This window comes from Lycium ferocissimum, chromosome 4 (assembly GCF_029784015.1).
Source record: "Lycium ferocissimum isolate CSIRO_LF1 chromosome 4, AGI_CSIRO_Lferr_CH_V1, whole genome shotgun sequence".
NCBI lineage: Eukaryota > Viridiplantae > Streptophyta > Magnoliopsida > Solanales > Solanaceae > Lycium > Lycium ferocissimum.
The window spans coordinates 52,382,900-52,454,988 of NC_081345.1; the positions used below are offsets into that span (position 1 = coordinate 52,382,900).

At 38.1% G+C, this 72,089-nt stretch overlaps 2 protein-coding genes across 3 annotated transcripts; one reads left to right on the plus strand and one right to left on the minus strand.

Moving 5' to 3' along the window:
* Positions 1-44,166: 44,166 nt before the first annotated feature.
* Positions 44,167-48,727, minus strand: LOC132053498 (protein TILLER ANGLE CONTROL 1-like). 2 transcript variants are annotated; one of them, XM_059445559.1, is made up of 5 exons: positions 48,262-48,727; positions 48,139-48,175; positions 47,305-47,903; positions 46,409-46,565; positions 44,167-44,396 (listed from the first exon to the last, which is right to left on the minus strand). In XM_059445559.1, the coding sequence occupies exons 1-5, from the start codon at positions 48,544-48,546 to the stop codon at positions 44,383-44,385; spliced, it is 1,092 nt and encodes a 363-aa protein (XP_059301542.1). In that variant the 5' UTR covers positions 48,547-48,727; the 3' UTR covers positions 44,167-44,382. The 2 variants fall into 2 exon arrangements, with proteins under 2 accessions (XP_059301542.1, XP_059301543.1); XM_059445560.1 differs by having other exon boundaries at positions 48,304-48,719.
* Positions 48,728-56,369: 7,642 nt separating this feature from the next.
* Positions 56,370-57,632, plus strand: LOC132054174 (uncharacterized). Its single transcript, XM_059446227.1, has one exon. The coding sequence runs from the start codon at positions 56,370-56,372 to the stop codon at positions 57,630-57,632; it is 1,263 nt and encodes a 420-aa protein (XP_059302210.1).
* The last annotated feature ends 14,457 nt before the right edge of the window (positions 57,633-72,089 follow it).

The window sequence follows — 72,089 nt, forward strand, 5'->3', positions numbered from 1 at the left end:
AAGCCCGATACAGCGCCGGCAACGCCGCCATGGTGGTACATCATCGCTATGGCGGCTCTTTGCCACTATGGCAGCTTCGCCGCAGCGGTCATCCTACCGCCGCAGCGAAGCTGCCTAAGGCAGAACCTTATAAACCATTATAGTCCAGGTTTTAACTTAATTACATATGTCTTATCACTATCTAATCTTTATGCCACATTAGTCTAACTCAATCTTCCCTTTACAGGCTAACTATCTCACCTTGTTATGGCAAGTCCACAATAACAACAACAACAACAAGAAGCACCGCTGCACCCGTTGCCCCTTCCTATGTTAAGTTTGCTTCGCATTCATGCAAGAGACGCTACATAGAGTAGCAAACCAAGGGTCTACTTTGTGAGAGTGCCTTTGTCATGGATCGGGTGGAAGAGCTGGCCTCGGAATTTTATCAACTCTTATATCAAATTGGTTGGGGTCTATTGGTCAAGAAGCCAGGAGATATTAACTGTAACTGGGTTAGGGAGTTCTATGCCATGCTCCCTACTGTTGATTGGACTGCTCCGGAACCTAAGATCACCATTGGAGGGGTCAATATAAAGGTTGGTACGGAGGCAATAAATGATGTTCATCGTTTGCCCAACCCTTCGCAGGCTGAGTTAAGGGCCAAGGACCACGAGGGGAATGGGTCTTGGTTGGTGAGGATGTTGGTACAGGAGTCCAAAAGGAGGAAGACCACTTGGGGCATCACCCGGTCTACCATCAAGAGCTGTCACTTTACTCCAGAGGCTCGGAGGTGGCTGAACCTTGTTGCCCGAAGGGTTCTCCCTTCTAGTGACATTACTGATGTCACTTACCTCTGGGCCCTTGTGGTTGCTTGCATTCTATATGGTGTGCCAGTGAATATGGGGATGCAGGTGATTGAGGAGTGGCGGAGTTTCATGGCCAAGGCTGGCCCGAGCTTGATGTTTCCCTCCCTGATTACCCACTTATGCAAAAAGGCGGGTGTGCCCGTAGAGCCTGGCAACCGATATGTTAAGTGTGATGTCCCTTTCGACCCTTTGAAAGTGAAGGGGTCACAGGGCAGGGGTAAGAGGAGGAGGACAGACTCGAATGGTGATAAGGCCAGCGAGGGCCAAGAGGGAGGTGGCGATGGGAGTGGTCCTTCACAGGCCCCGGGTACCTTGGAGTGCATGGAGGATGATATGGCAATGTTAAAGGATGCCATTATGGGGTTTGCATAGCCTTCTATGGAGGCCGGGTCGTCTAGTGTTGCTGCTGGTGTTGGTTATTTCACCCCGGATGAGATGAAGGGTTATCTGGACACTCAAACCAAGATGGGGGACGCTGTGGATGCCTTGTAAGGTGCTTTTGGATCTCTGGCCCAGGCCCACGTGGATCTTTGAGAGAACGTGGGCTGGGAGAAAAAGAAGAACCGGGCTAGGGATAAGCTATTCGTGAGGATGTGGAAGGGCGTCAAGAGCCTTCTGAAGACCCTAATCCCAAAAGAGAAGCACCCTAATGTAACCACTCGAGATGTCCCATAGTTTTCCTTCTTGAGTGCATCCGGGCTTGGCAGCGAAGACTCCAGTGACTCAAATGCCGGAGGTGACGAGGTGACCAACAAAGGAGTGGCTTAGAGATTCCACCCCCTTTTTATATCAGCTTGGTTCCCATTTGCCCTTGTAAGGCTTGTTTTTAAGACAATTCTTTGCTTTGGTTTGTTTTGGATATTTGAATAATTTCTTCTTGTTTTTGGTGCAGGTGTCTCGGTTTAAGGACACTCGTAGGACAATTGCCCTAGTTGGGCGGAATGTATCTATGCAGGTTTTTGCTTTGAAAATTGGCTTTTCCTTGAATTTTGTTGATTGATGAACAAGTTGGGAAAATATGGAACAAGGGGGAGGTCACTAGTCTGTGGCACCGCTGTGGCGGTCGCTTGACTGCTGTAGCGAGAGCGCTATGGCAGGGAGAGTCTCGCTATAGCAGGGCCGCAGAAAAAAATTTGGGTCCGATGTAGCGGACAGTGGTCCGCTATAGCGAACCTGCTGCAGCTGTTCCCACACTGTTGCAGCGAGGCTACAGTGTTAGCGGGCGAATTTTCATGCCCACGCACTCAGGGTACGTAAGTGCTCGTTCATTTGCTTAGCGCGTACAAACATGGATTTTGCCCAACGAGTACGAACGCATCCTCGACTTACAAACCTTCCTAATGTACATACACAATATATACCACTTAATACCAGCAACAGGATTTCCATTTATTCACACACTTAACAGAGAGAATACCCAAAGAAGACCGTAATTAGATACCACTTGGGATCGACAGATAACAATTTGCCCGTCAAGATATCAATTGGAATCACCCAGATACCAATTGGATTTAACTAGGAGATTGAGTGTTGGAGTAGCACGATAGAATGAACGAAGGAAAACTTATAAATGTCCTATAGCCCCTTGCGGATGGGTACGGACGTCATCGTACCATTCCACAAGACCTACTAGACATTTGCTCTTGTACTTGTGAGACCGGTAACCTGGCTCTAATACTAACTGTCACGACTCAAACTACGGGTCGTGCGGGCACCTGCCGTATTACTACCGAGTAGGCGAACACTTACCAACCAACCCAATATTCAAGACATTTTTATTATCAATAATATACTTAATGATCACAATTTAAAAGTAAATATTCATAATGACTCTGTCGTCAATACAAGAAAGACTAAAAAATTCCCGGGATCTAGTCTAGACAGGTACAAGAGCTCCTATTACACAAGAATAAAACCTAAAATAAACAACACAACCTCTGCCTGGAATGAGACGAGCAAGGCTGTAAGAAGATGTCTGGTATCCGACTAAGAGAAACTTTAAGTAATAACCTGCAACACATCTACACCCAAAGAGGATGTAGCAAGGTTAGTATCAATACACCACACGTACTGGTAAGCATCATAGTTTGACAAAGATTAGTTCACGCAACACAATATAAAATCAACAAGATAAACAGATAAGTCAATGTATTCCCTCCATACTCCCAATATAAACAACTACACCGGTACGAACTCACTTTTCTAACTCTTGATTATTCCGGTACCCTTATTACCACGGTAACACCAGCCACCTGAATAGTCCCGTTAGTCCTACTTCGTAGATTCTTTTAGGGTCAAATAATTAAGCCTTAGAGTTTTCTATCCAGTTTACTCGCTAGGGTATGATACATCCACGGAACGTACTCCTTGCACTTTAAATCAAACTTGTGACTCCTAAGTCCACAGATCTAACACAGAAATTTTGGAAATTAGAATTTCATTCTTATGCCAACACCTTCATGCATGATCAGAACTCCTCAGACCGTTCAACACAATTACAAGAGATGCATAATGCACTTATGGTAGAATAACAACATGTGAGCATGAGGATATGAATGTATGTAATGCAATGCAATGCAATGCGGTGCCATGACCAAATACACAACTGTACATACATGTTAATTGGTGTCTTTGCCTAATAGTCATGAACTGCAGGGGACCCATGGTGTCCATGTAGCACTCGTTCTGGAACGAACCTTGGACCACGAGCTCACAGCTAGGCCACATCCTCATCCCCGATCAAATGTGCCTTTTTCTTTATATATATTTATTTTTGCATCACTTCCAATGATCGAGTTTCAAGTAGAACCTCATAAACAACCAACTCGGCCATAAATCGGGTAGTACAACTGATATTTACTCAAACTTTCCGTTCCATGCAGTGTTCAATAATTAGATGCAACATATGCAACAATGCTAATGAATGAGATCAATGTCATGAAACATGCCCCTAACAGGCATAACACTATTATGCCTTCGCTTTAAGTCACCCAATGCAACCCCTTTTTTTTATTGACAAGAATGAATAGCCGTATGAACATTGCAAATAACTCAACAGTTTATTGCGGAACTAAATATACCTCGGAACAATTATGCTAACCTACGGGGTAACCTTTCTTAACCGCGACAAGTGATCCCTCCCAATTAGTAGCCCATAGACCTCAGCAATTATAGAACTTAGTACCCATTTATACATTCATTGTTACCTTAGTTACTATATATGTACAACTCCCCTTAAACTACATGTATATCTATCCGAACTCTATGTCCGAAGACCAAATTATGCTTTCTCCCATCAATTCTATACGTATATACGACTCACTAATCAAAGTCTAACTCAAGTAAACCGCAACCTACCTCGATGACGAGTATCTATTCTAAATTCCATGAAATATTCACCCTCCTAGCCTTTATCCGAAATCCATGAGAGATGATAGTTGAAGGAGAAGATGTGAAGAATGTTGGAGGAGCCTCTTATGTGAAACCGAATTGCAGCCTTGAAGGGTCTTTTATTAAAAAGAAGGGTGAAATATAAAATTAAGTATGAGAAAACGCGTCCACTGGTTCCCAGTGGACATCAGTTTCGCTATAGCGAGACCGCTGCGGCGGTGCCCTTTCCACTACGGTGGACCGAACCTTGCTTGGGCCCACGATTTTTAACTCTTTCCGAAATTGATTTTTCCCACTGTTATTCATTTAAACACCCCTTAGGGCTTACCATTTAAGATTGTAGGCCTAGATTGGGTACAGGTTTGCGAAGTATTAAATAATGACCAGGCGGGTCGTTACACGCAACCTGGTATTTACAAAATTATTGGCATAAATAATTCAATTACGGGAACAATTTCCTGATAATCAGATCTGGTCTATTCGCCTTGACAATGCTGCTGAGTTTTCATCCCAAGCATTTAATAATTATTGTTTGTCAATTGGGATAAAAGTTGAACATCTTGTATCTCATGTTCACACTCAAAATAGTCTTGCAGAATCATTAATTAAACGTCTACGATGTTTTTGATAGCAAATGGTGCATTATAAAAACAAGGTTGCCCACTTCCATCTGGGGTCGTGCAATTTTGTATGCAGCGACACTTGTTCATCTCAGTCTGACAAATTATCATAAATTCTCACCGTTGCAATTTGTTTTGGGTCAAAACCCTAATATATCCCGTCTAAGAATTTTTGGATGGGCTGTATATGTGCCTGTAGCACCACCACATCATACTAAGATGGGTCCCCAAAGAAGGTTAGGAATATATGTGGGGTTTGGATCAACCTCCATTATTCGCTTCCTTGAACCATTGAAGGGAGATATGTTCACTGCTCGATTTGCAGATTGTCGATTTGATGAGACACTTTTTCCAAAATTAGGGAGAGAAAATAGTGAAATCAAAAGGAAAATTTTATGGAATAACCAATTATTGTCTCATCTTAATCCACGTACTTCTATTTGTGAGCAAGATGTTCAAAAGATAATTCACCTTCAGAAAATATCAAATCAAATCAAATGCCAGATGCATGTACAGATTTGAAATGAATTATCAAATCGCATATACCTATAGAAAATGTCCCAATTTAGATTGATGTCCCTGTAGGACCATCTACTAGTGTCGTAGCTAATGATTCCAAAGCATGCCTGAAGCATGGTAGACCATTGGGTTTTAAGGATCGAAATCCTAAAAAACAAAAAACAAACGGACGAGACGACACTATGAAAGAATATCATAAAGGAATTCAAGATTTGAGCAATCTTTTATCCTTGAAGAGACTAATGAGCCTGGGACTCAAGAAAACGAGAAACTATTAATAAATCCAATTGATAATGGAAACATTTTGAATCAATTAGAAATATAGGTGGATTATGTCTTTGCATATAATGTTGCAAAAAAAATTATGAAAGATAGTGAAGATCTTGAACCTCAATCTGTTGAGAATGTCGACAAAAATGTGATTGGCCAAAGTGGCAAAAAGCAATTAAATCAGAATTGAACTCACTTGCCAAACGTGAGTTTTTTGAACCTGTAGTCCAAACACCTAAGGGTATTAAACCTGTTGGCTACAAATAGGTCTTTGAGGGAAAAATGTAATACGAAGATATAAGGCACGTCTTGTTGCACAGGGATTTTCACAAAAACCTGGAGTCGATTATGAAGAGACATACTCACCGGTTATGGATGCAATAATATTACATTATCTTATTAGTTTCGCTGTCCATAAGAGACTTGAGATGCATTTGATGGATGTGGTTACAACCTATCTTTATGTCTCACTTATATATATATATATATATATATATATATAGTATATTTCCGAGACTTTGAACTATATGTTTCAGGCATCTTAAATCCTTGAGTTTTCATATGGGTGTAACCGCCTTTGTGAGTATTTATCAAAGAAAGGTTATATAAAATGATGCCATTTTCCCATTTATTTTTATAAAGAAAACAACATCAGGGTTCGTTGTACTTGTTGTTTATGTTGATGACATAAACCTTAATGAAACTCCAGCAGAGATTCAAAAGGTAATTGATTATTTAAAGAAAGAATTAGAGATGAAAGATCTTGGAAAGACAAAATTATGTCTTGGTTTACAAATTGAACACTTGACAAAAGGTATATTTGTTCACCAATCCACCTATACAGAAAAATATTGAAATGATTTTACATGGATGAAGCACATTCATTAAGTACTCCGATGGTTGTCCAATCACTAGGTGGCAATAAGGATCCGTTCCGACCTCAAGAAAAGAATGAAGAGATTCTTGGTCCTGATGTACTATATCTGAGTGCGATTGGTACACTAATGTAACTCTTCTCTAACCAGGAGACACTAGAACGGAATCAAACACATATTACGGTATCTAAAAGGGACTACCGATATGCGCTTGTTTTATTCTAACAATTGCGATCCGATCTTGTTGGCAAGTTGCGATGCGGGTATTTATCTGACCCACACAAAGCTCGATCTCAAACAGGCTATGTGTTTTCATGTGGGGGTACTGCTGCTTCATCATTTCATGATAAGATAATAGCTATTCATGAAGTAAGCCGAAAATGTGTGTAGCTGAGGTCAATGATACATCTCATTCGAGAAAAATGTAATTTAAAATGTGACAAAGTACCCACGATCTTATATGAAGATAATGCAGCATGCATAGCCCAATTAAGGGGAGGATTCATAAAAGGAGATAGAACAAAGCATATTTCACTAAAGTTATTCTTCACATATGATCTCCAGAAGAATGGTGATATCAATGTACAACAGATTCGGTCAAGTGATAATTTAGCGGATTTATTCACTAAGGCATTGCCAACCTCAACATTTAAGAAGTTGATATACAAGATTGGAGTGCATCATCTCTGAGACATTACTTCATGTTGCCAACAGAGGGAGTAAAATACGTGTTGTACTCTTTTTTCCTTAACCAAGGTATTATCCCATTGGGTTTTTCTGGTAAGGTTTTTACGAGACAACTAGCAATGCGTATTACTATATATGTGTACTCTTTTTCCTTCACTAGAATTTTTCCCACAAGTTTTTTTAGTAAGATTTTAATGAGGCACATTATCTATAAATAAAACATCCAAGGGGGAGTGTCATAAACTATTTGACAAGTTGTTGTTTGGATGTATTATTAGAAGTGTAATGTAACGACCCATTTGGTCATTATGACTAATTTGACCCTGTTGACCCTTTCCCGAGCTAAATCAGTGTATATTTGACCCGTGGGGATGGGTGATATGCTTTCTGAAGTATTTAGATATGATTTGGGTGACTTTGTGAGAAATTTGGGCTTAAAGCGAAAAAGAGTTGACTCAAAATCCACTTTTTGGTAAACGGACCTTTTTCGAAAATTCGTCGATTCTGAGAGGTCTAAATGGTCTTTTAAAACGGTTGTATATTCGGTTTGGTTCCCAATGCACTCAGGTGCATTCTGAGACTTGGATTTGGAAGTTTGTTTTGAGGTATCGGGGGTTGACTCGGTCAACGAGACCTCCGTTGGGAATTTCGAGGCCACGAGTGCGTTCATAGCGTGTTTTTATGTATATCTGCATATATGGTTTGTAAGCAGATGGTCTGGGGTGATAGTTAGAATTTTGGGTTGAGTTGATGAAACTTGGGGAATTTTGGTGTCTAGTGTCCCGCATTTAGCGCACTGTGACCGGGCACGGCGTTACCGCTATGGGGCGTGACCTCGCCACTATAAATGCTTGGTACATTTGGCATAGACCATGGAAGCGGTAATGGGACAGCAGAAGCGGTCCCGCTAAAGCGCTAAAGTAAGCGCGGAAGCGGGCGACAGGTAGTTAGATTCGTTAAATGTGTGTTAAAAGCCCTAAGTCTTTCATTCAATACCATTCTGACTTTAGAGCTTTTTGGGAGCATTCAAGGTTTTTCCTCATAGAAAATCATTGTGGAAAGTTCTTTCACCTTCCTTTCCATTCCTTGTTTCATTAATCACCTTAGGAATCCATTAAGCATCATAGTTTCCTTAAGAAATGGTGGATTGAAAGAGGGTTTGTTAGGTTCTTCATTCTAGGCTATTAAATCTTGAATTATTATTTGGGTTAGCTTTATTAAGCATGGAATTTATTATTAGAAACTATTATTGCATGATTCCTTCCAAATTAGTGGCTAAATTATGAAATTGGAAGTTATGGTTTATACCCAAATTTGAGGGTTTTGCCTAGAATCCAAATTTAAGTGATTTGTTAGTTCTTCTAGCTTATAATTGATGGGAGTTGATCACCTAGAACATTAATTTCATGTTGAGACCTATAGATTCCTTAATTCATCTTTCTATTTCATAAATCTCATTTGATAGGTTGAGATTTTGTCATGACCTAATTTCACAAGTTGCGCGGGCACCTACCTATCCCACCTCGGTAGGAGAACCCTTAACCCAACATTCACAAACACAGTATAAATAGCAGAAGAAGATAAAGTAACGAAGTCTATCATATGAATATATAATATATGCAGAAGTAAATCAAAAATCACCCCAGTATCTGGTCCAGTCATACAAGAGCATCTAACTAAAATCTACAAGTCTGGAAGTAATAATAATATATCAATAGTCTCAATAATGTTTCAGAACAACAAAGTAAGACATAATGGAAGAAGAATCTTTGAGTGGCGAAGCATCCACATGTTTACCCCAACAGACTCGAATCAGCAGCCTCGAACTATCAGCCACGAGGGGTAGACATCGATCCTACCTAATACTCGGCATGCATAAGGGAATGCAGCAAGTGCGTCGTGTCAGTACAAACAACGCATACTGGTAGGTATCATAGGCTGACTAAGATTAGCTAACATAAACCAAGACAATAAAGTAAGATAAACAGGTAAATCGACAAGGTATAAGTCAATCACGAGCCAGTAACCAAGTACAAGTCATCACCTATGTTATAGCATCTAAACCGCACTTTGCCAAGTCTCAATATATCCAATCTGAATCCATCGATCACAATACATATCAAGCATATAATACCCAATTGGGCCAAGTCTTAGTATATCATTGCCGAATTTGTATATCACAATACCTACCACGGGTCTAAGCCTAAATGTGCTAGGTCTCAGTATATCACACCAAATCCATATATCACAATGGTATCATAATAATTTAAAGGAATATCACAGGAAGCCAAATGATACAATGCAATGCATTAATATATGAAGTGTGCATGCAATGCAAATGCACCGTACACATGTACTCCGATGATGGAGCATCACATCTCGGCAGCACAACCTATGGGGGACCCGCTAAGTCCATGTACCCTCACGATTCTGGCAAAGAACTCGGCAATCTCTACCAGCACTCATACCTCAATACCGAGATAAACATCGGACATCGGTCCTCACGTCACTCTCATCCAACTGAGCCCAGCTCCTAACAGTGTTTCCTTGTATATCATCAATGTACCAACAGTATATCATGAAGGATGAGAATGCGTGCAAGAAATGAGTGCAATATCAAATAATCAAATCAATCTCAAACAGTACCACACACGGGCACACCAACAATATCAGTAAAAGGCTACACAATAAGCCATAATAGAATCACAATCCTCGTCTAAACATCAACAAGTAAGGTGCTACAATATCATCATCAAGAATATCACTAGTCACCTATATCTAATATCTCACGTGGCAACAAGCCAACAATAAATAGAACAAGATAAGTCATAACACAACGAGGTGGTTAGCCCCCAAATCATACAACAAGGCCCAACCTAAAGCAATATCCAACCCAACTCCATACCCGAAGATTTACATGCATTCTCTAATGATATCGTCTAAATATATGCTTCGCTCATCCAAGTCTCATTATAGGGTAAACTGTAACCTACCTGGAAGGCCGAATAGCAAAGTCTCCAACAATTACACCTTAGGCTTTCCTTTCCTTTCCTTTGAGCCTCGTGATAATGGAAGTCTAATCATATTCGAAATATGCAATTAGAAACAAGAAGCATATCAATCAAACCCTACTTCTATTCAAGACCTAAATCCAAACCTATGGAATGGGGTTTATGAACTAGAAAGATGAAATTAGAAATCTATAGGTCCCAACATGAAATTAATATTCTAGGTGATCAATTCCCATCAATTATAAGCTAGGAGACCTAACAAATCACTTAAATTCGGGTTCTAGGCAAAGCCCCCAAATTTGTGTATGAACCCTAACTTCCCAATTCAAGAATTAACCTCTGATAATGGAAGGTAATAGCTAGCAACATTAGATATATCAAATTCTATAATAACCCAACCAATTTTCATCAACATAATCAACTTAGAGGTTGTAAACCATTTTTATGAACTTTCATTAAACCCAAGGTGATTCCTCTAGATTCTATGGATTCTAGCCATAGATTAATGATTAATGGAAGTAAATGGAGCATTCTAAGACAGAGGAAGTTACCTTTGTGAAGAAATAGCTAAAACCCTCTAAAAATTGCCTCCCAAGCCTCAAGATATGAATATGAAATAATGACAAGAGGTTGGGGTTTTTAATCACTTTTAAGACACAGATTCAGTCATCACCGCTTCTGCGGCATCGGGACCGCTACAGTGGATTCTCAGACCGCTATAGCGGTCAATCCGGTTTCCCACTTTGCTGCTTTTGCGAGTTGCGGTGCCCGTTTATAGCGGTTCTGGTGTCGCCATAGAGGACACCAGACACCAGAATCCCGAAACCAAGTTTCACAATTTATCCCGAAATCTCAACTATCACCCGAGATCATGTGCTCACAAACCAGCTATGTAAACATACATAAAAACACTCTACGAACGCACTCGTGGCCTCAAAATTCCTATCGGGGTCCCGTTGACTGAGTCAACCCGCGATACCTCAAAAGTAACTCCCCAACCCAAGTCCAAAAATGCACCCGAGTGCATTGGGAGCTGAACCGAATATGTTCACAAGTTATAAAAGATCATTCGGACCTCTCAGAATCAACGGATTCCCGAAAAAGGTCCGTTTACCCAAAAGTTAACTTTGGGTCAACTCTTTTTTGCTTTAAGTCAAAATTTTCCCAAAACTTACCCAAATCAACTCTGATGACCTCGAAAAGAGTGCCAACGATCCTTGTGGGTCAATATATGAGCTAATAAAGCTCGAAAATAGATCAAAAGGGTCGGAAACGCAATAACGACCAGAGAGGTCGTTACATCAAATACCAGTTAAATAATCGCTCATGCTCGAGCGACAAGGAAGAGAGGACGAAAAAGTACCTGGATCAGCAATAACTAAGGATATCGGCTACGCTTATCGAACTTTTCCTTATAGGGAAGATTCTCATCGAACAAAATTGAATCCCAGCGAATAATATTGGAACTATCAGAATGGTACTTCCTCAACATAGAAACATGGAAGACAGGATGAACATTTGACCAGTCGGGTGAAAACTAACTTATAAAACATAGGATAAATACAGCTGATAGTCTCAAACAGGCCAATACATCTCGGGCTCACTTGCCCTTCTTCCCCAAATCATATGGCAACCCACATGGGTGTTACCTTTAGAAGAACCTGCACACTCACTTAATCTGTCACAACTCTTGAAACTTAGCTCAAGATCCAACACTCGTATCTCCTTATTCAAATTTCGCTCGCAACTGATCCTCAAATAAATAAATGGTTTGCTTGAATTCTCTGATTTAATAAAATTGACACTCTAGACGCGATCAGTAGGCCCCACAAACACTTTCCCAAGCCCCTGTAATCATTTGAGATATGGCCACAACCCATAGCCCATTCTGAACTGATAAAATACTCTGATTCCGCTAACTCTTTCTCCCATATCTTCTAAACCATTACTGGCACCGTAATTCCTTAGAAACACATGAACACACCACAGGCCCGAAACCATGACTCACTCTTGCCAGAAATGAACCCTTGCTCCATTTGAGAATTCTACTCATTCCTATCAAAACTGATCTTACTCACAGCCGACATGGCTAGCTCAAGGTCCTTTTAACCCTCAAATCACAATACAAGAACATACCACTGAATACCTTATCGAGCATGGTCCATTAGAACCCAACTGGTCACTATAAAGACCTCCCGCACAATAGTTCCTCCTCAAATCCGCACTAAGCTCATTGTAAATCATTATTCTATCCAAGTAATTGTTCTTAGAAAATATCATTAAATCCACTAGAAACCCTGACAAAGCTCGATAAATCTGTCATACCTCAAGTCTGAGCTGAAACGCATCAAATCTTTAAATATCTTCCTGGAAATATAACCATAGACCATTAAGCTTAACTCGAACCATGCTGACCCTGAATGAATGCACAACTCTCGAATATCACCAATTGTCGTTTGAACTGACTCCGAATTTCCGAAACCAATCACAATCCTATCGCACCTCTGTGGCGGTCAATTCTAATATTTTCCTAACGCATAAAAAAATAATGTCTATCAATTCTAATCGGTTCACTGAAACATGCTTATCACTAGTTGTCGATCACAAACCCCACGGGATTGTCCTCATATCACCTAGTCCATTTCTGTAGACTTTCTTCCTTAAGCTCACACAACAATCACATCTCATCTGAATATGCAAGACAACGATGCCACAATCAAATTGACTCAAGTAATCCCAAGATGTACCCCATTCTTGCCGACTCTCGATCAACTGCACCTTTTATCGACTCGTCATCCCAATTTCTAATCAATTCACGATCATCGATACCGTAATCAATCCTTGAATCCACTCAATTGAATACTACATAATCATAAGTTCTACAAGCTAGCCGAATCAATCCAGGAGATACGATCATACCACACACTCTGCACATTAGAGTTTTCTTAACGCTTACAACTCTAAATGGAACACTCTTTAAATCCAGCGTATCACCCAAAATGGGGTCTCACTAATATCCTCATGTATCTCACTGAAGCGACCTCGCCCAAATTGCCATGCTCAATTTTTGAAATGTTATCCCAAACTCAACTCAGTTAACCCATCATTGATCTACCATTTCAAGTATCCATGTTCAATAATCCCTTATTCAAATCCTTAATGTTACTAGTCCTCGAAGAATACCTCATACCTAAATTATCGAATCTGGACACCTCTAACCACTCGCACATCAATCCCTCTTCTAACACCACATAGGTCGAGTATTAACACCACTAGTAGTGGGATCTAGACAATTTTACACAACGAATACAAGGTTCCCAACCTTTGTTCACCACTGACCTCTATTATTCTATGACATAACCAAACATGCCAACTCATCCATAAACTCTCAAGCCCATTCTACACTGTACAATCACAACCAAGCTCTCACATCACTAACTCTTGTTCCCACGATTTTCTTTCTGCCCTTAACCTTGAAGACAACAATCAACCTCATCGGTCACCCTTTTACTATACTCATGATATAATGCCCCCGCAATCCAAAAATGACTTAAGTACCCATATTACCTTACCTCAAGTCTTACGAACCTTAAACTCGTGAACTCGATAGCAAGATGCCTCATTATAATCCTTTAGTTCCCTTATTTCATTTCAAATCACTTTTATCACTATCAACCAACAAACGTTCAAATCCACTCGATCCTCTAAGCTAATCATCCATCTAAGACAAACGAACCACAAAATAATATCCATATTTCTCCTCAAATCGCAGTGAAACAACTAGTAACTCCTCAAGTCATTAACTCATCGCATTCGCCCATAATTGAAGTCATTTCTATCAATCGATTACTAGCTCCTCAGAAGCCTACAACCCAATCAAATTTACCGATTAAACGATGTGACCATAGCATTCGCTTATTAATAGAGAAGTCCTTTAACATCATCGAGCTTATATCAAGAATGACTTTTAGTACCATATCCCCGAGATATCACGCGAACCTGTAAGTACGACTGTTACCAAATCATGCCTAATTATTCCCGCAAGATTCAACACTCTATAATCACCATAACTCAAACGACTACCTCCATCAGTACCATTCTGTCATGTCGAACCCCCCCCCCCCCCCCCTCTTTACCTTTCACAACCGAACACGAAATTCGCCCTCGCATCAATTACAACCTTATCCTGACAACCATGTCAGATACCAATTTTTTCTTTCCCAATATCACGAAAAGTACCCATATCCAAGATATTCTAAAAAGTCTACTTCGCTACACGCTTTCCACAAAAGCTTTCTTCATGTCCTTATTGTCAACTACTTTTCTTTATTACCTGCGATCACAATACATTGTCCGAATTCGATGGTCATTACCGAACTTACACTCGTTTTCACATACCAATGCCTAATACTCTACCGCTGCTGAACGTCAACTCGTCATTGGTACGCCAGTGTCATGAACACCATCATAAGGCCATGACGAAGCTGAAGTTTTTCCCGAACCGATCATATCATCGAGCTACCACAATTGTTAAGCCATCAATGCACTTTGTCACTTCCGAGCAACCCAACGCTGAAATATGGAGATCATGTAACCCTCTGAACTATCTTTCCCATTCTCATGAACTCCTACAATAACGAGTCTAATCGCGACTCCTTAGGCCATAACTAGAGACGGAACTTGATCAAGTGTTCGAATAAGAATAACACATCTCGTACCATACCATAACACATCATATATCAAACATTCGCATCAGAATTTAAGGACGGATGTCCATCTTTCGAGGATGATTAAGATAAGAAAGTTCATATACCAATTGGAATCGACTAGATACCAATTTGAATAAAGTCACATGAGAGAATGAAAGAAATTGAAGTTTCCTCAATATCTTATAGCCTTTCGCAGATAAGTACGGAGCTCATCGTACCAATCCACAAGACTCTACTGGACACGCTCTTATGTTATAGACCGGTAACCTAAGGCTCTGATACCAACTTGTCACGACCCAATTTCACAAGTCACGCGGGCTCTTACCTATCCCACCTCGGTAGGCGAACCCTTAACCTAACATTCACAAATAATGTATAAATAGCGGAAGAAGATAAAGTAACGAAGTCTGACATATGAATATATAATATATGCGGAAGTAAATAAAAAACAACCCCAGTATCTGGTCTGGTCATACAAGAGCGTCTAAGTAAAATTTACAAGTCTGGAAGTAATAATAATACATCAATAGTCTCAATAATATCTCAAAACAACAAAGTAAGACATAATGGAAGAAGAATCTTCGGGTGGCGAAGCATCCACATGCTCAACCCAACAAACTAGAATCAGCAGCCTTGAACTCTCAGCCACGAGAGGTAGACGCCGATCCCACTTGATACTCAGCATTCATAAAGGAATGCAGCAAGTGCAGGTCAGTACAAACAACGCGTCTTTGGTAGGTATCACAGGCCGACTAAGATTAGCTAACATAAACCAAGACAATAAAGTAAGATAAACCTATAAATCAACAAGATATAAGTCAATCATGAGCCAGTAACCAAGTACAAGTCATCACCTATGTTATAGCATCTAAACCCAACTGTGCCAAGTCTCAGTATATCCAATCTGAATCCATTGATCGCAATACATATCACACATATAATGCCCAATTGGGCCAAGTCTCAGTATATTATTTCCGAATCTGTATATCACAATACCTACCACGGGTCTAAGCCGAGGTGTACCAGGTCTCAGTATATCACACTGAATCCATATATCACAATGGTATCACAATAATTCACAGGAAGCCAAATGATATAATGCAATACAATAATGTATGAAGTGTGAATGCATTGCATATGCACCGTACACATGTACTCTAATGATGGAACATCCATCTCGACAGCACAACCCATGGGGTTTCACGACCCAATTTAGCTAAGTCGTGCGTGTGTACCTACCTTTCTCACCTCGGTAAGCGAACCCTCAACCCAAGGAGAGTAAAACCGTAAATAAATAAATAAATAAGTGGAAGAGAATGAATTACGTAATTCTGACGATAATAATATAGAACAAGTGAGGAAATAAGAAAATACACCCCAGAATGTGGTCTAATCCATACAAGCGCATCTAACAAGTAACTACAAGTCTGGAATATAAATAATACATCAACACTGAATATGTCTCGGAATAGAAAATAAGACATAAATAAAATAGAATCTTCAAGGCGGCGGACATCTCATACAAAACCACAATACTGGTAGGTATCATCGGCCGACTAAGTTTAGCTAACATAATCAAGACAATAAAGCAAGATAAGCAGATAAATCAATAAGTATAAGTCAAAAAGAAGTCAGAACCAAGTCCACGTCATCACCTAGGTTGAAGCATCTAAACACAAGAGTGCCAAGTCTCAATATATCCAATCCGAAACCAAACAACACAAGAAAATCACCAGATCATCACAATATAAGCCGTAATGCAATGCAATGCATGATGTATGAATGCAAATGCAATGCAATGCTATGCTATGTACCCATGTACTCCAGACAGAAACCTCCACATCTCGGTAGCACAAACCGAGATGACTTGCGAAGTCTAAGTGCTACTCGTCTTGAATCTTTGCTCATCAGACAGACGAGACTCTAGATCTTTGCCCACGAAGGATTTTCATCAGCACCACCCAGGGGGACCCGCGGAGTCCATGCACTCACTCAATCCATGATTTTGGGACAAACATCAAATATCGAACTCTCACATCACTCTCATCCAAATCGAGCCCAGCTCATCACAGTGTTTCATCAAGTATCAACAATGTATCAACAGTATATCATGAAGGATGAGAATGCATGCAATGTATGTGTCAACATCAATAATCAAATCAATATCACAAGTACCAAACATGGGTACGCCAACAATATCATGAAAGACTACACAAGTCATATAGAACTCTATTCTCGTATCAACATCAACAAGGAACAATAATATCACAATCATGATGGAACAACAGTCCCCAATATCTACTATCAACACGTGGCATTAAGCCAACAACGATAGAATAATCAAGTCACAACACAACGAGGTGGCTAACCTCAATCACACAACAGGGCCCAACCTAAGTCAAAATCTAACCCAACTTCATACCCGAAGGTTTACATACTTTTTCCGACAATATCATCTAAATATATGCTTCGCTAAACGAAGTCTCATCATAGGGTAATCCATAACCTACCTGGATGGCTGAACAATAATACACCAACAATCACTCCTTAGCCTTGCCCTTCCGCTGAGCCTCAAGATCAAGAAAGACTAGGCATATTTGAAATCTAGCTTATAAATCATGAAGATCGATACCTATATTGCTATCATTCAAATTAGGTCAAAACCAACCCTAGAATTTGAGAAAACGGAGCCCACAAGGTCAAAACGGGAAATTCAGGAGTAAAATATCCAATTAAACACTAGGTGATCAAACCCCATCAACTAATTGCTAAATTAACTCAAGGATTCATCCAATTTTGAAATCCAAGCAAACCCTCAATTTTGGGTATAAACTCTAACTCTTAGATTCAAGGATTCAACACTAATAATGGAAGATATATGATTAACAATCTTAAATACATCATAATCTAGCATAAACCCAATCAATTTCATCATTTAAAAGCCTAGGTAGAATATCCATTAAATTCCTAGGTAGAATATCCATTAAATTTACTTTTTATCTTCCATTACTAAGGAACTAACAAGGAAAGAGGGATTCTAAGTTGATTAGGAATAATGAATTAGTAAGGATATTAGCAGGACTTACCACCAACAATCTTCTAGGACATTTCCTAAGAGCTCAATTTTCATAATGGTAATAAATGATAGACTAAGGGCTTTTAATACGCACTTAATGAAAATAATAGGTCCGATACCGTTACGGCGGCATCGGGACCGCCACAACATCACCGCCCCGACATCCACTCAGACCGTCGGGACGGTCAGCAAAATACAAGCTTGGCTGCCCCAGCGGCCATCGCACCACTATGGCTATGCCACTGAGACGGTACTAGCACCGCCCTGGCGGACAGCAGGTACCAAAATTCCCAAATATTTTTCCAAGTCTCAATCGAAATCCCGACTAACTCCCGAGGCCATTTGCTCACAAACCACCTACACAGACCCATACAAAAACGTGCTACGAATGCACCTATGGCCTCAAAATTCCCAACGGAGGTCTCGTTGATCGAGTCAACCCCGATACCTCAATTCCAACTTCCCAACCCAAGTCCCAAAATGAATTTGAGTACATTGGGAACCGAACCAGATATACGCATAAGTTTCCGGACTTCTTAGAATCGACGAATTTTTTAAAAAGGTCCGTTTATCCAAAAGTCAACTTTAAGTCAATCCTTTTTCGCTTTAAGCCCAAATTTCACAAAAAGTCACCCGAATCAAATCTAAACACCTCAGAAAGCGTGTCAACGATCCCCTCGGTTCAAAAGGGAGCTAACCAAGCTCGGGAAAGGGTCAAAAGGGTCAAAAATGTAATAACGACCAAACGAGTCTATCACGACCCGACCGGAGGGCCATGACGGGTACCCGCTGCTAACCCACCCGGACACCTCTTATCATACATTCACATTTACATCTAGGTGAGCCACATAGCTAAATCATACTTTCTATCCATCGTTCATACTATTTCCATTGGGCAACACTACATTTATATCACCATCAACAACTATGCCCATAACAATGTACATAAGCTGACGAGGCTAACAAAATGGTATCCAAAATATAAGCCGATAAGGCCAAATATATCTAACCATATACACATGTCTACGAGCCTCTAAGGAGAGTATGTCATATCATATAGGCGGGACAGGACCCCGCCATGCCCATAAGTATGTACACAAAAGAAGAGATACCAAAAGCTGTAGCTCCGAATGAAATGGAGCTCCGCTACGTAGTCCCTGAGTAATAAAGCCATGTATCAAGCTTGTCTACCTGTCCACCAGCGGGCATGTCGCAGCGTCCACAAACAAAAGAACGTCAGTACGAAGAATGTACTGAGTGTGTAAAGCATGATCAATATCATTTTAGAAGCATAATAAAAAACATAAGAAATAGCGTAAGATGGGAGGTAGTAGAACCATCGTCATAAGCACTTACTTGCTTTTCATAGGGACCTTCCATTTCTAATGCGTGATTGTGTACATACATCCATATCCGTATCCGTATTCGTATCCATACTCATTTACATTTCATATCCATATTCATATTCATATTCATAGCATACCCGAGTATGAAGGATCGGTGTTTCACATACCCGACTATGGCAAGGCTCGGTGATTATACATATCTGACCCTACCAAGGCTCAGGGTTATCCGTACCAAGCTCACGTGGGGCGCGCGCGCAATAAATATCATACCGGCCATATAAGCTCGGGGTTACATAATAGTCATACATAAACATATGTACATAAGAGCTCATAAGCATCTTTGACATCATTACTATCATCGTTTTATTACATCTGGTCCATTAGAGGATCACTCGTCGCTAAGGAATTTCATAGAACCGTAACACAACGAGAATCGTGAGCTTTAGTAGCTTTAGAGATAGAATCATTTGGAGGACATCATAGGCTCATGAAAGAATAGATATATGGCCAAAGAACCATGCCTTATTGAAAGAAGGGTTAGTCTTACATACTTTTCGTTCAACTATTCTATCGCTTGAACGTTCTCCTTCAAAGCTCCCGTTTCTACCTTCATTAGAGTTATACTAACATTAGAAAATCGATAGCTTAGCATACTTGACTAAGGCTAGAGAAAATTGGGCAGCATCTCCTTTATTTATACAACTTCCTCCATATCATATATCAACTCCAAACATCTATAATAATAATCACAACCTTATAAGCAATAGTCTCTATTCACCTACATTATCCATATTTCCCAATTCACTTCAAATCATCCACATCCATAGTCATAGCACACTATTACGTTCACTCATATACAATGTCTATCCCATGTTCTTAATGTCATTTATAACATAATCATAATCACAACATATCAAGAATCATGACTCAATCTAAGCTACTACTCAAAAATATCACTATTCTCACATTCATGACCCATTTTCTATCTCCTTCTACAATCCAAGTCTTTCAACCTCTCAATACCTCAAACAACATGGAAAGACCATAAAACTTACCTTAGATGGTGTAGGAATGGACCTTGGGTGGAAACACTTCACTTGAGCAAAACCCTAGTTCACTTCCACTTGGATTCACTTTGTCTTGGATGAGCTTTAATGAGTTTCTTACACTTGATTCTCTTGGTTTGATGAAGTTGATCATTAATATCTCTTGAATTCTTGTGGGAGAGGTGTGGAGAAATGTTCTAGAGAGTTCTTGAGAGAAGGGGAGTGAAGAGGAAATGAAATGAAATGAACTTGGTCCCCTTATTAATAATACACAATCTGTCCCGACCAAATTCTACGGACCAACATACGGTCCGTATAATTTATACTGACCGTATGTCTGGCCGTAGATTTGGTCCAGTGAGGTTGGCAATCTGGGCTGAATATACGGCCTAACATACGGCCAGTATATTTTATACGGCCAGTATGTTGGGCCGTATAATGCCCAGTTTCTCCGAACTCGATCTCGTCGACTCGTTTGATCTCCAATCCTTATGGAACCTTCTTAACACTTGTTTAGCACCTCATTAACAATCTAAGGGACGCTATAACTCTTCTCCAAAACATCATTAAGTCATCATTAACTTGTTACTTGCAAATCTCTCCCGATACATAACGTATACCTTGCCTTCCTTGGCAAACTTTCTTCTCTTACCTCGAATGTCTTTGAAATCCCAATTAGGGTCATCAAATGCTATTTCTTACTTATTAACACATCGCATACTTTGTGCCCTCCGTTAGTCTATTCACTGTGCATTAACAAAAAAATTTCTCGAGGTGTAATAGGGTCGTTACATCAGACACCAATTAAACAATAGCTCGTCCTCGAGCGAGAAGAAAGAGAGGTTAAAAAAATGCTCGAATCGGCAATAAGTGAAGATATCGGATACGCATGTCGGACTTCTCCTTACAGGAAAGATTCTCATCGAGCAAAATCGAATCCCAATGAATGATAGAGAAACCACCAGAACGGTACTTCTCCAACACAGAACCATGAAAAACCGGATGAACATTCGATAGATCTGGTGAAAAACTAACTCATAGAACGAGGGCCCAACAATGGGTAGTCTCAATGGCCAATACACCTCGGGCTCACTTGCCCTCCTTCCCAAGTCACAAGACACCCTTGTCGGGTGTAACATTAAATCCTGATCGTTCACTCTACCAGTCACAACTCTCTAACTTAGCTCAAGCTCCATTTCTCGTATCTCCGCATTCAAATTTCCTTCATAACTGATCCTCGAATAACAATTTGCTTTTACCCGAATTCTCTGATTGGATAACACCGCAATCCTGAATGGGATCAATAGGCCCCACAAACACTTTCCCAAACCAACGCAACCCTCTGAAACCTGGTCACAAACCATAGCCCAATTTGAACCGATAAAATACTCTAATTTCATTAACTTCTTCTCCCACATTTTCTAAAGCCGTTACTCGCACCGCGATTTCTTAGAAACATATGAACACACATACCAAATTGCTGAACTCATAAATTACTCTCGCCAGAAAAATCCTTGATTTATCTTCAATCTCTACGCAATTCTATCAAAAAGCGATCTTGGTAAACCAAGTTGGCGGTTCCAAATCTTTTTGAACCTTAAATTCACAATACAGGAACCATACCACTGAATATCTCGTCGGGCAAACAACGGATCACTATGGTAGACCTCTTGCACAACGAGCTCCTCCTCAAATCTGTACTAGGCTCATTGTATAACATTATTCTGTCCAAGTAATGCTTGTTCCGAGAAAATATCATCAAATCCACTAAGAAATCCTAAAAAAGCTCGGTAAGTCTGTCTTACCTGGAATCTGAGCCGAAATGCATCAAATCTTTAAATATCTTTCCAGAAATATAACCATAGACCATTAAGCTTAACTTGAACTGTGTTGGAATGAATGCACAACTCTCGAAAACCACCAATAATCATTAAAACTGACTCTAAATTTTGAAACCAATCACAGCCATACCACGCATAACAAATCCTGTCCATCACTTTCGACTCCACAAGTAAAGTCCTATCCCAGTTATCTACTTAGTACTAAAGAGCTATACCTTACGATGTTAAACTTCACGTTTCTCAACCTTTACCCAATACGCAAATCCGATACAACCCCGATTTTTCAATGCATACCTTAAGCTTCATATAGTAATTATATAACCATCGAACCTCTCAAAGTATCACCTCGATATGCTCATAAATTATCCAAAGGTATCCAATCCTACATTTGCTCAAAATCTCCATAATTCCCCCCAAGTCTTTAATAACCAAAAACTCTAAATTGTCTAGTCAATATTGCAATCCTGCTTTGTATTACCACGACGAGGTTCCTCTGAAAATATAATTTTGGTCCTACTTTTGGAGTAGGAATTCACAATCCTTTCCCTTAAAGCATGCCGACTCATTCCTTGTAGAAAGGTTACAAACTTTCCCAACGATTGTACCACCAAGTCATTTATTATAAGCCTCGACATGTTGGTTCTTTGAAATTTGCTTCTCAGCAGTTCATCACGAACCTCACGAACTACTGTCATATCACATAATCCATTCTATAGATTTCCTTTTTAAGCTCACGCAACAATCACATCTCCGAGCGGAATATGCAAAAACGTACTTTGCATCCCATCACCGACCTAAGAAGTACCTTTTTCTTTTTGATTCACAGTCAACTATACCTTTTCTCGACTCGTTAATTTTCCAATTTCTAATCAATTCACCATCATCAATATCGTAGTCAATCCTCGAATCCACTCAATCGAATACCGCATAACCATAAGTTCTGCAAGCTAGCCAAATCAACCCGAGAGATAAGATCATACCACACACTCTGGACATTAGAGTTTTCTTAATGCTTACAACTCAAAATTAAACACTCTCTAAATCCAGCATATCACATAACAGCCTCACTAATATCCTCATGTATCTCCCTGAAGCGTCCTTGCCCGAATTGCCTTACTCAATTTCTGAAATGTTATCCCGAACTCAATTAACCCATCATCGATCTACCATTTCAAGTATCCATGTTCACTAATCCCTTACTCAAATCCTTAACGTTACTAGTCCTCAAAGAATCACCTCTTACCTTAATTATTGAATCTGAACACCTCTAACCACTCGCACATAATCCCTCTTCTAACATCACTAGTAGCGGGATCTAGACAATTTTACACAACGAATACAAGGTTCCCAACCTTAGTCCACCACTGATCTCTATTAGTCTATGACATAACTGAATATACCAACTCATCCATAAACTCTCAAGCCCATTCTGCACTGTACAATCGCAACCAAGCTCTCATATCATAACTCTTGTTTCCATAATTTTCTTGCTGCCCTTAACCTCGCAGATCCCGATCAACCTCATCGGTCACTTTTTTACAGTACGTCATGATATAATGCCCCCGCAGTCCAACACTACTCACGTACTCGTGTTACCTCACCTCAAGTTTTACGAACCTCAATCCGTTGAACCCGATAGCAAGATGCCTCATTGTAACCCTTCAGTTCCCGTATTACATCTCAAATCACTCTATCACTATTAACCAACAACACTCAAATCCACTCGATCCTCTAAAACAATCATCCCCTTGAGCCGAACTAACCACAAACAATATCAATACTTCTCCTCAAATCGAAGTGTAGCAACCAGTAACTTCCCAAGTCAATAACTCATCGCATACGCCCATAATTGAAGTCATTTCTGTCAGTCGATTACTAGCTCCTCAGAAGCCTACAACCCAATCAAATTTACCGACCAACAATGAGATCATAACATTCACTTACTAACAGAGTGGTCCTTTAACATTAAATAGCTTATATCGAGAATGAATTTTAGTACCGTATCTCTGAGATATCACGTGCACCTATAAGTACGACCGTTACCAACCCATGCCTAATTATTCCCACAAGATTCAATACTCTATACTAACCAAAACTCAGACAACCACATCTATCGATACCGTTCAGTAATGCTGAAGCCCCTTTTACCTTTCACAACCGAACACGAAATTCACCCTCTCATTAATTGCAACCTTATCCAGACAACCATGTCAGATACCAATTTTTTCTTTCCCGATATCACGAAAAGTACTCATATCCAAGATATTCTAAGAAGTCGTACTTCGCTACACACTTGCATAAAAACTTCCTTCATGTCCTTATTGTCAAATTTTTTTCTTTATTACCTGCGATCACAGTACGTTTGCCACATTCGATGGACATCACCGAACTTACACTTGTTCTCATATACTGAAGTCTAATACTCTACCATTGTTGAATTGTCGATCGGCCATTGGTTCACCAGTGTCACCCACACCATCATAAAGCCCTGATGAAGCTGAAGTCAAATTGATCATATCATCGAGCAACCCACTATTGTTAAGCCATAATTGCACTTTGTCGCTTCTGAGCAACCCAACGCTGAAGCATGGAGACCCTGTAACCCTCTGAACTATCTTTCCATTTCTCACGAACTCTCATAATAAACGAGTCTAATGGCGACTCCACACAGTAACCGAGCCTAATCGCGACTCCACACAATCGAAACCTTAGGCCACAACTAGAGACTAAACTTGATCACTTTCCCGAATCAGAATAACACATCTCACACCAAACCACTACACGTCATAGATCAACCATTCGTACAAGAATTTAAGGACGAATTTCCACCCTCCGTGGGCGATTGAGATAAGAAAGTTCAGATGCCAATTGGAATCGACTAGATAACAATTTGAATAGAAGTAGCACGAGAGAATGAAAGAATTGAAAGTTTCCTAAATGTCTTATAGCCTCTCGCAGATAAGTACGGAGCTCATCGTACCAATCCATTAGAATTTACTAGACACGCTCTTGTATTATAGACCGGGTAACCTAGGGCTCTAATACTAACTTGTCACGATCCAATTTAGCTAAGTCGTGCAGGCACCTACCTTTCCTACCTCGATAAGTGAACCCTCAACCCAACAATAATAAAAATGTAAATAAATAACTAAATAAGCAGAAGAGAATAAATTACGTAAGTCTGACGATAATAATATAGAACAAGTGCGGAAATAAGAAAATACACCCCAGAGTCTGGTCTAATCCATACAAGAGCATCTAACTAGAAACTACAAGTCTGGAATATAAATAATACATCAACACTGAATATGTCTCGGAATAGAAAATAAGACATAAATAAAATAGAATCTTAAAGGCGGTGGACGTCTCGTGCTCACCCTGTAGACTCTAAGCAAATCTCGGAGCGACTATCAACCACGAGAAACAGAAGTAGATCCAACCTGAAATTTTGCATTCATAAAAGAATGCGAAGTGCAGTTCGGGGTCGCGCGGACACCGACCTTTCCCACCTCGATAGGTGAACCCTCTCATTGAATACATATCAATTAAATACAGACGATTCATTTAAAATAATAGATATTTAGAAATAACAGAGGAATATCATAATATTTATGTAATAAACTCAAGTGTTCATATGATTAGAACAAATACATGATTACAGACTCAATCCATCTTCCCATGACCGGTCTAGACTAGTACAAGAGCGACTAATGACTTCAGATTACCACTACATTCTAAAACTCAACCTCCGTCCCGGAATGAAATGGGAGGAGGCCTTCCAGATAGGCACCGCGTATTTCCACATATGCTTCGATCAATCACCTGAAACAATCTACACCCCAAAAGGGTGTAGCAAGTGCAATATCAGTACAAACCACGCGTACTGAGTAAGTATCATAGGCCGACAATGGTTAGTAACACATATCAGTAAAAGAATTCATAGATAAATAGGATAACAACCCAATCAAGTCATACGTCTATCTACCACACATTGTATATCAATACCTTTAAGCATTAAATTCACTCTAATAATTCACCAGTCAAGCTCACAACGATCTCGAAACTCACATATCATTAAATCGATCGTTTCAGTCTAGTAGTCAACTCATCATTAAGACACCCGTTATCCTACATCACATAGAGACCAAACATATAACTAATCTTACGGACGGTCTATGGGATACCTCAACAAGTTCAATCAATAAATCCAGATCCAAGTACATGTCATTGCCTAAGTAAAGCATCTAATCCCAAATGTGTCAAGTCTGAATAAATCAATCCGAATCCATTCATCACAAGTAAACACCAAATCATCTCAAACAAGCCATAATGCAATGCAATGCAAGATGTATCAATGCAATGCAATGCAAGATGTATGAATGCAATGCCATGCCATGCAAATGAGGTGTACACATGTACTCCGGACGGAAATATCGACGTCTCGGTAGCACAACCCAGTGTGACTCGCGAAGTCTAAGTGCCACCCGTCCCGGATCTTTGTCCAACAGACAGACGGGACCCTGGCTAATTGCTCACAGGGGGAGTCTCACCGGCACCACTCTGGGGGACCCGCGGAGTCCATGCACTAACAACGATTTTGGGATAACATCGAAATCGGCCATGCAACAACGATGCCCGAAATAGCTCATCGGACATCGGCCTCCTCACAGTCACTCAAATAAAGAGTTTATCAAACCACTAGTTTCGCTCAATCAACGATACCGGATCATCACCGGATATATGAATATGAGAGAATGTATGCAATGCATATGTCAACGATTCCGGAATTGAACCTCGAACATCGGCCTTCTCACAATCACTCAAGTAAAAGAGTTTGTCAAACACCAGTTTCATAAAATCAATGATTCTGGAATGGATCTTCGGACATCGGCCTTTTCACAATCACTCAAGTAAAAGAGTTTGGCAAATATCAGTTCTGCTCAATCAACGATACCGGATCATCACCGGGTATCGGCCATGCATCATGAATATGAGAGAATGCGTGCAATGCATATGTCAATCATCAACAATCAAGTTCACCATCACAAGTACCAACAATGGGGTACGCCAAAATGTACCATATTATAATGCCAACAATGTACCATATTATAGTACCAACAATGGTATGCCAACAATATATCAATAGCACAATACCAACAATGGTACGCAACAACGTATCATATCACAATACCAGCAGTGGGTATGCCAACAATATATCAATATCACAATACCAACGGTGGGTATGCCAACAATATATCAATATCACAATACCAACGGTGGGTATGCCAACAATGTATCTATATGACAATACCAACAGTGGGTATGTCAAATCTATCCCAATCTGGACGACAAAATAGAATTCGATATCTACCAACTACATACGGCATCAAGCCAACACAATAGAACAGTCAAACACAACACAACAGGGTGGCTAGTCCCACACACAATAGGTCAACCAATCGATATACATTTTTGCCACTTCCTTAAATTAGGAACACGAATCTCACCCTACACTCAAAATCCCTCGTCACAACTCATTTTGGACTCAATCACAATCATTGGTACATTTTATCCTCCCATTTATCCACTAGATTCACTTTTAATGGCATAACACAAGTAATCACATATTACGTACAATTTTCATCATGAGGCACAAAAATAAGTTTCGTCCACTACTCCCAAGTCACATAAATTCACCGATTTGAAGAAAGCCACATCACACGTCCTAAAGAATCTACAGGCCACAAGCCCGAACACACAATCACACATCAATACCATCCTAGGATTCCATCCCAAATCTCCAATTCCTACACATGCATTCTCCGTTCCTTCTAATACAAAAATATGGAAAACTAACCGGAGTCTACCGAAAGGGAAGCCATAACCTACCTGGCAGCCGAACAAGTGCCACGAACCCACACGTTGCCTTGTCTTTCGAAGCGTCTCCAAATAATAAAACTCTATCACATATGAATTCTATGTAAGAAACCATGAATAATGATATCCATATTGGCTACTTTCTATTCGGGTCAAATTCCAACCCTTAATTTAGGAAAAACGGGCCCCAAGGGCAAAACGGGGATTTTATGACCAAAATACCAAATTCAATACTAAAAGGTCAAAACCCATTACTTTAATCATAGGAATACTCAATTAATTCTCAAAATCATCATTTATATGAAAACCCCAAATTTGGGTCTAAGAACCCTAACTTTGATTCAAGAATTTCAACTCTAGAATGGAAGATTATTGGTTAACAAGCCTAGATATATCATTATCTAGCATAAATAGCAACATTAACATCATTTATTCACAATCTAGGAAGCCATTTCGTTTTGAGAACCTTTTCAAGAAAACCCCCATAAACCCTCTTTAGTCTTAATTCTAGGAATTTCTAGCATGGATTCTTACTTAGAAGGAAATGGAAGAGATTAGAATTAGGGAACTTACTTCCAAGAGAAATCTGACCATTAGCCCCTCAAGTCGCCTCCAAAGTGGTAAGAAAATATAATAGAAGTTATGGGAGGAAATAAGGGTTTTTGGAGGCTTTAAAACATAAAAACTGCTCGTCGATCGCTACGGCGGTCGCCCTTACCGCTCCAGCGGTTACCGCCCCAGCGGTCACCTTTACCGCTGCGGCGGTATCGCTATGGCGGTCATCACCTTTTCACGGCGGTCACACCGTACACCTAAAAAATCTGGTGTCTTCCAAACTTGAAAACGACACCCGGAACAATCCCGGAACCTCCCGAACACAAACCAAATATGCAAATATACATAAAAACGCTCTACGAACGCACTCGTGGTCTCGAAATTTCCAACGGAGGCTTCGTTGACCAAGTCAACCCCCGATGGCCTAAATATCAACTTTCCAACCCAAGTCTCAAAACGCAACCGAGTGCATTAGGAACCGAACCAAATCCACCAATCAATCACAAATGGTTATCCGGACCTCTCAGAATTGAAGAATTTTCGAAAAAATCCGTTTGCCCAAAAGTCAACTCCCGGTCAAACGGTTTTCGCTTAAAGCCAAATTTTTCTAGAAAACATTCTAAAGCCCAAAACGATGCCTAGGAAGTCATGCCAACTATCTCCTCGGGTCCAAATAGTTCTAACGAGACTCAGGAACTGGTCAACGAGGGCAAAAATGGAATAATCACGATAACGACAAAACGGGTCGTTACATCAGATACCAATTAAACAATCGCTCGTCCTCGAGCGAAGAACGAGAGTAGGACAAGCTTACGATAACCAAGGAAATCATATCCCAATCAACACGAAGCTCTTACAACAAGAAGCAAAACCAAACCGCAACTCGCTCGCACTCAGCCGAAAGACCCAATTACCATACCTCTAAAACAAACAAGGATCTCATATACATAAATCAAATGGCACGAACCTTTAGGCATAACTAAATCATAAAACACTCTGATTTGGTAAGATATTCCGAGCTAGCTAATCCTTTTGATTCACCCTTTTTCCAAGTCGTTCCTTGAATCATAATTTCTTAGAAGTACACAATACAAACCGAAACCATGACTTACTCTTCCCCAAAAGAGAATCCTAAACCTTCCGAAAAACTCTAAGCTATTTCATCGAAACTTATCTTTCTCGTAGCCAACTTGGTCAGTCTTAAGTCTTCTTAGCTCTTCAAATCACTTATCTAGGAACTTACCATCGAGTACCGCATAGAGCAAGATCTGCCAACATCCAATGATCAGAACGGAGCCTTATCACAATCCTAGAATCTCTCCGAAGCACAACCATTATCATTACAACCCATTGTACTAACCAAAGGTTGACTCTGGTGAGATACCACAAGGACTACTAATAACAAACCTCAAAAATCAGGCGTTCCTTATCACATCCATAAACTGATTTACTTGGAACCCATAAGTTCTCTTGGAGTTACAACCTCGATTTAACCGGTTCCATTCAAACCATAATGATCCACAATGAACGCACCATTTCAGAATATATTAGTAATCACACAACTGATTCTAAGATTCGAAACCCATCACACTCTTACTGCGCATAGCAAACCATAAGTTACCGCTCTCGCTCTAAAACCGAAACTTATCCAAATTGTTCTCAAGGTACCGGATAACTAAATCTTGCATGCAACCTCAAATTCCTTAACATTACCCAATACATATCAAACCGAATTTTCGACACTAAAGACATATGTATCATAAATAAATCTTTTAACTATTAAACTTTCCATTGTAATACCTCAATAACCCATAATACTTCCAAAAGCATCAAAATCTCATAACCCCTTGCGCTAACAAGCATAATCATTTCGGACCCATAATATCCGAAGTCATTCCGTCAATATTGTTCATAACATGAAACACTTAGCACAACACGATTCCATCTCAGAAACACTGATAACCATAACATACTAAGAATTTCGACAAATCCTTTCCATTAAACACACACTAACTCATTCACTGCAAAGTACTGCAAGACTATCCAAATGGGTACCACACAAGCCACTTCCTATAAACCCAACATGTCGGTTATCTGAAATCTCACTTCTCACTCAGCCACTGGTCACAACTTCTTATCACTTACCCATTTCGTAAACTTACTTTCTCAAAATCACACAACAATCACAAGCTCGTCTATTCCATACTAGACAACAATACCACCATTCAAATAGATTCAAGTACTCCCAAGGGCGCACCTAATTCTTGCCACTCTCGACTAACACTAACCAATTCTCGAAGCCACTAAATCAATTACCGCAAATCATAAGTCTTGCACACTACCGAACCAACCTTGGGATAGAATCACCACACACTTTACACATTAGAGTTACCTTTCAACGTATCGAGTCTAACCGGACTAAACTCCAAATCCAACGAAGCACATACTTGGTCTACAATGACCCACTTTCCTCTACCAAGGTTCCCTTATTCCATTCCTTATTTTTTTTGAATTCCAAAATGATCCATATAACTCAAATAGGTTTAAGCCTCATCTCTGATTCACTAAATTAGAACGTCTCCATTGTCGAACCTAAACACACCTAACCATTCAAGCGACTATACCATCAACTCAATAGGATAACAACATCGATAAATAACAAAACTCACCGAAGCCACACAACAAGTACAAAGGCTCTCAGCCTCAATCCGATACTGGACATAACTCCTAACAGTTGCTTGGTTACTAGAATCTCACTCTCGTAACATCACAAACACATTCTCATAAGCATGCCAGATACCAATTATTTCCTTCTTAGTGCTCAAGAATTTTCTATCCAAATCCTCTTTATCACGACTCAATTCCATGTACACAACAAGTACCAATACCAATCCCCTTAAGAATTCGGATTCTCTATGCTCTCTCACAATATCGTCATGTTAGTACTTACTCTCAACTTCTCTTATCTACCACACGCAATCACTATACTCGTCGAATCTGGTAATCCCTAGCGAACTCACTCTCTCTCTCGCATACCAATACTAAAAACTTAACCATTAAAGAATCATTAACCTACCATAGATTCACACGTGCCACGCATACTATCACAAACCTCATCGAAGTCGAAACCCTTCTTTTTCCCAAAACCAATTCATTAACAAGATGATCACCTCTTACTACCCCACATAATGCATTAACCACTTTTCGAGCAACCGACCACTAGGATCACAGATATCCTTCGGCTCTTATTACCAACTCCCCATCTCTCGAGGAACCAACAATGAAATAGTCTTAACCAAATTCCCGCAACGAAAACTCAAGCAATAACTAAAGCTGAACTTGGTCAAGCGTCCAAATCAAGATGGCACATCTCATATAATATCGCAACCTGACATACGAAATCGATCACACAGAAATTAGAACGGGTTTCTGCCATTCGAGGGAGAATACAACAAGACTACATAAATACCAATTGGAATCGCCTAGATACCAATTGGACCCGTCGAGATACCAATTTGACCAAAGTAGCACGAATAGAAGGAATGAAGGGAGTTTTTCCTAAGATGCCTCATAGCCTCTCGCGGATGGGTACAGACGTCTCCGTACCATTTCACGAGACTCTACTACACATTGCTCTTGTACCTAGTAGACCGGTAACCTAAGCTCTGATACCAACTTGTCACGACCCAATTCGGGGTCGCGCGGGCACCTACCTTTCCCACCTCGATAGGCGAACCCTCTCATTGAATACACATCAATTAAATAAGGACGATTCATTTAAACCAATAGATATTTAGAAATAACAGCGGAATATCATAATATTTTTGTAATAAACTCAAGTGTTCATATGATTCTAACAAATACATGATTAAAGACTCAATCCATCTTCTCATGACTGGTCTAGACTAGTACAAGTGCGACTAATGACTTCAGATTACCACTACATTCTAAAACTCAACCTCCATCCCGGAATGAAATGGGAGGAGGCCTTCCAGATAGGCACCGCGTATTTCCACATATGCTTCGATCAATCACCTGAAACAATCTACACCCCAAAAAGGGTGTAGCAAGTGCAATATCAGTACAAACCACGCGTACTGAGTAAGTATCATAGGCCGACAATGGTTAGTAACACATATCAGTAAAAGAATTCATAGATAAACATGATAACAACCCAATCAAGTCATACGTCTATCTACCACACACTGTATATCAATACCTTTAAGCATTAAATTCACTCTAATAATTCACTTGTCAAGCTCACAACGATCTCGGAACTCACATATCATTAAATCGATCGTTTCAGTCTAGTAGTCAACTCCTCGCTAAGATACTCATTATCCTACATCACATAGAGACCAAACATATAACTAATCTTACGGACGGTCTGTGGGATACCTCAACAAGTTCAATCAATAAATCCAGATCCAAGTACATGTCATTGCCTAAGTAAAGCATCTAATCCCAAATGTGCCAAGTCTGAATAAATCAATCCGAATCCATTCATCACAAGTAAACACCAAATCATCTCAAACAAGCCATAATGCAATGCAATGCAATGCAAGATGTATCAATGCAATGCAATGCAATGCAAGATGTATGAATGCAATGCCATGCCATGCAAATGAGGTGTACACATGTACTCCGGACGGAAATATCGACGTCTCGGTAGCACAACCCAGTGTGACTCGCGAAGTCTAAGTGCCACCCGTCCCGGATCTTTGCCCAACAGACAGACGGGACCCTGGCTAATTGCTCACAGGGGGAGTCTCACCGGCACCACTCTGGGGGACCCGCGGAGTCCATGCACTAACAACGATTCCGGGATAACATCGGAATCGGCCATGCAACAACGATGCCGGAATAGCTCATCCGACATCGGCCACCTCACAGTCACTCAAGTAAAGAGTTTATCAAAATATCAGTTTCGCTCAATCAACGATACCGGATCATCACCGGGTATCGGCCATGCATCATGAATATGAGAGAATGTATGCAATGCATATGTCAACGATTCCGGAATTGAACCTCGGACATCGGCCTTCTCACAATCACTCAAGTAAAAGAGTTTGTCAAACACCAGTTTCATATAATCAACGATTCTGAAATGGATCTTCGGACATCGACCTTTTCACAATCACTCAAGTAAAAGAGTTTATCAAATATCAGTTTCGCTCAATCAACGATACCGGATCATCACCGGGTATCGGCCATGCATCATGAATATGAGAGAATGCGTGCAATGCATATGTCAATCATCAACAATCAAGTTCAACATCACAAGTACCAACAATGGGGTACGCCAACAATGTATCATATCACAATACCAACAATGGTATGCCAACAATATATCAATATCACAATACCAAAGAATACGCCAACAACGTATCATATCACAATACCAACAGTGGGTATGCCAACAATATATCAATATCACAATACCAACAATGGGTATGCCAACAATGTATCTATATCACAATACCAATAGTTGGTATGCCAAAAATATATCATATCACAATACCAACAGTGGGTATGTCAAATCTATCCCAATCTGATGACAAAATAAATTCGATATCTACAACTACACATGGCATCAAGCCAACACAATAGAATTGTAAACACAACACAACAGGGTGGCTAGTCCCACACACAATAGGTCAATCAACCAATCGATATACATTATTGCCACTTCCTTAAATTAGAACACGAATCTCACCCTACACTCAAAATCCCTCGTCACAACTCATTTTGGACTCAATCACAATCATTGGTACATTTTATCCTCCCATTTATCCACTAGATTCACTTTTAATGGCATAACACAAGTAATCACATATTACGGGAAATTTTCATCATTAGGCACAAAAATAAGTTTCATCCGCTACTCCCAAGTCACATAAATCAACCAATATTCAAGAAAACCCACATCAAACAACCTAAGGAATCTAAAGGCCACAAGCCCAAACAAACAAGTCACACAACAATATCATCGTAGGATTCCATCCAAAATCTCCAATTATCTACACATGCATTCTCCGTTCCTTCTAATACAAAAATATGGCAAACTAACCGTAGTCTACCGAAGGGAAAGCCATAACCTACCTGGCTGCCGAATAGGTGCCACGAACCCACACGTTGCCTTGTCTTTCGAAGCGTCTCCAAATAATCAAACTCTATCACATATGAATTCTATGTAAGAAACCATGAATAATGATATCCATATTGGCTACTTTCTATTCGGGTCAAATTCCAACCCTTAATTTAGGAAAAACGGGCTCCAAGGGCAAAATGGGAATTTTATGACCAAAATACCAAATTCAATACTAAAAGGTCAAAACCCATTACTTTAATCATAGGAATACTCAATTAATTCTCAAAATCATCATTTATATGAAAACCCCCAAATTTGGGTCTAAGAACCCTAACTTTGATTCAAGAATTTCAACTCTAGAATGGAAGATTATTGGTTAACAAGCCTAGATATATCATTATCTAGCATAAATAGCAACATTAACATCATTTATTCACAATCTAGGAAGCCATTTCGTTTTGAGAACCTTTTCAAGAAAACCCCCCATAAACCCTCTTTTAGTCTTAAGCTTCTAGGAATTTCTAGCATGGATTCTTACTTAGGAAGGGAAATGGAAGAGATTAGGATTAGGGAACTTACTTCCAAGAGAAATCTGACCATTAGCCCCTCAAGTCGCCTCCAAGGTGGTAAGAAAATATAATAGAAGTTATGGGAGGAAATAAGGGTTTTTGGAGGCTTTAAAACATAAAAACTGCTCGTCGACCGCTACGGCGGTCGCCCTTACCGCTCCAGCGGTTACCGCCGATCACCCTTTACCGGTGGTCATCCTTACTCGGGCGGTCACACGTACACCCAAAAATCTGGTGTCTTCCAAACTTGAAAATGACACCCGGAACCTCCCGAACACAAACCAAATATCCAGATATATATATAAAAACGCCCTACAAATGTACTCGTGGTCTCGGAATTTCCAACGGAGGCTTCGTTGACCAAGTCAAACCTTGATGGCCTAAATATCAACTTTCCAACCCAAGTCTCAAAACACAACCGAGTGCATTAGGAACCGAACCAAACCCACCAATCAATCACAAATGGTCATCCAGACCTCTCAAAATTGACGGATTTCCGAAAAAAGTCTGTTTGCTCAAAAGTCAACTCCCGCTCAAACGATTTTCGCTTAAAGCCAAATTTTTCTAGAAAACATTCTAAAGCCCACGATGCCTAGGAAGTCATGCCAACTATCACTCTATCCTCGTATCAACATCAACAAGTAAGGTACTACAATATCACAATCATGATGGAACAACAGTCCCCAATATCTACTATCAACACGTGGCATCAAGCCAACAACGATAGAACAATCAAGTCACAACACAATGGGTTGGCTAACCCCAATCATACAACAGGGCCCAACCAAAGTCAAAATCCAACCCAACTTCATACCCAAAGGTTTACATGATTTCTTCGACAATATCATATAATTATATGCTTCGCTAAACGAAGTCTCACCATAGGGTAAGCCATCACCTACCTGCATGGCCGAACAGTAATACACTAACAATCATTCCTTAGCCTTGCCCTTCCGCTGAGCCTCAAGATCAAGAAAGCCTGGGCATATTTGAAATCTAGATTAGAAATCATGAAGATCGATACCTATATTTCTATCATTCAAATAAGGTTAAAACCAACCCTAGAATTTGGGAAAACGGGGCCCACGAGGTCAAAACGGGAAATTCGGGGGTAAAATATCCAATTAAACACTAGGTGATCAAAACCCATCAACTAATTGCTAAATTGTGATTAAAACCCATCAACTAATTGCTAAATTAACTCAAGGATTCATACAATTTTGAAATCCAAGAAAAACCCTCAATTTTGGGTATAAACCCTAACTCTTAGATTCAAGGATTCAACATTAATAATGGAAGATATATGATTAACAACCTTAAATACATCATAATCTAGCATAAACCCAATCAATTTCATCATTTAAAAGCCTAGGTAGAATATCCATTAAATCCATTTTTTATCTTCCATTACTAAGGAACTAACAAGGAAAGAGGGATTCTAAGATGATTAGGAATAATGAATTAGTAAGGAGATTAGCAGGACTTACCACCAAGAATTTCCCCCAAGAATCTTCTAGAATAGTTCCCAAGAGCTCAATTTTCGTAATGGTAATAAATGATAGACTAAGGGCTTTTAACACACACTTAATGAAAATAACAGGCCCGATACCATTACGGCGGCATCTGGACCGCCACGGCACCACTGCCTTGACGTCCACTCAGACCGTCGGCGCGGTAAGGACAAAACAAGCTTGGCCACCCCAGCGGCCATCCCACCCCACGGCGGTCTGCCATGGGGATTGTCGCGCCACCGTGCGGACATCGGTGTACAGAATTCCCAAATATTTTTTCAAGTCTCAACCGAAAGCCCGACCAACTCCCGAGGCCATCTGCTCACAAACCACCTACACAGACCTATACAAAAACGTGCTACGAATGCACCTGTGGCCTCGAAATTCCCAACAGAGGTCTCGTTGACCGAATCAATCCTGATACCTCAATTCCAACTTCTCAACCCAAGTCCCAAAATGCATCCGAGTGCATTGGGAAACGAACCAGATATACACGCAAGTTCTAAACGACCATCCGAACCTCTCAGAATCGACAAATTTTCGAAAAAGGCCTGTTTACCCAAAAGTCAACTTTAAGTCAACCCTTTTTCACTTTAAGCCCAAATTTCACAAATAGTCGTCTGAATCAAATCTAGACACCTCTAGAAGCTTGTCAATGGTCCCCTTGGGTCAAAAGGGAGCTAACCAAGCTCGGGAAAGGGTCGAAAATGCAATAATGACCAAACGGGTCATTACATGAGGGACCCGTGAAGTCTATATACCCTCACAATTGTGGCAAAGACCTCAGTAATCGCTACCAACACTCATACCTCGATTTCGAGATAATCATCGGACATTAGTCCTCACGTCATTCTCATCCAACTGAGCCCAGCTCATAAAAGTTTTTCCTTATATATCATCATTGTATCAGCAGTATATCATGAAAGAAAAAAAATGCGTGCAAGGAATGAGTGCAATATCAATAATCAAATCGGTCTCAAACAGTACCACACGCGGGCACACTAACAATATCAATAAAAGGCTACACAATAAGCCATAATAGAATCACAATTCTCGTCTCAACATCAACAAGTAAGGTGCTACAATATCATTATCAAGATATATCACTAGTCACCTATATCTAATATCTCACGAGGCAACGAGCGAACAATAAATAGAACAAGATAAGTCACAACACAATGAGGTGGCTAGCCCCCAAATTATACAACAAGGCCCAACCTAAGGCAATAGCCAACCCAACTTCATACCCGAAGGGTTACAAGAATTCTCCGACAATATCGTCTAAATATATGCTTCGCTAATCCAAGTCTCACCATAGGGTAAACCGTAATCTACCTGGAAGGCCAAAGTCTCCAACAATCACACCTTAGTCTTTCCTTTCCTTTGAGCCTTGTGATAATGGAAGTCTAATCATATCCGAGATATGTAATCAGAAATAAGAAGCACATCAATCAAACCCTACTTCTATTCAAGACCCAAATCCCAACCTATAGAATGGGGTTTGTGAACTAGAAAGATGAAATTAGAAATCTATAGGTCCCAACATGAAATTAATATTCTAGGTGATCAATTCCCATTAATTATAAGCTAGGAGAACTAACAAATCACTTAAATTCGGGTTCTAGGCAAAACCCCCAAATTTGGGTATGAACCCTAACTTCCCAATTGAAGAATTGACCTCTAATAATGGAAGATAATAGTTAACAACATTAGATATATCAAATTCTATAATAACCCAACCAATTTTCATCAACATAATCAACTTAGAGGTTGTAAACCATTTTTATGAACTTTCATGAAACCCAAGTTGATTCCTCTAGATTCTATGGATTCTAGCCTTAGATTAATGATTAATGGAAGTAAATGGAGGATTCTAAGACCGAGGAAGTTACCTTTGTGAAGAAATAGCCAAAACCTTCTAAAAATCGCCTCCCAAGCCTCAAGATATGAATATGAAATAATGACAAGAGGTTGGGGTTTTTAATCACTTTTAAGACACAGATCTAGTCGTTACCACTTCTGCGGCATCGGGACCGCTACGACGGTTCCGCTACAGCGAATTCTCAGACCGCTATGGCGGTCAACCCAGTTTCCTATTTTGCCGCTTTTGCGGAGTTGCGGTGCCGTTATAGCGGTTCTGGTGTCGCCATAGCGGACACCAGACACCAGAATCCCAAAACCAAGTTTCACAATTCAGCCCGAAATCTCGACTATCACCCGAGACCATCTGTTCACAAACCAAATATGTAGAAATACATAAAAACACGCTACGAACGTACTCGTGCCTCAGAATTCCCATCGGGGTCCCGTTGACTGAGTCAACCCCCGATCCTTCAAAACTAACTTCCCAACCCAAGTCCCAAAATGCAGCTGAGTGCATTGGGAACCAAACCGAATATGCACACAAGTTCTAAAAAACCATCCAGACCTCTCGGAATTGACGGATTCCCAAAAAAGTTTTGTTTACCCAAAAGTCAATTTTGAGTCAACCATTTTTGGCTTTAAGTCAGAATTTCCCCAAAACTTACCTAAATCAACTCCGATGACCTAATAAGCGTGCCAACGGTCCTCGCGGGTCAATATATGAGCTAATAAAGCTCGAAAACAGATCAAAAGGGTCAAAAACGCAATAACGACCAAACGGGTCGTTACAGATTTGGGTCTTGAATAGAAGTAAAGGTTGAATGATGTTTCTTCTTGATTATAATTTCATAATTCGGATATGATTAGACTTCCATTATCTCGAGGCTCAAAGGAAGGTCAAGACTAAGGTTTGACTATTGGAGATTTGTTGTTCGGTTTTACAGGTAGGTTACAGTTTACCTTATGGTGAGACTTCGATTAGCGAAACGTATGTTTAGATGATATTGTCGAGAAATTGCATGTAAACCTTCGGGTATGAAGTTAAGTTGGATATTGCCTTAGGTTGGGCCTTGTTGAATGATTTGGGAGCTAGCCACCCCTTTGCGTTGTTGACTTATCTTGTTCTATTTACTTATTAGCTCGTTGCCACGTTGAGACATTGGATATTGGTGATTAGTGATGTATCATGACTATGATATTGCGGTACTTTACTTGATTTGATATTGAGATGAGAATTCTGATTCCATTGTGGCTTATTTTGTAGCCTTATTATTGATATTACTTTTTTGCCATGTGTGGTACTGTTTGGGATTGAATTGGTTATTGATACAGTCAAACCTCTCTATAATGGCAGCGTTTGTCCGAGAATTCATGGCTACTATAGTGAGGTGTGGTTATATATGTATACTGGTATTTCATGTTCAGATCTCATTTAGCTGTCATAAATAAAAATACGCAAAAAAAAACTATTTTTTGTATCTTTTATGTTATAAATGAAAAGAAATGCTTGTTAATTTTAAAATCTTAATTGATTTTGATAGTTCATTAATTAAAAATTAAAAAGACTAATAAATTACTCATAAATTCATAACTAGTTGTACCATACCGATAAAAGATTATAATCTATGGAACACATGTATTTGAAATTAATTAAAAGTTTTAATATTTAAATTTTGATGTAAGAATTCTACAATTGTAGGTTGTTTCATAATTTTCGTTCTCTTTTTGATAATATAATTCTTGAACTGACTTAGATTTTTGTCCAAACTTTCAGCAAAAGGGAACTCAATAGCTTTCCATTGAAGGTTGTCTAAGAGCTTCTTTTTTATCAAGCAATAATAGTACTAAAATATACCCAAATAGCCAAATTGAGATTTTCTGAAAGTAGAAACAAAAAAAACACATATAGCGTTGGCTTTTGTCTAAGAGCTTAACCATTGACTGTTCTATCTCACCCAAGTATCAGTAGGTTGAGGCTCGTTATCATCACTTTCATTGTCACCTTCTGCATCCGTATCTCTTGTTCTTTCACTCCACTGACTCGTGCAATAATCTCTTCATCGATTGGAAGTGTTGCATCAAACTCCATATAAGTGGTAGCATCCTTTGTTGATTGGTTTTATGAGATGGGATTTGGGCTATAATTTTTTTCTTTTAGATATTCGTACTTGAAATTTACTATGTGCATGACATTAATGATGATTACCATAAATATTTCAATATCTTATATACATAATCCATTCTTATAAAATATTATGACACAACATTTGAGTATGACCGTTATAGAGAGGTAATTTTACAAAGAGTGTACCGCTATAATAAATGTCACTACTGTTATAGGTAGAATGATGTTATAGAGAAGTAAAATATAACTTGAAAAATCGGTTCCGCAAAAAATCAGGTTGTTATACTGAAATGATGTTATAACGAATGGCAATTATAGAGAGGTTTGACTTTATTACATTTCATCATATTCATACTCATTTCCATGATACATTGATATTGCATTGTTATAGTACTGATGATGGAAAGTGAGACGGAAATACTGATGCATTGAAACACATTGTATATCGAGTCATCTCTAGGTTGTGTGCGGAATAACTGATATGAGGCGTATAGGTGAGAATGGAGTCATCTCTGGGCTGTGTGCAGGGTGACTGGTACATGGACTTCACGGGTCCCCCATGGGTTGTGCTGCCAAGGTATAATGTTCCATCAGTCGAGTACATGTGTACGGTGCATATGCATTACATTCATCATTCATACATTATTTCATTGCATTGTACCTCTTGGTTTTCTGTGATACGGTTGTGATACGATTGTGATATACTGGTTCGAAATAGTTATCCTGAGATTTGGCACAGTTGGGTTTAGATGATATAACATAGGTGATAACTTGTTGTGATATCTTTGGTTCGGAATAGTTATACTGAGATTAGGCATAGTTGGGTTTAAATGCTATAACATAGGTGATGACTTGTTGTGATATGATTGTGATATCTTTGGTTTGGATTGGCTACACTAAGACTTAGCACAGTTGGGTTTAGATGCTATAACATAGGTGATGACTTGTACTGTGGTTATGGATTATTGTTGACTTGTACCTTGTTGTTTTACGTGTTTATCTTGCTTTGTTGTTTTTATATACGTTAGCTAGTCTTAGTCAGCCTATGATACCTACCAATACTTGTTGTTTGTATTGACTGCACTTGCTGCATTCTTTTATGAATGCAGAGTACCAGGTTGAATCTACTTCTACCCCTCGTGGCTGATTATCGAGGTTGCTGCCGAGTCTATTCAAGGTGAGCATGAGGACGTTCGCTGCCCGAAGACTCTTCTTACTATTTATGTCTTATTTCCATTTCGAAACATCTTTTGATATATTATGTATTATTCAGACATGTAGTATTTGGTAGATGCTCTTGTATGACCAGATCAAATACTGGGGTTGGATTCTAATTACTTCTGCATTTCTTTATATTATTGCCATGAGACTTACGCTTTTCTATCATCTTCCGCTTTATTTATGTTTTATGATTGTTGGGATAAGGGTTCGCTTACCGAGGTGGGAAAGGTAGGTGCCCGCACGACTTAGTGAAATTGGATCGTGACAAGTAACTTGTACCACTTGCTCATAAAGTGATAAATATAACTTGCACTTGCTAGTTGTATCTTAGTTGTAGCAAATTCTAAATCAACTTGCACAAAATGAATATTGTAGATTGAGGGGCAAAATTTTTCTATAAATAGAGACATTTGCCTTCTCATTTGTAACATCATCGACAAGTGAAACACAATCTCTCCCTCCTCTCTACAAATCTATTAGTTTGCTTCTCTTATTTATTCCAATTATATAGTTTTATAACAAATCTCAATCATTCCGGGAATATAATCTCTTGTCCCACAAATCAAACGACCCTTTAAGGCAATGAGCTAGTCTAGTACCATTTAAATCTGTTGTGAAACCTTACAGTTACACATTTGATGAGGGCCAAATCTGACAATATTTGGACTATAAGCCAAGTAATGGGAGATATACAGTATAGATATAGGGTGTGTTCGGTATGGAGGAAAATGTTTTTCAAGGAAAATGTTTTCCTGCAAAATGTGTTCATGAAAAATAAGTGAATTTCTACTTATTTTCTCATTTTCGTTTCGTTGGTAGAAAATATTTTTAGGAAAATACCTACCCAAGCCCCATAACTCCACCCCAACCCCATCAACCCATACCACACCAACCCCCACCCCCAATTTTTTTTTTTTTTTTGAAGTTTTTAATCCCACCCCCCCCCCCCCCCACCTCCCCCAAAAAAAAAAATTTAAATAAGTAGAAATTCACTTATTTTCCGCTACACACCCAAACCCCACAACTCCAACCCAACCCCATCACCCCATACCACACCAACCCCCACCCCTATTTATTTTATTTTTTTGAAGTTTTTAATCCCACCCACCCCGCCTAAATTTTTTTTTTTGAAGTTTTAAATTTTCTTTTCTTCGTTTTCTACACCACCACAACCACCCCCGCCCCCAAAAAAATTCTTAAAAAAAGTTTTAAAAAGTTATTTTTTTCGGATTTTTACACCACCCACCCCGACGACCCCCTCCAATAACTACGCAAACTTTCAATTTTTATAATTTTTTAATAAAGGTAAAATTAACTAGGAAATAGAAATTCGGGAGGGGTAGGGGGTGCGGCCGGGGGGGGGGGGGTAAAAAAAATTTAAAACTTTTTTTAAGAAAAAAAGAAAAAAAAATTGGGGGTGGGTGGGGGTAGGGTGCGGGGCGTGGGGAGTGGTTGGGGTGGGGTTGAGGGGGGAGTGGGGGGAGGGATTTGGTGGTGTGTAAACCCAAAAGAAAATTTTGTTTAAAAAAAATTAGAGGGGGGTGGGGCGTAGGGGTAGGGTGCGGCATGGGGGGAGTGGTGCATGGGTGCCTGGAGTGGTTGGGGGGTGGGGTGGTGCATGGTTGCGGAAGTGGTTGGGGTTTTGTAGTTGGGGTGGGCGTGGGGGTAGGGGGTGGGTGGTGCAAAAAATCAAAACTTTTTTTTCAAAACAAAATTATTATTTTTTTGGGGGGGAGGGGTGGGGGCAGGGGTGGGGTGGGAGCGGTGGGAGCGGTTGGGGGTGGGTTGGGTGGTTGGTGGAACGCACTTGTGGACTTGTTTTCCCTACTTTTATTAGGGAAGTCATTTTTCCCATTCTTGTTTTTTCCTAAAAAAAAATATTTTGCAAAATTTTTGACTAAACGAACATGAGATTGAAAAATGTTTTCCTCCCTACCCAACACATCCATATTGAAAAACAAGAAACAACAATAATCACTTGGAGTAACCAATGCAAGTACATATAATCATTGTTTGTAATTTGGATAAGAATCATTCTGTTTGATGTGCCTGTTGATCTTAATTAAGTTGCGACGCATTTGGACTATAAAGTGCATAATCACTTGCAAATAAAACCAATCAGTCGAATCAAAGCCCTAAAATTCAACACCATAAAACCTTTTTGTCACACAAGACAAAGGCAAAAAGCCATGACATAATTAATAGGATCACATGATCTAGCTGTTCGCAATAGGAAAAGTGTACAAACAATCAAAACAATAATTTTACAAACATATAACCCATTTCATTCCCAAGCAAATGGAAGAAAGTAATTAAACTGGAATAGGTCAGCTTAGACCGTGATATCTGCAAATGAAATGAAGAAAAAAAATACATCATTGCTATAGAAATATATGATCATTACAAACGCGTTAGCAAAAAATAGAGATATTCCCTGGACAATCATACTTTTTTTTTTTTTTTGACTTCCTCCCCTTTTGGATAGGGATAATATTCCTACTAAAAGACTACTGTAGAAAACTTAAAGAGTAATCCGCTTGAAACAGAGAAGTAGTATTATATGAAATGACTGATTTTCTCAGAAAATTATTCTTCTCTAAAATGATTGCCAATATTTGGCTGGAAAATGAAAATATTTTTTAGAAAAAAGTCATTTAGTAAAGATTGGTAATGGTATAATTAAGAAATCGGATAGTGTATTGATAACAACAACATACCCAGTGTAATCCCACAAATGGGGTCTGGGAAGGATAGTGTACTCATGAGATTTTTAAATATTAACAAATTGATAATAGTGACTTGAGTGTTAGTATAAGTAATGACATATATGAAATTAGGAGTTAAAATACTTGTGAAGTAAAATGACTTACTGATAAGTTGGTATAATACCAACTCATATATACTTTTAACTTAGACTTTTGCTTGGTTCGAACAAGTTAGAAAACAAGTTAATTTAAGGAAAGTAGAAGAAAATATACACAGGGACAACGAAATATCAAAGAATTACATATGTATTAATCCAGTGAAAACAAAATAGTTTTTGAAAAGATATTTTGAATCTTACCAAACGCACTACATATTATTCGACAACATATAGTTGGAAACACCTTATATGCTATTTAGAGGGGGTGGGGGTCATCCAGTAGGGAATTAATAGTAGCAGGAAATTGTAGGATCACATTCTTGAAAAACGTCTCTCATCCAGGCACCTTTTTTCGAACCTTGGTCTAGCATTATATAAAAGGGGAAATACAATCGAAAAAAAAAAAGATTCCAAAAATGTCCTATTAGAGGTGCACAAACAGATAAAAGAAAACAAGAAAGAAGGAGTTACAGCAAAAAATGTGTTACTTTATGTACTATCAGTTTGACGAAGTCGTCCAACATGCAAATTATAAATTAGGCAGCAATTAGTTAAAGAGCTATCTCAATTCTTGCTTTTGAAGCGATGCCTATCAATAACAGGAAGCGAGGGATTTGACTTAAAACTAGACCACCTTATTCTATATAATGTAACCTTTTCATGTGAAATGGAAACCTTCTTTCAACCCTTTAGCTTCGTTATAGCTAGACACTATTAGCTTCCTCCAACAGGCATAAGTTTTTGTGCACTAAAAGGTCATTTGGTTGGATAATAAGTTATTTTGAAAATTGAAACTATTATATGGGGATCAGATAAGTCACACGAATTAGTGAATCCGTATATGTTTATTGATAGATGTTTGGTTTATTAGACTAAAAATAAAATATTAGTATAATATAAAATATGTGTTTGGCTTAAATTAGATAAACTGGGATGAATTACTATTTTCAATCTTAACCTTGTCTTTCTTAAAAGTTTTGGGCGAAAAGCTTTGGAGAAAGACAAGTTTGTCATTTTATTGTTTTATCCCGAGACTAATAATCCTGGAATTATTATCTTGATTAGAGTGACATAAAAATAATATCATAATTGTAGTACAAACAATCAGGATATTACAAATCCCAAAATTATATCGAATATGAGATAAAATAATTCAACAATTTATATCGGAATTATAATGCATTATTCCACCAACCAAACAACGCCTAACGATATACTCCCTCCGTTTCAATTTGTATATCTTACTTTTCTTTTTCGACCGTTTAAAAAAGAATGTTTCGTTCCTTTTTTGACAACTCTTTAATTCTAACTTTCCACGTGACATATTTAAGACCATAAGATTAAAGGGCATTTTGATACATTTGACATATCTTTAGCTTAAAATCACAAGATTCAAAAGTCTTCTTTACTTTCTTAAATTTCAACGTATCAAAAAAAAAAATTAAAATGGAGGGAATAAAAAAAATATGTATGCAAATGGCAAAAATGTGTGTACCTTGGTCAGTCTGGAGAAGGGAAACAGATGATTCAACTCTGAAGTGTTTAACGCAGGAAAGACCAAGCATGCTAGCTGCTTTCACCTGACTGTTGTTCTTGCCAATTTTGGTTTCAATATCTGGATGAACCTTTCTTTTCAACACTTTCGTCATCAACTGCACACCACAAGCACAAAATATTTGTCACAATTAATCTAATCTATAATGCAAAGAGATCTCCAAATTGATTAAAATTTACTAGCTACAAGCATGTTGCATGCAGGTGCGGTGCCAGAATTTTCACTTTATAAGTTTTGAATCATAATTTGTTTTAATCACCAGATTCTGAACAAATTATTTATGTAGATCAAATGAAATTTTCACAAATACAAAGTTCAAGCCAAAGTATTATTTCTGCCAAAACCGGTAACTTGCAATTTGACTCCGCCCCTGATTGCATGCATGCACACAAAAGTAAAATGGAATTTAACTTACATACATTGATTAGGCAAAAATACTTTGCACTATTATCATTTATTCATCTGTTGTAGCAGAAAATTTGTCATTTTTAAATTACAAATTGCACTTCTTTTTAAAAAGTCACATGTAATTATCTTTGGATTTAACTCATATATAACGATCGTGCCAACAATTTTCTCACAATATGTACAGTTTAACTTGTCACACACAGTTAAACACTTTTTTTTTTTTTTTTGGTTGTTACAAATAGTACTACTTTTTATGAATGGTTACGTGCACTTATCTTTTAGCTGACATGATAGAGTAAAAAATTTAAAGTTAATTAAACTAGTTATCTTTTAATAAAATAGTATAAAGAATTTTTTTATGCTGTCAGTATAAGAAAGTTAAACTAAGTTTAACAAAACAGTGAAGGAGAGGAACTCTTTAGACTCACTTTTTGTAGCTTTTGGATCGGGCGCTGCTCGTCCTTGACCCTTCGAATGAGTTTCTTGGTGAAAGAAAGTCCATTCTTCAATTGTGGAGACGAATTAGACTTCTTAGTGAAAATTTCTGGCTCTATACTTTTTTCTGGACTATCTGCCTTATGGTGATGATCAGAATCAGCAGAGAACAAGTCAGCCAGAGTGATCCTTTCTTTTTTCATCATCTTATTTGAATCAATAGCCAATAGTGTCAAATTTTCTTTTGGAGCTTCCTCATTAATCACTTCATGAACTCCAATATTTGCATATATTAAGGGATACAATTCTTCATTTCCCTCATCAGCAACTGTAGTCTCATTACATTCTTGAATATCATTTCCCACTGAGTAGTACTCTTCTTCTTCCTCTAGGGATATTTCTTCTTGTTCAATGTCTATATCACTTTGCACATTTTTCAGTGGATCAAATCCAAATGTGCCAATTGTGAGGATTGATCCTCCTTTCCAAATATCTAACATGTGTGCAAATGAGGCATCTTGAAGAAGAACTTGCGTATCATGACCAATAATTTCATTGCTGATTTTGAACTCAATATCTTTCTTATTTCCATCTGTCAAATTTAAAACAATAGTACTTTATTTTTGGGAAAAAACCACCACCAAAAAAATAGAAATTAGCGAAAATCCGTCACTAATACTAATTAGCAACAGATTATCAAACAAATTTGTTGGCTACGAGCAATTTAGACGAATTAGCAATGAAATTCGTAGCTAAATTCAAATATTTTTTGTAGTGAAGTGGAGTAATATTTTATATTCCGTTTAAGAAAAAAGAAATAGCATCACCTTTCTGCTGAAACTTGCGATGCACCCAATTGAAGATCTACAGCCAAAAAAAGAAAAAGGTGAAATAGAAGTTAAGAACTCAAAGGGGAAGGAAATTAAAGGAAAGAAAGAACAATGAACAACCTTGTGAGGTTTAAAACCTATAATTAAATTTGAAATTTGTACCTTCATTTCCTTTTTTTTTGGGATTTGTTGATCAATTGAGTAGCGGGAATTTTGTCCGTTGACTGAGGTTGGAAATGTTAAGTGACACAGTGAATAACTAATGCCAATTGGCCAAGAAAATATGGGGAGAGAGGGGTCATATTTGGTAGATGGTTTGAGTGATTGACACATGTATGGGGAAGTGAGCGGGGCCCCTATAAGTATAGGCAATGTTTGGATATTGCATGGCATGGCATGTTTCATCAAAATATTACGACGTTTATCTCTATGGCTTCATCGATGGTGCCGAAGTGTCTCCAAATGACATTCATGCCCTCTCTTCAACAGTACTCTTTAACTTTCATAATCGCAAACCTTTAACAAGATATTTGAGAAACAATTTAACTTATATGTATATTCATAGGCCATATGGCAAGAAAAATTACACTGTCAGTATAATTTAATTGGTTATAAATTATAATATTGGAACTTTTAGCCAACCGACTAAAAAATATTTTACCAGCTTAGCCGTCGCAGTTTTGTAGCAGTCGTTGATGTATGATAGTATATAATAAGCGTTATATATATACTGGCTAGAATTTGTAAAACAAAAAATTAAGGTTATAATTTTTTGTAGTGAACTTTTTTGAATTGCTATGTAATGTAAAAATTCCTATAATAAATTATTCCTCTGTTTTCCAACTAACTATATTGAGCTTTGATATGAAGTGTTCATGTAAATTGCAATTATAAGTCAATTCCACGCCACCTACTGGCTCTTTCAATCCGGCGAAATGAAAGTCTTTGGCATGTATCAAAATGCAGAATTTGGTTGACGAACTATGCGTCGCTAGTGTAGCGGCTTGTCGAACATTTGACAAACACATGCCATCGATTTCAAATAGGATTTTTCCCTGGACACACGAGCAATCAGAGCATTGAGTATAGCATCTGCTTGATAGGGGGGGCTTCCATTCACCAGCGCAGACTAAAAGTGCTCTCCGAACCGTCTTTGGATAGTCACCCATCACACGGCTCTCAAACCCACCTTTGTGGTGGATCGGAGACAAAGTCAAAACGCAACATTCTTTGCCCCATACTTTGAGATGCTCCTCCCCGCCGATCAAGGAGCGAGGCTGCTCGTGATAGGGGGATATAGCTCAGTTGGTAGAGCTCCGCTCTTGCAATTGGGTCGTTGCGAGTACGGGTTGGATGTCTAATTGTCAGCGCCATGAGAGACAATTCACACCGATCATGGCATACATATATTTACATAGCCATATACATATGTATATATATCTTCACCGTTCAATCTTTAATTTGTTGCGTATTTATCGCCTTTAACATGATATATATATAGAGAGAGAGAGAGAGTTACAATTTAATGAAATGCTTACAACTCATTGTTTAACAGTTGACCTTATTGGTGCTAGAATATTTCTTACAAACATGTATAACTTGCTGACTACATCCCATTAAACGGGCAGCACAGAAAACGTACCCCTTGTCTTTATTTTCCTTATGTTACGTCACGCTCTTCTATTTTGAGTTTCTTTTCAAAAGTAAAATGTACATTTGTATATTTGAAAATAATTTAACTGTAGATTTCACATTTTACCTTAATGGAACATGATTTTATAGCTACAATGATATCATAGCATTTTAAAAATCACAAGTTTCAAAAAAAATCATTTATTTCTTAAATTTTGTACTTAATCAAACACCATCACACTAAATGAAATGAAGTAATTTACATATGTATGCAACTTTCTAAACTTTTTTCCTCCCGATATCCGTTTTTCTTTTTCTTTTCTATTTTTCGTTTTTGTGTATGTCTAGGCATATCTTGTATGTGCAACATTTGGTTTAAATGCTATGCAACTAGCAATGATATATGGTAATAATATTCCGGGAAAGCAATCAGATGAGAATTGACCGAATGGAAAAGAACCATTTTTATAATTACACATTTGCTGGCTTTTGTCCTTTTCTTCCGATTCACTAACAGTACAATAAAATATTTACGTTATTAACGCAATTTAAGTAATTAACTTTGCTATAAAAAGTTCACTTATCTTATTTTTTAGGTTCTAGCTACCCTTAGTTATTAAGAATATATAGTTATCCATAAGTATGTTTGAAATGATTTGATAGTGACGTATTGTAAAGTATATAAAAGTTGAACTCACACTAAAAGCAACATGAATTATACTATTATTCAAAGGGAACGTTAACCTAATAAAATGATGATGAGTGTATCTAAGCAGTGTCTTTCGAGATAGGTATCTATCATGACCAAAAGTTGGTTATAAACTTTGTACCTCGAAAGCACATGCAAATGGAATAGAAAAGAAGACATGTATCCCACCAATGCATCGATGTCATGTGCCTTTTTGCGAGGGTGGCCACATTAACTAGTTATTTTCACCTCATAAACCCGACCATTATATGATTTGATGTACCTTCTTAGTGTGGACATTGACTAATTTGGTAAAGCACTTCTCTGCACTTTGTTTAGGTTACTGTTAATTAGCCAAACGTTTACTACTTACCTACAATATTATTGATAACGAAGTTCCAGAATTGAATATTAATTAAGTGTAATAGAATGGTCATTTTGTGTAAATTAAACTCACTTTTATATATATACTAGTTATGTGAAGGGCGTCTAGGCTATGGGCTACCAAACTGAATATAAAAGTAGATATTTTAACTAAAGAAATATAATTTGTGTTAGTACAAGTGTCAACAACAACCATATACCCATTGTAGTCACAAGTGGGTAGTTTTATGAAAGCAAAATTTTCATTCCACTCCTTTAATATTTTAACTTCCATTTTGATGAAATTATTTAATTCAAATCAAATTTGGAACCGGGAATTTGACATTATAACTTATGTATCCTAATTTTTGAAGTTATTTAGTTCTAAATAAATAATCTATACATAGTTAATGAACTTTTAAGATAAATACATAATTTAACTTGTGGAGCGAGATGGAGCTCCTCTCTTATCGGCATTAGGGGTTCGAACATGGATATGGAAAAAAATCTTTGGAGGAAGCGCTCCCCGAATAGGCGCGATGCGATGCTAATTATACGGATTAATTGGGCTCAAATGCGGATATCGAGCACCAATCGAAGAAAATCAAAGAACGTGAAAAATGAGGTAGGAGGTTCGATACTTTTTGAAAAGTAGACTTTAAAAACAAAAACAAAAAATTGACTTAAATAAATAAGATTAGGACCTAAAAGTAATTAATTAAAAAGTTTTAAAAAAATTTGAAAATTATTGTGAAGACTACAAAAGTCCCGCGTTCGATAACTTTTGAAAAGTAGACTTTAAAAACAAAAAACAAAAAAAGAATGACTTAAATAAATAAGATTAGGACATAAAAGTAATTAATTAAAAAGTTTTAAAAAATTGGGAAATTATTGTGAGGACTACAAAAGTCCTCACATTTGCTCTTATATAATATAGTAATATATATATATATATATATATCAGTTTTATTCGAGGAGACGATATGCTATATAGAATATTAAAGTATACTAAGAAGATTCTATACCAAAAAATTGATCAAAGACACTGGGAAAAAAACTGAGGAGAGCTACTCAAGGAAAAATGACTTATTCAAGTGACAAGGTGAAGTCAAAATACCTTTGGAAAGATGGCACAAAAGGTTGAAATTCTCAAGAAAGAATAAGCACAAATGATCAATGCTATGAAGAAATTGTCATTCGAATTTTCAAGGGCTTAAAAGCTAGAATTACACAAGTAATCAAAGCTAGAATTACACAAGTAATCTCAAGCTGTAAAAGGAATTAATTGCTAAATATTTTGGACGGACTAGGGTGTAATCATTCGTAAATATTTTGGATGGATTATGGTGTAATTATTCCTAAATATTTTGGATGGACTACGGTGTAATTATTCCTAAATATTTTGGATGGACTATGGTGTAATTATTCCTAAATATTTTGGATGCACTACGGTGTAATTATTCCTAAATATTTTGGATGGACTATGGTGTAATTATTCCTAAATATTTCGGATGGACTAGGTAGGGTACTGTAATTATTCCTAAATATTTTGGATGGACTACGGTGTAATTATTCCTAAATATTTTGGATGGACTAGCTAGGGTGTAATTATCCCTAAATATTTTGGATGGACTAAGCGGTATAAATATTCCTTATATACTCAACCAAAGCACCAAAAACAGTTGAAAGAATTCAAAATAACTACCAATGCAAGGATACAAGTTGTACAAGATTGAAGGGTGCTCAAAATTCTCATTTTCAATTAATAGCAATCTAACCTAATTTATTGAGGGTAGAAAACCATTTTCATTCTCTTTACTGAGTTGAAGTCCCAATGTTCTAATTAGTGAAATAAACACTTGTTACCTTTTCTTTGAGTATAACTAGTAATTGATCATAGTGGAACCCCTTAATTAAAGGAAGATTCAATGTGTATATATAGGCTTTCCGAATCAGTATAAAAACTGTGATTGCAATCTTTACCCCTTTTTTTCATTGTTTACTGCTTTAGTTAACAATAAAATCTTATAACAATTGTTAGACATATACAAAAGTTAAACTTAGATTAAGAAATAATTACATCCTTAAATTAATGCAATTTATTTAGGAACCAGATGAGGAATCAAACGTACATGTATTTGTGCATTCTCTGGCTCAGCCCTATCCGCTAGAATCATCCTCTCAATTGGACAAAAAGAAAGGAAGTTTTCTAAAGTAGATTTGACTCTGTAACTCCTGGCAACTAGGTTTGAAAGCAACAAATCATATGATCTGAATCACCCAAATTGGTTTAGTTAGAAATCTTTTTTTGATATTGGTACACCCTACCATGGGCGGAGCCACCTTGGCTTGAGGGGTGTCAAGCGACACCCCTTCGCCGGAAAATTACATTGTATATATAGGTGAAATTTTGATTTTATAGGTATGTATACTACTATTGACACCCCTTAACGCAAGTTGAAGACTTAGCGTAGCGGTTAAGGGGTTGCAAAATGTCTTTAAAATCATGGGTTCAAACCTAGGTCATGACATTTCTACATTTTTTGACACCTCTTAATATGAATCCTGGCTCCGCCATTGAGTCCCTACCCTAGTCTTAGGAATAAAGTGGTCCTTTATTTAATTTGTAGTGGGTCTCTTTTGAGTTAGTGAAGTGTCCTATGTAGTATTATTGAAGGCTCAAGTGCCATATTGCTGACGAGTCACCTTCTTTATAGAAGTAGTCAATTGAGTTCTGAACAAATTAGCTCCTTGACAATAGTGTAATCTATATAGGTAGAAAAGGTCCTACGATGGCAAATTACCCCGTTAGGTTTTGAGAGAATTTAAATTCTTTCACTCAATGATTATACATGTCCCGCCTCTCTTTGAGATAATACACATTTGCGGAACTACAGCCACATTTAAGTGTACATATGAAGCCTATGTAGGGTAAAACACTGTGCTGTAATCGTTTGACAGCTAGTGGCATGTCTGATTGTAGCCAAAGGTAAAGTTAAAGGAGAGAACAATCCCCACCTCTTCCCCTCTAGGCCTTTTTATGACTAAGTTTGCTTTGGATTCTCTCAAAATCTCAGCTATCAACTTGTCATGTTTCTATCTGGTGGGCAAGTTTTGGTCCCTTTTGGTCTCTTTCACTTACTCCTATCTTCCATTATCAATTCTAGCTGTGAATGCAATAGGAAGAATCCCAATGCTTAAGAAAAGACCGGTTCTCAACCATAGTAAAATTAGGTTTTTTACTTAGAAGTATTCCAAGTGTTTCAGCTAGACAGCTATTTACATTTTCTTTTCTACTTACTCATGATCTGATCGACTCAATCATGATATTGAAGGAGGGGACCACAACATAGAACAAGTTCTCTTGATCCATTGCATCCTGATAATGTAGATTGGATTCGCATTTTAGTGTGTTATATGTTAGAGTCAATGGTGTATATACATCAGAACTTTTCTTAAACAGTATCAACCTAATCGAGTGTCGATTACTTGGTTTCTTGGAATAAATTAAATTGCTTTGAGAATCCGATGACCTATATGATTTTCCCAAAAGATAGTCAATAATCCCTAGCTCGCCTGCTGGCAAATGCAATAAGAAGAATCCCGACGCACAATATAAAACAAGTACTTCTCTTGATCCTTGCATCCTCATAATGTAGATTGAATCCGCATTTTAGCATGTTACATTTAGCAGATCAATGGTATACACCAGAATTTTAGCTAGCGCCTAACATATACAAGGGCTTTCTACCTCCATTTTGGCCGTGCTACTATCGTCCCAACGCAACAGGATGCATGGTATAGGCCTCCCGATTTTATTTCCATTAAAGTCCTTTGTAAATGTCGATTTGGGAATAGAGTTTTGGCTTATTCGTCGCTATATCACAATTCATTCTCGTGACATGGGACATCTGTCAGCGGCGGGAGTCTTACATCCGAGCGAATCGACCTAATCAACTGTCGATCACTTGGTTTCTTGGATAAATTCTTTGAGAATCCGATGACCTATATGATTTTTCCCAAAAGATGGTCAATAATGCCTAGCTTGCTAGCTAGCAAAGGGGTCATATCCCTTTACCCAACAGGCAAGCCACGTTTGTTATATCTTCTTTTGAGCTATTATTTGCAAGAAAGGATGTAGGAGACATGTCTTAATCGTTTGAAAGGTGGTCTTTAGCCAAAAGGCCAGGGTCAAATTTTCACCTAACTATTTGTATAGATAGTGGCTTTGATGACCCAATCATTTCTATAAAGTCGCTTGTTCCATTTGGATTGGTTATGAGTGCACGACACAGTTTATAAGAGCCATATCTTTTTTGTGATCTAGCCTTTTTCTGTCCATGCTATAATCTTTATCTTGTTCATAGTCAAAACTTTTTGTAACACATTGATCCACACAAAGATAGTTTGAACTGTCACATATTTTTCTTGGGGGTGGCAAATCGACCGTTTAATTGAATTTAGACAAGTCAAAATGAATTGAATTACTAAAAAGTTGCTTCTAGAATGTCGATTACTAGGTAAATTGACTGAATCACTCCTCAAAAGCAAGTTGAACTGAGTGAGTTAGGTCAATATGAACTAAACAGTAGGTCATAGCTCAACAAGGTTTCTTTATTTGTTTCCTTATACTCCTGATTTGTTTAATTACCAAATAATACTCCTGATTTGTTTAATTACCAAATAAAATTAATTATACTTTTTTCTTCTTTAATATAATATAGTTATATATAAATATCAAATAGAAAATTAGTTAAATCATTTGACATAATTTCTCGTTGGTTAGTTTGAACTACATACTTACCCCCCCTTTAAACAAGAATCAATTTAAAAGTAAAAAAACAACTTTGGAGAGAGAAGGTCCAACTTCTCTCTAGAAAATTATTTAGCCGTTAAAATAAAAATCTGTTACCACCAAAGCATCTCCTCCACCAAATCGATGGGGTCGCCGGCAGGTGACCCTCAGTCGGCCACACAGCAACAATTCCCCCTAGTCCAAGAACAACTTGCTAACAAGGAACCCATAGTAGGTAGTTCATATGCTGCCACTCTATCGGAACCTCCAAACTTTACAAATCGAAATGACCCGAATCAGATAATTGCAAGAAGAACGACTCACAACGGGATGCCAGCCTTGGTATTTAGACATCGACATTACCATGGGGTAATGACAAATCCTTGCAGATGGACAATTGTGGGAAGATTTCTGAAATCAAGGCCCCAAATTGACACGATTAGGTCAAAATTCGATGAGAAATTCGCTATGAAGAGATCTGTCAAAATTGGGGTTTTTGATAATTTCAACATATTTATGACCTTCAACAATGAAGCAGACTTCAATGGCATTCTATATAAGAGAGTGATTGAGATTGAAGGTTTTCAAATTTGGTTGCAAAAATGGACTCCTAACTTCAAGCCGGAGGAGGATTTACCGATTGTGCCAGTGTGGGTACTGTTACCAGGTTTGCCTTTTCATATGCACACATGGCATTATACTAAACAAATTGTTCTTTGCGGTTAGCTTGGTACGCCTATTGAAATCGATATGGCTACTAAAACGATGAATAGACCAAGTATGGCTAAGATTCGAGTTGAAATTGATTTAATGAAGCCTTTAATTCATAATATCTGGATTGGTACTGAGGATGACAATGAACCTCTTAAAGGCTACGCTCAAAAAATTGAATATGAAAATATTCCTAAGTATTGTAAGCATTGTAAGAAATTAGGACACAATCTGACGGAATGTCGTGTGTTAGCAAGGAAAAAAGAGAATGAAAAGAAAGAAGTGGAAAGGATGAAACAACACACCAATCCAAAAGAGGATGTGCCTAAAACAGATGGTAAAGAAATTATTCCAGATGGGAAATATGAGGTTCAGAACAGGGGAAGAGATCAAAGGCCCTTTCCAGACCTGATCAGGAATAGACGAAGGGGTAGAAGTGAGCCTCCTAAGGTTTTTAAGCCTACGGGTGCTGTATTTGGTATTGACAAGCCTATGCCTATATCGGAAAAAAAACAGAATATAAGGAAGGATCAGAATGATAAGAATATTGATCGTAAACTGGTTGGGATGGAGCAAAAGAACCAAGATGATTCTAACCATGAAGAGACAGTTGAGCAGACTGGGCAGAATATGGAGAGTCAACAAAAAGAAATAGAATGTCAAGGAAGTCCAAAAGAAAAGGGTGACAATCCTGATATCACAGAGAAAGATCAGCAAGAAGATCAACCTTTGAGGCAGACTGTTATGATCAATAGTCCAAATGAACTCACGGTTGATTTGTTCGAAGGTAAATGGCAGGAATATGGGAGCAAGAAATCGAAAAACAGATCAGGCAAGAAGAGAAGAACCCCAAGGAAAAATGGGAACAATGAAAAAGACAACATCATGATTACCCAGAATAGCTTTGATGAACTTATGCAAGAAGATGAAAATTACAGTGCTAACAAATCTGAGGCTGATAATAGTAAAACAACAGAGGAAATAATCAGTGCCAATAAGACTAACATAGATGAAAACGATGAATGGGCTGATAAAGAGTCCTCTGATGAAGAGAATACATCAGATGACACTGAAGACATGGAAAGTGATAGTGACGAAGAGGAGGAATCGTATTACAGTGAGCAGGAGGAGCTTCAGAAGCATATAGAAAAACATGATATATCTGCTAAGAATAACAAGTTTGCTATGAAAGAACAGAAGGGAGAAAAGGAAGTGAATCAGAATGAACCTCCTAAGACAAGGAGACAAATGAAGAAATCACAAGATCACTCCAAAAGAGGTTTAAATGATCAAGTTTCTTAATTGGAATATTAGAGGCATGAAATCCCATGCCTCTACAGAAAGGGTGAAGTTTTTAATTGCTTCTCATAGAATTCAGCTTATTGCTATACAAGAGCCTTTCATAAAGGAAGATAAAATTGAGAGATACAAAAAGGAATTGAATATGCAGGAATGTTTTTCCAACTGCAGTAACAAAATTTGGATTTTCTGGACTACGAGCCTTAAATGCTCTATCTATGCTAATGAGGAGCAAATGGTCACTTGTAAGATTATTGATAATGATAAGGAGTTATATATTTCAATAGTCTATGCCAAATCTTCTAGTAAGGGGAGAGAAGAATTATGGAACCATATGAGAATCTTTGCCTCGACTATTAAGGCACCTTGGGCTGTTGCTGGGGATTTTAACAGCATACTTGATGGTGAAGAAAAAATAGGGGGAAATCCCCATAAACTAAGCAAGAGTATTCCATTCATGGAATGCCTTAGTGATTGTGGTCTAAGAGATAGTGGATATACCGGGCATATTTTTACCTGGTGCAATGAAAGAAAAGAAAAGAATGTAATCTGGAAAAGATTAGATAGAATGGTGCATAATGAAGAATGGGATGATCTTTTCTCAAGTACTAATGTGCAACATCTTTCTAGAGTTGGATCTGATCATTGCCCCATATATATTACCATGGATAACCCTCAAAATTCTTATGTCAAGTATTTTAGATTCCTTAATCTCTGGGTTGAATGTGAAGGCTTCCAGGAAGTTGTCAAATCTAGTTGGAAATCTCACACTAAAGGTAACATCTTTTGGGAAGTTCAACAAAAACTAAAGAACACTAGTTCTGCGCTTAGTAGTTGGTCTAAGAATACTGTTGGAGATATTTTTAAGAATACTCAAGACATGGAAAGCAGAATTAGTGAGCTAGAACAAAGATATAGTGAGAGTATGGTTTCTCATGATAGAATGCAGCTGAATAAAGCCAAAGCAGAACTGATTTCTCATCATAAGAAAGTGAATGAATTTTGGAAACAAAAGGCTAATTTGAAATGGAACCTCGAGGGAGATGAGAATACCAAATATTTTCACTCCATTGTAAAAGGAAGAAGAAATCATCTCCATGTCCACAGAATCCTGGAAAATGATGTATGGGTGGAAGGAGAAGATGAGATTGGGACTGCTGCGGAGAACTTTTATAGGAATTTGTTTTCTCAACAGGGGCAATGTATTGATTTGAGCATAATGGACCAGATTCCTAAGAGTATTAATGATAGGGACAATCAGATGCTTCTAAGCAGTCCTAATGAAGAAGAAATTTTCAAAGCGATTATGGACATCAACCCAAATAGTGCCCCAGGTCCAGATGGTTTCAGTGGTTTATTTTTTCAGAAAACTTGGGAGATAATTGGGAAGGATATCACTGACCTAGTGCAGGCAGTCTTCAACGGAGACCAGCTTACAAGATACTACACTAACACCTGCCTTATTCTTATTCCTAAAGTGGATGATCCTCAGAATTTTTCAGAATTTAGGCCCATTAGTTTAAGCAATGTTACTCAGAAGATCATATCAAAAGTCTTAAACTGCAGGCTTGCTTATCTGTTACCTAGAATAATTTCTCATAACCAAAGTGGATTTATAAAAGGAAGAGCTATTGGAGAAAATGTTCTACTGGCACAGGAAATGATTCACGATATGAAGCAGTACAATAAAGGGGGAAACGTCGTATTCAAAATAGATATGAATAAAGCCTATGATAGGATCTCTTGGCACTTTATTTGCTTTGTAATGAGAAAAATGGGATTTGATGAGAGGTGGATTCACATCATCTGGAACCTATTATCCAACATGTGGTACACAGTGGTCATAAATGGAAAAAGACACGGATTCTTCAAATCAGAAAGAGGAGTTAAACAGGGAGACCCTATTTCACCTTCTTTATTTATTATTGCTTCTGAATGTTTATCATCACTTCTGAATAATCTATATAATAAGAAGGATTTCAATGGTTTTAGTATGAATGCGATTGGCCCTAAGGTTAATCATTTAGCTTATGCAGATGACCTGATAATTTTCTGTTCAGGAAAATCTCATACCTTGAACCTTGTTATGGATTGTCTAAAAATATATGAAGAAAACTCTGGGCATCTAATAAACAGGAATAAGAGTTGCTTTGTTATGAAGGAAGATACCTCCTCAAAAAGAATTAGAATAGTTTCTGAAATTCTACAGGTTAGAAGAGAAGTATTTCCCATGACTTACTTGGGGTGTCCTTTGTTTGCAGGTAGGAAAAGAATTCAATACTTTGCGGCAATGGCTACTAAGATCCTGAAAAGAATGAACTCCTGGCAAAGCAAGCAACTTTCTACAGGAGGAAGGATTATACTAATAAAGCATGTTTTAAGTGCCATGCCTGTGCACTTACTGTCTATATGTCAGCCCCCCAAAACCATTTTAAAGCAGATGGAAGGGATGTTTGCCAACTTTCTATGGGGTAATTATAACGGGAAACCCAAATTTCACTGGGTGGCTTGGCACAAAATGTGCTTTCCAAAGGAGGAAGGGGGAATAGGAGTGAGATCTCTGCAAAATATTACCGAGATCTTTGGGGCCAAATTATGGTGGCAATTTAGAACCAAAAACAATATTTGGACTCAGTTTATGAAAGCCAAGTACTCGAAAAGAATCCATTCGATGGCTAGAAAATGGAGTTATAAGCACTCGCATACTTGGAGAAGGCTATGGAAGATAAAAGACAAGGTTGATCATTATATTTTATGGAGAATCAACAATGGCAGCAGCAACTTCTGGTGGGACAACTGGTCAGGTCTTGGTAATTTGAGCCAATTTGGGCAAGCATCTACTTCTATCAAGATCAAAGTTTCTGATTTTATTGAGGGGGCTCAATGGAACATGAGCAAGATTAGACAGATACTACCTTCGAACATTGCTAACTCAATCAAAGAAGTGCAAATACATACATCCGTAGAAGATGATCAGCCTATATGGACTAATAGCAATAATGGAATTTTCAGTTGCAACAATGCATGGGAAATATTGAGAAAGAAGCAGATAGTTACCATAGCCAACAAAATGACCTGGCACAAAAAACTTCCTTTCAAAATTGCGTTTTTTCTATGGAAATTGATGAGACATAGTGTGGCTGTCGATAACAACTTGATCAGATTCAAAGTCCACCTTCCTTCAAGATGCTCTTGCTGTATAAATCCTGATCAAGAGGAGGAAGAGCATCTGTTTCACAAAGGTATGATTGCTCAAGAACTATGGATATATTATAACAAAATTTTTGGAATTTTGCAGGGAAATGGATGCTTAAGACAACAAATAATTTCATGGTGGTTAGCTAAAGCTGAAAATCCATTACAGAAAATGCTCCTACAAATACTTCCAGGGATTATTATTTGGCAGATTTGGAAATCAAGATGCAAGCAGAGATACGACAACAAAAAGATGGACTTAAACAACATCAAATACAACATCAATACACAAGTCGCTATGACAGTTCACAAACAATACAATATGATCAGTCCATACCTGAAAGGAGAAGAATTATTTCAGATGAAAGATAACGCTACACAGAAGATTAACCACATAATGGTGAAATGGGAAAGACCGAAGACTGGATTTGTAAAGCTGAATTCTGATGGTTGTGCAAAAGGAAACCCAGGGCCTAGTGGAGCTGGGGGAATCATTAGAGATGAGCAAGGAAATTTAGTTACTGCATATGGGAAATTCCTTGGCCATATTACTAATAATATGGCAGAAGTTTTAGCTGTTGAAATTGGAATTGCTTGGTGCAAGGACAATGGATACAGCAGGCTGGAAATTGAGGTTGATTCAAAAATGCTAGTGGACTGGATAAAAGAAACTGCAGATGTTCCGTGGAATGCTTGGGACTCCATAATGCGATCGAATGCGATGCTTGAAAAAATGGAGGAATGGAGTATAATACACTGCTATAGAGAAGGGAATAAAGTGGCTGATGTTCTGGCTAATTGGGGACTGCGTTGCAACAATACAACTTGGATATTTCAGTTTCATCTCTTTTGCCTAAGGAGGCAAGAGGAGCTCTCAAAATGGACAAAATGAACTTCCCTTCCTTTAGGACCAAAATTATTAGAAACTCCTTCTCTCTGAATAGGAGCATGTATAGAACTTACTCTTTTGATGTCCCTTGAAGCTTGATTTTCATTGAAAATCAACTCATTTTTTGAAAGCTGATAAGAAATCCTACTTGTGCTATAATTGGAGTCTGTTCCAATTAAGTAGGTGCGCAGGAGTGATATCTCTGTTGCTGTGTATATTATCTTTTGATTAATGAAAGGCATCCACTCTTGAAGATGGATGAATTAAACAAACAAACAAAAAAAAAAAAAAAAAAAAAAAAAAAAAAAAACTACATACTTACCCCAAATCAACTCAACTTTTAGATGTGTTGAATTTGGACAAGTCAAGACGGGCTGAATTAATAAATGGCGTGTGACTAACCCGCCCCAAACTTGGATAATCATATTTCAGTGGACTAATTTTGGGGTCATCTGCACTTTTGTTCCTATTTTGTGCTGGTCTTTAATTTTTTCCCTCATAACAGATAATTTTCCGAGGGCATAAGTTTATATTTTTGCACCATAACATCCTACAAGTTTGCATGACTTTTGCCTTTAAATTGTTAGTCTTTAATTTTGGTCCTTCGCCTAAAATTCATGGGTTCCAGGTTCAAACCCCCGCTCAGTCAACAAATTCACAAGGCAGAGTTTGGGCAAAAGTTTGCCTTAAGGCAAACCTCTGCCTTAAGACCTAACTTTTGCCCGAATAGGCCTAATTTTACTACAAACCTCTGCCTTGAGAATTTTTTTTTTTTTTTTAACTAAGCCAGGGTTCGAACGCATAACCTCGGGGCATTAGGTGAAGGACAAAATTTAAAGATCAACAATTTGAGTGGCAAAAATTAAAGACCAATGCCTTTGTAGGGCAATCGTGCAAATGACCCCAATTTCATCTTAATTTTGCGATCCTAATTTTTGTTTTTCTTCACCAGTTTAGGGTACCCTTCCAGAATTGAAATAGGATATCTTATTTACCTGACGAGTGATTACTGCTTTAGTGATCATAGCACCTAACTCTCAACAATTTCAACGAGTTAATATCTCAGATGGTCACTTAACTATGAATCTTTCACTTAGAAAGTCACTTAACTATGAGTCTTTCACTTAGAAAGTCACTTAACTTTGTTTTATAACCAGAAAGTCACTCAACTATAGGTGTTTCACTCAAAAAGTCACCCAACTATAGGTGTTTCACTCAGCTTTGTTTTCTAACCATAATGTCACTCAACTATTGGTGTTTCACCTACAAAGTCACTTAACCTATTTAAGTGATTTTTATTTATTTCCCACCCGGTGTCCGGGACCCCCATTGGAGCCCGACTAAATTCGGATTCTCACCGCATCGGGCCCTATTCGGGGGGAAGCGCTCCCTACCAAGGATTTCTCCATATCCAAGGTTTGAACCTGAGACTTCTGGGTAAGAGAGGAGCAGCCCCATCTGTTGCATCACATCCACTAGTGGAAGTGATTTTTTATTTACATTTTGATGATTTTTATTTAAAGCCAAAATTGTAAGAAAATAAAGAGATAAGGGTCAAAAACACACCCCAACTATCACTTTTTTTTTAGTTTCATACCTAAACTATCAGAAGGTTGAGAAAACTACCTAAACTATCACTATCTAGTTTGCAAAACACACCTCAAATTATTCTTAAATGACAGGTGATCTACACTCTCCATTTTATATAAAAATGTTGCCAAGTGTTGTCCATGTGGCCAAAATAATGGCACCTACATGGAAATTAAAAAAAAAAAAACTATTTTTTTTTTTTGAATTTTCCGCCATAGGTGGCGTCTCCCTTGTATTGATAAAGTCATATAGTACAGCAAAGAGGTAAGGGGAGCTTAGCTACCACCCTTCCTGGGGTTAAACGGGCTTACAAAAAATTCCTCATTACCCGAAAAGTGACAACAAAAGAATCATATGTCCCTTCCTATAAGAACAAAGAGAATAGAGATGAAGGAGGCTTATGTAGGAAAAGAATAAGCACTATACAGAAGAACCATCCTTAGCGGCTTCTAAATTGTATCTTAACATGCTTGCGCCTGAACGATGGCATTTGGATTAAATCAAGTTTGAAGGGGTCCAGAGCCTCTTTTGGGAGGTTATTACAGTTGTAGACGATCATATCCTGTCCCCATGTGCTCACTTTAGCCATGGCATCCGCTACTTCATTCCCTTCCCTAAAACAGTGTTGTGTCACCACATTTATCTGAGAAATAATTTTTCTAGTCTCCTCAATAATATGGTACAGTTTCCAAGGGACAGCACAGGCATAATTCAGCATATCTACGACAACCTTAGAATCACACTCTAAAATGACATTTTGCAACCCATTCTCCTTGCACCATTGAAGCCCAAGGAGGGCAGCCTTTGTCTCAGCCTAGTTGTGGCTGCCCATATCTAAACTCTTTGCAAAAGCCATATACATATGGCTAGCGAAATCCCTGATAACACCACCTGCCCCTGTGCGACCATCGCTCTACTTACTTCCATCCGTATTTAATTTTACCCAATTCAGTTCGGGCCTTTCCCATTTAATAATGGTACATTTGAACTTATCTTGAGAATTCATGAGAGTATTGCAAATCTCTGGCCAGCTAGAATTCCAGTTGATGTTCAAATCATATTTAGCCAGGATCCATTTGAGATGATAGAGAATTTGATAGACAATTCTGGAAACATACATCTTTTTCTCACCGAATTTAGCGGCACACCTAGACTTCCACAACTCCCAAATAATGATCATTGGTAAGACTGTTAGAATTTCCTTGTGAACAGAGCTAAAATGCTTGGCACTCCACCATTTCAACAACATAGCAATAATAGAAACATCCTCCCAAATGATCCCGAGTGGAGCCAAAAAATTTCCAAACTTTAGTTGCACAATCCCCATTTACAAAAACATGTAGCATAGTCTCTCTTTGTGGCATAAAACAAAGATGACATCTAGAAACAAGTGAAATGTTGAATCGCAATAAAGTGTCATCGAAAGGCAACTTTCTTTTGAGAGCTCTCCATATTAGGAAGGAAATTTTAAAGGGAAGAAATTTATGCCAAAGCTTAACAAGGGTGTGCATGTTATTTTTGGACTGTCTCAACATGTTCCAAGCAGATTTAGTAGTAAACTTACCTAACACTGAAGGCATCCAAATAGCAAGATCTGGAATATCAGGATCACCAACCTCAATGGAGCCAATGAGTTCAATAATATATTCAGGAAGTTGATGCAGCTCAGGGAAGGCCCATTCTCCATCGACTCTGGCATCTTTCGCTAGCAGCTTTAAATTTGCCCCTTCTGTCTCGACCATAAGTGCTAACGCCCCTTGACCGGTCCAGTTGTCCCACCATAAACTAATATATCCCCTATTAATCCTCCAAAGGATATTTTTTTCAGCTTCTACTTTTATCTCCATGAGTTTCTTCCGAAATGAGACTGCCCAAACTGATATTTTCTCTCAACTGGTCCAACTCTTCTGCAATATTTGGCAAGTAGGAATTCTGACCATACGATTCTGGACGATCGAAATCTTCACCATCTTTTGTAAGCAAACTCTCTGATATGTCCATAATTCTTCTAAACCCCAACCCTCCTTCCTTTGTAGGGAAGCATAATTTTTCCCATGAAGACCAGTGGTATCTATTTTTCCCATCAGAGGATCCCCAACAAAAGTTGGCCAAGTAAGCTTCAATTTATTTTACGAAAGTCTTGGGGGGGTTAATAGCAGCCAAAAGATGAAGGGGTTGGGATTGCAAAACATGTTTGATGAGTACTGCCCTTCCCCCTAGAGATAAAATTTTACCTTGCCAACCATTGGTTTTCCTTACAATTTTGGACACCACTTCATTGAAGAAAACAATCTTCTTTCTTCCCACATAAAGGGGACACCCCAGATAAGCTATAGGAAAGTCACAATGTTTGTATCCAGTAGAGAGTTTGAGGGTCCGGATTAGATTATCAACAGTATCAGGAGCCACTAAAAAACAACTCTTGTTGGCAATGATCAGCTAACCCGAGCACTCCTCATAGAGCCTAAGCTGTTGAAGGACAAGCTCAATATAAGACTAAGTTCCTGATGTGAAAATGATCATATCATATGCATAAGCAAGATGAGTAATCTGAGGACCATGAGGCTACATTTGAAAACCGGAGAATTGGGGATGCAAAGGGAGTTTGTTTAACATCTTGGAAAGAACCTCAGCACCTAACAGAAAAAGAGATGGGGATAAAGGATCCCCTTGTTTTAAGCCTCTGGTAGAATGAAAGAAGCCCCTCCTGTGGCCATTAATCAAGATGGAGTACCAGTTCCCAGAGACAAGTCTCAACACCATATTGATCCAAATGTCAGAAAAACCGAATCTTCTAAGAACATTCTTAAGAAAATCCCAATCAACTTTGTCATATGCCTTGGACATATCTAACTTCAAAACTACATTTCCCCCAATATTACTCTTTCTTATATCATGAATCACTTCTTGAGCAAGGAGAATATTCTCCGTGATCAACCTGCCCGGTATGAACCCACTCTGATTTTCTGAGATTAAAACTTTAAGCATTGGAGATAATCTAGTGCTCAAAATCTTAGAAAGGATCTTGTTGGTGAAGTTGTTCAAGCTTATTGGCCTAAATTCTGTGAAAGAGACAAGAGGTTCAACCTTTGGGATAAGCACGAGACAAGTACTTGTGTAGAACTTGGTTAGATTTCCACCCTTGAAGAAGCCTTGAACAAAATCCACTATGTCATTCTTGATGATATCCCAACTGGTTCGAAAGAAATAGCCCCCAAATCCATCAAGCCCCGGGGCACTGTTTTTGTCGAGATCAAAAACAGCTTGCCTTATTTCCGCCTCATCGGGCAAAGAGCACAATTTATCATTATCTCTCTGACACAACACATTCTCAATACAATTAATATGATCGAAGACTATATGCGACCCCCTTTAGTGAACTGGTGAAGGAAAAATACCGCTTCTTCTCCAATATCGTGATCTCTAGAAATCCATTGGCCATCCTCCTTTTGAATTTTTTGTAAGGTGAGTCTTCTCCTTTTTTTATTTATAAAAGCATGAAAGAACTTACTATTAGAGTCCCCATCTTCCAACCATTTCACATTTGCTTTTTGACTCAAAATGGATTCCTCGCATTTAAGCCATCTTGTGTGTTCAGCCTGAGCTCGGTGGATCTCAGCTCTACTGTTCACATCATCATCATCATCATCATCATCAATGTATTAAATTTCCATCTGGGCCATTTTTTCTTCCCACTCCTTTACTTTCTTGAAACATCCCCGACCTGATTTCTGGACCAGCTACTCAAAGATCTAGCAGTGTGTTTCAATCTTTGTTGAAGTCTCCACATGATATTCCCTTATACCTCCAGTTCCCATGCCTGTCTTACCACATCTAAGTAGTCGGATTGATCAACTCAAAAATTAAGAAATTTAAAATACTTGATATGGTTTGAATCTGTCATAGAACACCTTGCTAGCATAGGTGTATGATCAGAATCAGTGCTAGCAAGATGTTCTACCTCACACCTATGAAACTTAGCAGTCATCTGTTGATGAGAACCCTGTCGAGCCTCTTCCAAATCCTCTGGCCAAAGCCCCTAGCATTGCTCCAAGTAAATCTGGGGCCAGAGAAACCCGCATTCACCATACCACATTCTTCACTACAAGCTAGAAAACCCCAACTTTTTTCCATTATATGTGGTCTTCCACCTTTCTTTTCATCAGCCTCCCATATAGCATTGAAGTCCCCTGCTATCCACCAAGGACCATTAATTTCCTGATTGCAATTCTTCAAACTTTCCCACAAAGGGAGCCTGAGATGAGTCTTGGTCTTAGCATAGACAAACGTACAACCAGAAAACCTCGTCTGAGCCTTTAAAAGATAGTTTAAAGGTCACCTGTTGGTCATCCTCTTTAAAAACAGAAGCAGAGATAGAGATATTCCAGAATGCCCAAATTTTTCCATTACTACTAGAGTGACATCCATCAAAAATAAACCTCTTTTGAAATCTTCAATTTTTGTTTGTTCCACAAAGGGCTCTTGGAGAGCGATAAAATGGATTTTATAAAGCTTTGTGAGGAACTTTAGCATGTCAAAAGCTCCCCTAGATCTTACCTCCCTAATATTCCAAATAAAGGAATTAAACATTAAAACAATTGAGAGGTGGAACCAATTTGAGTAGCTTTACCCTTGGCCCTAGTAACAGGACTAAGGTCAAAGTCAACTTTATCAGCTTCTTTTCTTTTCCCTTTGAGTCTTGGAGAGAGGTTTCCTTTGAGAATCATTTGATTCTTATGCTGGTCAGTTGCATTAATAGTCTTCCCTTCGTGCCAAGCAGTTCTCGGGGCAAAGGCTTTTATAAGATTATCCTCATCCGAGGAATTACATTCTTCAAACTCCTCAGCATCCTCCCTTTCTACATCACTCGCTTTATCTTCACTATCCTCCGATTCATATTCACCTGTATCAACATCATCAGGAATAAAAGGATCCTCCTCAACAACATTGGATCGCAGATCATGGCTTACTTTAGTCATATCATTTGAATTCCAAATATCAACAGTGAAATTTATCCCCATAGGATCATTAGCAACAACCACCCTGTTAGAGTGACCTTCACCAATATGCATAATAGATGGTTCACGAGCCCTTTCATCAGAAGAAGACGACGTGCGAGGCAAAGAAGGCTCAAAAGCATCCTTGGAAAGGGGAAAAGACACCTTTAATAGTAGGGGCTGAAGATGAAATCCTCAGAGGCTGAGAATTATCAAGTGAGGATTTTGCTTGAACCGATTTGGCCATTAGGACAAGGATAATTTGGGAGGAGGGGGTGTTAGGAACCATGTCTGCCTCTTCAGAGTCAAACCCAAGAGGGTTGCTCACAGCATCCACAAAATTCTCCAAGTGATGAAACATATTATTCACTTTCACAAGGGTCTCCTCTGCAGCCATCTGAGCAGGCTCAATAGAATTCACCACGTTGGTCTTGGGCAATATCATTTAAAGGAGGATCAACCACAGATACAGCTTTTAAAGGCTCATGAGTATCCTTCTGCTCAATAAAAGTATTAGGCTGGTCAAGAACATTAGAAACTGGTTTAGGCATCCAGTTAGAAAGAATTGGTTTGTCTCCTCTGTGAAATCTTTTCTTGATATTCCTCTTGCTCTTACCCTTGGCATTAACAATCTCTTTTGATGGCCTTTTATTTTTGGGAAACCTTCCTTCCTAAGATTGGATTCTTTGTTCATTGCCCTATCGACATTGACCCCAGCTACCGGATGATTAAAGTTCCTGCTGGGTTTAGCAAAATCATTAGCAATAGGAGGAGCTTCAGAGAAATCCCTTGAGTTCTGCAAAATTGCCCTTTTATCACTGTGTGTCGAAATTTCTGTCCCGCGAAGGCATACCGCCTCGGAGTGTCCCTGGTGCATACAGTTGAAGTGATACTCAGGAACAGAGTCGTACTCAATCATCTGCCAAAAACCACCTATTTCAGTACCTCCTTCATCCTTGATCCCAATCCATACCGAATTTCTCCTTTGAATAGCCAAATCGATTTCGACCTTTACCTTTGCACAATTAGGTCTGGATTTTGTGGTTGTCGCTTTGTCCACCACCAGGAGATTTCCAATCGGTTCAGTAATACGCTGAAGAGCATCCCAGTTATAGTAATGCCATTTCAAACCTGGGAGATAGATCCAAACCGGTGCTACAGTGGTCTCCTCTTCCAGGACGAAATCTTTGGTCCATCTAAGGATCCTCATCAGATCCCCCATAATAAAAAAGTTTTTCTCTGAAATAGATGTTGCAAAAATCTGCCTCGTCAGTGAAATCCATGAAAATTAGCTTTGAACTGTAGTGACCAATCGTCATCGGGCCCCTAGTCGGAAACCTAGCTTTGAAATCCCGACGGATCTCGTCAATCGTGGCTCTTCCATGAGAAAATTTCCCCAATAAAGTGAATCTGCACGCTTTGGCCGCTCCTCCTCTTCCAGGGAGAAGAAAAAATCGGTTTGCCCTTGACGATTTCCGGCGATCTATATTTTAGCCAGACCTTTAGAGCTTGCGGACAAGAACTTCTCAGATAAGATGGTTTGGCTGAGGATCAGGATCATTAGATATAATATGGGTAGGGATGGGTTGAACACCTACGGGAAGGAGGTGGCCGACCATGGTCGGAGACGGTCTTAAAAAGGCTCGCGCGTTCTATTCATCTGTTTTCGTCGAAATTATATATGATGATATGATGATAAAAAAAACTATTTGTTTTAAAAAACAAACTGAAAAATAATAATTTTTGTAAAAAAATCAAAATTATAGAAAATAAAAAAAATAGTTTAAAAAATGGAAAAGTTATTTTTAAAAAAAAAATAAGAAAACTGATTATTTAGTTTTCACATTTTAAAAAAAAAATCAACTTTTCCTTTTTTTAAAATCTTTTTTTTTTTCTGATTTTCTAAATTTTTTGATTTTTTTTACAAAATTTTTTTTTTTTTTCATATATGTTTTTTAAATCCAGATTCTTTTTTATATGCAGTTTAAAAAAAAAAAATATATACAGTTTTTTTATAAAAAAATATTATGTTTTAAGTTCCGTGTAGGTGCCACCATAGCATTACTTATGCCATGTGGACAATTTTTTTGAGAAAATTTCAGCTTCACTTACCTTTTGGAGAGTGAGTTCACACATTTAGTTCAGGTGTGTTTTGCAAACTAGATAGTGATAGTTTAGGTAGTTTTCTCAACCTTATAATAGTTTAGGTATGAATCAAAAAAAAGTGATAGTTAGGGTGTGTTTTTGACCCTTATCTCAAAAATAAACAAGTACCCATTTTAACCATTTTATTGACCCGCCCACTTAATCCGACCCACAAAAAATATAATGACCAAGACCTTTTATTTTAATTCTACTAAAACTTGTTTAAGTTTATAAACATATAATGCGGTTAAGAAATTTTTTATTCATGTGCTGAGATATCTTACTAGATTTTACAAAGGTTGAAAAAAATCTAAGAGATATTACACATTTAATTAAAGTCCTAAACATAGGGTAGAATTGTGTGTTTATTTAATACTTGTTATAGATATTATTTATTATTGTGGATGTTATCTTTAGGGGAAAATTTAGGGCTAGTAACTTTGGGACCAAGTTAATTTTCTCCTATAAATAGAGATGTTCCCTTCATTGTATTACATCCTTAACAAGAGAAATAAAAGAATTCCTCTCTTCTCTTTTTGTCTACAATGCTGTTCTTGCTTACTCTATTATTTTATAACACGTTATCAGCACGAGACTCTAACCAATTGAAAAATTGGATAATAATTCTTGAAGTTGATTGTAAGTCTTCGTGTCATCTCTAAACCTACAGGTATGATTTGTATTATTAATCATGTATCTTGGTTCTAAAGTGAATGATCATTTTCAAGCTTTGAAAAGGAAAAGACTTTTGTAAATTGAGAATTATAACAAAGATGAGCCCGTGCAAGGGTATATCACCAGCATACGGCCCTCACTATTTGCTTCTGACTACTTTAAACTTACTCTGGAAGTAGTAAATCTAAAATTTATGCTTGAAGTAGTAACTCTGAAATTTACTCCCGAAGTAATAAGACTTTGAATTTATTGATGAAGTAGTAAAATTCTAAAGTTTACTCCTGAAGTAGTAGAAATTTAATATCTAGACTTTAAACTTTACTCTTGAAGTAGTAAGACGTTGAACGTTACTCCTGAAGTAGTAGAACTTTAATATCTACACTTTAAACTTTATGCTTGAAGTAGTAACTCTGAAATTTACTCCCGAAGTAATAAGAATTTGAATTTATTGATGAAGTAATAAAATTCTAAAGTTTACTCCTGAAGTAGTAAAAATTTAATATCTAGACTTTAAACTTTACTCTTGAAGTAGTAAGACGTTGAACTTTACTCCTGAAGTAGTAGAACTTTAATATCTAGACTTTAAACTTTATGCTTGAAGTAGTAACTCTGAAATTTACTCCCGAAGTAGTAAGAATTTGAATTTATTGATGAAGTAGTAAAATTCTAAAGTTTACTCCTGAAGTAGTAGATATTTAATATCTAGACTTTAAACTTTACTCTTGAAGTAGTAAGACGTTGAACTTTACTCCTGAAGTAGTAGAATTTTAATATCTAGACTTTAAACTTTACTCTTGAAGCAGACGTGAACTTTACTCCTGAAGTAGTAACATTTCGAATTTAAATAATGTTTGAATTATTGTTAAAAGTAAGTATGTTTGTGTCTCGTAATTTTATTGCTATATGTACCTCAAATAGGTGTAGTAAATTTTATTGCTTATGTTGCTACGCATTCAAGGACTTCAAGAT

Bases quoted from the DNA above. Each gene is read 5' to 3' on its own strand.
- LOC132053498 (XM_059445559.1), bottom strand. From the start codon at position 48,546: ATGAAACATGCCATGCCATGCAATATCCAAACATTGCCTATACTTATA. The intron at 48,176-48,261 runs GTTGTTCATTGT...TTTTGGCTGTAG, and splicing joins TAGGTTTTAAACCTCACAAG to ATCTTCAATTGGGTGCATCG. The intron at 46,566-47,304 runs GTGAGTCTAAAG...TGTGGTGTGCAG, and splicing joins CGATCCAAAAGCTACAAAAA to TTGATGACGAAAGTGTTGAA.
- LOC132054174 (XM_059446227.1), top strand. From the start codon at position 56,370: ATGGCTACTAAAACGATGAATAGACCAAGTATGGCTAAGATTCGAGTT.